Genomic DNA, 71,586 nt, shown 5'->3' on the forward strand with positions numbered 1-71,586 from the left:
GTCAAGGTCTTTGCATCAAAGGGTGAAATCTCTGGTCTAGCTCACTGCTAGACCTTACCTTTCTTTACATACTCTGTGAGCAAACTATTGGCCCTACATTACCTATACATTCAATAGCTAAATTACAGACTAGGCAGAGACAGAGAAACCTCTCTGACCTTGACATTTACTCATGTAATACTTCAAAAGTAGTAAATATTTGGCTGATCTTCCTCCAAAAGTTGTTGCTGTAAACAGTGTATTACATAAAAAGAGATGATAAAGGGAGCATGGTGAAATGTGATGTATGAAGTTTATTACTATCATGTATTTGTTTTTTAGTTTTCCTCTTGACAAAAATAAAACAAAACAAAACAAAACAAAAACTCCAAACCCAAAACCACATGGAAAAGGAGACTTAACCAAAGGTAACATCTGCCCAGGGGAATGTAACATGATAGCATACTTCAAGCAGTTTTGGGAATGGAGGGACCTCTAATTGTTGGAAATGGTCAAATGGGGAAGGATGGCAATGGAAAACAAAAGGATTAGGTCTGACTATTGAAACTCCTTGTTTATACTTGAACTCTGACATCTGGTATAGCAGATTTGCTGGAGGGTAAGTGAAGAGGGTTATGGTACAAAAGAAGAGGAAAAATGTATAGGCTGGGAGTAATTTATTGCTTGCATTTCAAGATTAAGGAGATTTGACAGATTCCTTCCTTGTTCCAAGTGCAGGTTTTTTGGAGGCTGGTGTAGAAAAATAATCCAACTCTCTGTCTGTTTTTTGTGTATGCATCTATTTTCCTGACTGTCAGTCATGGTCTTTAGATCTAAATACCATTTCCTTATTCAGTTGGAGGATGAGGTACACAGGAAAGTGATCATCTGCAAGGCACCGAAAGCTGCATGGCACTGAAAAAAAAATCCCTTTCCCTTCCAATCTATTAGACTGATGGGCCAGAAGGGATATTAAATCCATCATCCTGGCTGTGTGTGTTTAGTGGTAATGGAACATGAAACACATTTGGGTCCCATCTGTTGGGAAATTCAGATGAAAGTTTCCCTTCAGGATGTCTCATTTTCACAAACACCAAAAGCCTGCATGGAGGGAGGACTTGAAGGAACTGTGCTATTACTTGGTGTGAGGATCACACAGCTAGAATTTGGCTCCATTAATAAACATTGTGTTCAGAAAATCCTCCTCTATAGGACTGTGTATACTCTACCAGGAAAGTGAAGAAGCAAAGGTCTGCAAACCCATGAATGATGATTTTTCACGCTCATTTAAGATGCTTTGGTTTTCACAGGGTACAAAGTGGAAGTCTCAACCTCTGAAATTTGATGCACCTTCAATCAGCAATGTTTTTTTTCTCTCCAGTTTGGCTCTACTAATTTAATTAAGTCCACATAATGCAGACATCTTGAACCTAAAACCAGTCTTCTGAAAATAACCTTCTTATTTCAGACAGGCAATATATGCCAAAGGGCAGAGCACTGATGAAGCCCTGGTCATACAGCAAATAGCTGCAACACCTGTTTTGACTTCAGTGAACAAGGAATGAAACTGTTTTTTACCTGGTGCTAATTTACTAATTCCAGGCAAACCTGTATTCCTTAGTCATCTTGCTCTCCTTGTTGTTTTTATCTAGCTGGACTTTACAAAGCAGGGCTTCCTGTGATGCTTTTTAGGCATTGCTCATTCTTGACAGGTAGGAGGGACTGTCCCTGCCAGTCCTGTGCACAGTAGTCCCCAAATCATCTTCAACAACAATGGTGTGACATTTCAACACTTACTTTGTGCAACTCCATTGAGAGAAATATTCTGAAACATTATCTGGTACACAAGATCCATTCAGTTCTGGTTTTGATAAAACTCGTGGGCTTTAGCCCATAAATTTCATGTTTTCCAAAGCCAGAGGTCCTCCAAGAGGACATGGGAAATGCACATAATGCCCAGCTTTAACTTACACACAATGCTGACACGGGCAAAAATTAAGTTACTCCTTTGTTGTCCATTTCTGTCCCTGTTAATATTTAAGACAATACCTCTAGGAGCTCCTAGCTGGGAGAAGTTGGTGGTGGCCACATGCAGAGGTCTGCAGATGGTCCATGGTCCCAGCTGATATGAAGCAGGGAGGTTGAATTGCTGCCTGTGGAGCTACACCCTGATCTAGTTCTGTTTGAACAGTTCCTGCTATCACCTTTGGACAGTTTTCTTCCAGTCTCAGGCATAAAAATCATATTTCATAACAGGCATTTTGTAAAAGCCTATTTAAAACTTCAATTTTTAAGCACCTTGGCTAGGAGCTGCCAGAAAGGCAGTCACTGGAAAGCAAACTCAGCACACTCTGTATTTGTCCATTGTCTGGACAGACCATCACCACTAAAACAGAGTTGTTTCCATCTCCTTATCATCTAGGATGGTGTCAAGACCAGCTTGGTATTCCAAACATCTCATCTTGTCACTCACTTCAAGGGTGACCTTGGCCAAAGTGGTTCATCTTCACTCCCTTTCTGGGACAATAATAGTAAAATCAAGAGCTGATGTTACAAAGTACTCAACATCTTGAGTGAATATCTCAGACATGCATCTGCTGGAGTGAATTCAAAGGAGGCCAAAAAATGGTCTGAGAGCTGGAACCTTTCTGCTCTGGAGACAGGCAGGGAGAGCTGGGGGTGTTCATCCTGGAGAAGACAAGGGAGACACTAGAGTCCCTGTCACTGCCTAAAGGGGCTCCAGGAGAGCTGGAGAGAGACTTTGGACAGAGGCCTGGAGGGACAGGACAATGAGTAACAGCTGGTGACATTCTGAGTGTTTCTGGAGCTGGGACAGGGATTAAACTGATGCCTGCACTTAAGGTTGAGACCTAAATTCTACCCTGCCAGTTGCTCTTGGCCTCTTTTTTGGTCATTTCCTTGATCTGCAAGGTTTCCCTTCCCTTACTTGAAAGAAAAGAAATAACTACAGTGTGGAAAAATACAAAGGGTCTGAGGATCACCCTTCCCAGAGCCAGTGTGATGCCAGCACTGCTGCATCTGCTGACATGACTCTATTTGCTTAAATGCTCATGCTGGACTCTGTGGCTCCTCTCCCTTCATTTCCAAAAAAGTCCTGTCTTGTCCACAGCTGTTGGTGAAAGCATTAGCTGTAACCATATTAGGACAGGGGTCTGACTGAAGCCAGCAATGACACAGCTGGGTGATGACACCCTGTCTTCTGTGACAAAAGCTCCTTCCCTCATTTCAGGTAACAATGGTGGGGTTTTTATGTATGAATAAGCAAGTTTCCAGAGGATAAGAAGAAATGAAATCAGCTTAGGCTCAGCTCTTTGGGGACACAGAAATTCATGCTAAATGGGATCCATTCCACAACTGTTAGTGTAAATTTAACAGTTTCTGGTTTAAGGGCCTGGAGATGTATATGCTTGTCAAATACTAATAATTTTAAGTCATGACCCTTGTGTAACTTGGGTAAGCCTAGTCCAAACCCTAAAATGTTTCAGAATCATTCAAGCCTTGATCTGACATCCACTAATTGAAATGGTCTTTCTGGCAGACTAAATATTAGCAGATTCCCTTTCCCTGATAGTGCAGGCAAGTGCTGGAGTCTCAGCACTGACATTATCCTGGCACAGTGTCCTGGGTATTACCCCCAGGGAAGGTGATACTGGATTTGGGCATTATCTGGATTAGATTACCATCAGATGTTCTGGCATCTGTCCCAATCTTCCTTTCTACTATTCCATTTTCCCATTATCCTTAAGTTTTTTCAAACAAAAGGAATATTTTTTAGCAGCATCAGGTTTTGAGGGAGACTGAGCATGTCAGGAGTAACAAATTTTTCAAGGCAATGCTGTGCTTGTTAACCTTTTCAGGGCTACTTCTTTTCCCAGAGGGAGGTTGTTGTGACTTAACTGTGGCAAAGACTCCAGGGTGACATAGCTGCCAGCCATAGCTTTGGGTTGAGGTGGACAGCTCCACAGGAAGGTGCTGCTGGAGTCACAGAGATGTAGTTAGACTCAAAATAATTGCTTAATTCCCCATTTTGCTATAGCTTGCCTTTATAGATTCCACTGTCTCAGCTCCCTGGATGAAAACCAGAATGAATCCATCCTTCTCCCCCCTTTCCATCTGCACTTCTTACTGCATATCTACAAGTTTTTCCCTAAATAATAATGTAGAAAAGGCTGCACTGGGTTATCCTCTCCTGTCTCTGAGAAGATGTAGGAGCTCATGGCAAAAATGATAAAGCGTGAATATAGCAAAAACTTCAGTGTTGCCCTCATTTTGTTCCAGGACCTTAAAAGACAATTTTCTATCCTCCTTCCATTGCTGGATTTTTTTACTGAGGCAGCAGACTCAACATCTGAGGAAATGGCAGTGACACATGGTGTGACTTTCAGGTTATCCTTGCAGAGCCAGGAGTTGGACTTCAATGATCCTTGTGAGTCCCAGTTCAGGGAGATTCTATGACTGTATTCTGGGTGCTCCTATAAGAAGTGCAATGGAGAATCCCAAAGGTACTTTCATGTCAGCAGCCAGATGGGTCGATTGCTTTCACCTCCTTTCAAGCCAGACATACAGCATAGCTGGTTGTGCATCTCTTTCTCACCACTCCAATATTTTCCAAAACTGTGTCTGAGCTATTTCATGGGTTGCTGGAGGCAAAATACAAACGTACAATATCACTGACAATCCCAGAAACAATGTGAGATGACTTGATTTCCATTTTCTCTATCAGCTTAAGAAGTGCATGACTGCTTCTGGCATTTATTCAGAGGCATTAAGAGTGGCAGAAACTGTGGAACTCCTAATTTGAACTCGAGCATACTGCAGAACAGATGCTTTCACCGCAAAACTGGACTGAGCCCAGTGATGTGGCTTTGCTTAAACTATTTTTTCCTGAAGGCACCCTAATGATTGCCCAACACTTTAACCATTCCTAAATTAACAGATCACCCTAGGCTGTCAACCTCTCCCTTCAATTTACAAGGCTCACTTGCTTGTAACCAATGGTTTTTTTGGCTTCAGCTTCTAGCTGTCGGCTCTTGACTTTTTTTTTTTTTTAATGAGTAAAGCCCTTTATTATCCCCTTGTGTTGGGCTAACATGTGTAGCTCTTGCTGGAAATGTGGAAGCAGTTTTGTCCTCTGAACTTACAACAGATCTTACCCCATATCATGCTCAATTAAGAGTTCCATAATCAGAAAAATGGGGTAGGCTTGAACCAGCACAGCCCAGAATTTGTGAGAAGAGATTGGCTTTTTTCCCCCAAAGCTCTTACCTGTCACCCTGAAAATTAAACCTTCTGATTTTGTTTTCATAGTTTCTAACCACTTTCCCAGGAAAGTAACTATAAACATAGGTGTTTATACATTCCATTAAAGATATGCCTTTTGATGGATGTTTCTCACGACCAGTGTGGTTGGGAAGGTGCTGACCTGACTATCCAATCCCTGGTCGTTGTTGAAACCTATAAATACTGGAGTCACAAAAATAAAAGTCTTCTTTTTCCCTATCATACATTGAACCATGTCTGTGTGAATCATTCTGTGTCCTACAGCAACTCTTACCCAGCAATGAACTCAGTCAGTTTCTTCTTTCAGCTTCCTTCTTTCTCAGGAGTCAATAGTAAAAATTCAGGATTTCTGCTCATGAACATAATATAACATGTACCTAAGGAAGACTCTTAAATGTTTTACCAGAACAATGGGTGCTTAAGCAAGTCTTCAAGTACTCTCTTCTGAAGGCAGTAAGACTGAGGCAAGGTTAAATCCCTTCCGTATCAGACTAATGCTACCCAGAAAACACTGCAGTGAGAGAAAACAAGCCTATAGCTTCTCTGCTGTGAGGTCATGGAATCATTGAAAGATTTGGGTTGGAAGAGACCTTAAAGATCACCTTGCCATGGGCAGAGACACTTTCCACCAGATTACTTCAAGCCCTGTCTAACCTGGCCTTGAATATTTCCAGGGGTGAGGCATACACAGCTTCTCTGGGCAACCTGTGCCAGGGCCTCACCACCCTCATAGGGGGAAGAATTTCTTCCCAACATCCTATCTTACCCTGCCCTCTGTCAATTTGAAGCCATGCCCCCTTGTCACGTTGCTACTTGTCCTTGTAAAAGGTCCCTCTCCAACTCTCTTGTAGCTCCCTTTTGGGTTTCAATTCTTCTTCTCACTCTATGCTTTAATGACATTCCAGATAACCTGGCAGTTCTGTCAATGCCCAAACAGGGGTAGGAGATGTTTACAATTGCATTTCTGAGCACCAAAAGCCCCACAGCTCTACCTCACATATTGTTTAGCATCCTTGTAGTGGGGATACTTCTGCTATCCTTTTAACCATCCTCCCTCTCTGATGAACCTCCAGTGTTGTCCAAAGTCTACTGAAGTGAAACATGTTTTTTTATCAACTTCAACGGGCTTCAGCTCAGGCTTCCAGTATATGTGTCTCTCACTTCCAAACACAGCTACCCCAAAAACAGTTCAGAGACAGTGTGTCTGAAAGCTTCTGGCACCCATGTCCTGCAGCAAAAGCTCTTTGGCTCTGAGGCATGTAGCCAAGGACTTAATATCCTGAGTACAGGTCATCATCTGGCTGAATGAGTGTCTTAATCCAAACTGCCAGCATCAGCACCTTGTCTGTATGCAGCTTTAACCCTGCTCAGTGCAGCAGTGTGGCTGTGCTGGTCAGGACTGATGCTGCAATGGGGATGAGTTTTCTGGGGTGTCAACATACAGCTCTGCACCCCCTTCTCTCCTGTCATACACACACAGAAACACATATGTGTATGCAGAGCCATGTGCATTTCCTGGCTTTGTTTCAACAAGCAGAAAATAAAAAGTGGGAACCTCTGGTATAATCTGCAGGGACAGGATTCCTGAATTAATAAGTCTACAATATCTAATTCACCCCCCTGTCCTCAGCAGCAATCATGATTCCCTCATTGCCTCTAAAAAAAAGCAATAAAAAGAAAAAAAAAATTGAAATAGAAAATTCCTGAACAATTTTTTTAATTGTAACTTTTTCATTTTTGTTCTAACATCTGTAAGTGGGGATTCTTCTACACTTTTAAAATTAAAACAATCCAGACAAACAATATGTTGAGCTCTGTCCTGCTTCCTGCTGCGATTATTCCTAATGTTTGGTCTCAGATCAGAGGCAGCAGCAATCTCTATAAATATGACAGCAAAGTAGAGAGCTCTTTCCAACAGAAATGCCTCCTGAATCATGTCAGGAATTTATGAGGCTGAGTACAAGCCAAGACTTAAATATGTTCTGGATCAAATGGCATTGCATAGGTGGCTCTGATCAACTTTGCAGTGGTGGGATGAAGATGGAATCCTCCAGATGGAGGACTGGAAGGATATTTATTTATTTTAAAAAAATAATAAATTAAAGCTGAGGGTGACAAGAAAAGGCATTGGTATTTTAAAACTCAGGCTCTGCCAGACAGAGCCAGCAAGTAAAAAGCTTTAACAAGCCTAGATTTTACTGCATCTTGTGTGTGTGTGTGAGTGCATGTGTACTATTCTTACTGCTAAACCTCCCTAGACCACTTTGTGCCTGGTAGATAGGAAGAAGCAATACCCATACTGCAACATTTCCCCCTCCAAATTGCATTGTCCTGGGGATATGTTTGCCAGTCTGGTGCCTGCTGTCATTACAGACCATTTGGACAAAGTTTCATCCAGTGGGTTTTGTTTAGTGTCTGCCTCCCATCAAGAGTTAAGTAAAATATTTTGCCCATCTGAGACCACATCAGGTTAGAGAGAATTCTCAGAGCAGCATCAGCTCTCTACACCTCAATAAACAAAATGAGGGAAGGAGAACTGTGAGGAAGTGGGCTGGCATGTGGTCTCCACTCACCAGCTCAGAAGGTGCAGCACTGAGAAATACTGGAAGTAGCAAAAGACACAACAACATGTATTTTCTTTTACTGCACTTGCATTTTCCTGAATCATGAGATAATCAGTGCTGTGTGTCACAGATCTCACTTGTGCACCAGTCCAGACAGACCAGAGCTTTCTTTAATAAGCTAATTGAATACAGAGTGATTGCACGGTCATAGATAAGGATTTTCCAGGGGTGAACTCTTGATTCAGATTTTTTGGGCAGGGACACCTGTGCTGAGTTTGCCTGGGGCTGAGTTAATTTTCATCACAGTAGCACAAACTATGCTTTAGATTTGTCCTGCAAACAGTCCTGATAACACAGGGATGTTTTCATTATTGCCAAGAAGGATTTAGACAGAAGCAAGGCCTTTTCTTCTCCTCACTCCACCACTGAGAAGACTGGGGGTGCACAGGGAACTGGGAGGGGACATAGCCTGGACAGCTGACCCTAACTGACCCAAGGGATGTCCCAGACCATATGGCATCATCCTCAGGGTATAAAGCTGGGGGAAGAAAAAGGAAATGGCAGAAGGGCCACAAAAATTATCAGGGGGGTAAAACACCTCTCCTATTTGAGGTCAGGGAGGCTGAGGGAGGGTTGAGGGGAGAGGAGAAGGAAGGATAGGAGGGAGAGGGAAGGCAAGGTGAGGCAAGGCGAGGCAGCTCCAGGGAGACCTGAGAGCCCCTGCCAGTGCCTAAAGAGGCTCTGAGGGCTGGAGAGAGACTTTGGACAAAGGCCTGGAGTGACAGGACAAGAGGGAATGGCTTCCCACGGACAGAGGGCAGGTTTAGAAGGGATATTATTATCTCAATCCATTAGGTTCCTCACCTTTCCAATTCATTCTCCTATCCCACTGTCTCTGTGGTGCTTGCTTGCTGAGTGGCACTGAACCACAACACAAGTTTTGGAGCCAGATTCCATGACCTTTGAAGGGCCTGTGACATTCCCAAAGGCCCTGTTTAACATTTTGTAAAGACACCACTCCGAGATGTCAAACTCAAAAAGGAAATATCTTATGTTGACCAAGGCAGCATCTTTGCATGCACAGGGAGTACAGGGGTCATGGAAAACTCATGTCCTCTGTGAATTCTTGGAACAATTTAATGATTGTCATGACAAACTAGCATGTGGTGTAGCACCAACTACACTGTGTTTACAGCCAATGGAAGGGGAGGGCAATTGCAAGGGGACAGTTTATTCACCATGGACAAATAGAGAAGATGAGGTATTAGGTGAACGTGGAGAACATTTTGTCTATATGCCAGTGCTTAGAAGCAATGCCTGTCTTTGGCTTCTCACTTATATGCCATCTCAGGGATGTGATATAAACTATTTTTCACACTGTCCATGCTGTTTATAGTACATCTGATGAGGTGAACTTGAAAGAAAAAAGAAGATATCTCTTAATAAATAAATGAGGATATCCTACAGAGCCACAAGGAAGTACATGCTTAACAGAGGGAGATAAGCAGCAAAAAACCCAGCCAACCAACCAAAAAAACCCACAAAAAACAACAACAACAACAACAAAAAACAACATAAAAAAAAGGGGAATATTTATTAAAATAGCTCTTATCTTAAGGCTAAAATTTCCTTCAGCTTCATCAGGAATTCCAGAGAATGAAATGTAGATCTGGTAATTTTCTATTTGAATACAATAGAACTGTACCCTAGACTTGCCTGTGTCAGAAACCAGGATGATATTTCAAAGGAAAGAGTCATTACTTGCTTTTTAAAATACTTTTCAAACAATTGTTCCTTACAATAGCTGGGTAGGACACTAACCGTGTGTATAGGGTCTAATTTAGTCAGTTTTTGATCATTACTTTTGTAAGGACAAGGTTCTGAGTAAAGTGACCCCCCCCACCTTGTGCAGATTTAATTTCACTCTCCTGCAAAGGCAGATGAAGTCAGTTTAAGGGCAAGATGTTGCCCCAGCTCACACCTACACAGCCTGCAGGGCTGTGCCATATGCTCACGTTTTCCCCATCCCCTCTGCATATAAGGGGCTGCCAATATTTAGACTTGGCTCTCCTTCACTGATTTGTAAGTGAAACCCTCATCTGTGTGACCCCTGACTTTTGCCTCAAACCTTACAACTTGTATATCATTACTGAGTTCCGGTCCCATCATTCCTGGGCCTCCTTTGGACTTTTCTGTCAGCTTCACTGGAAGTGCAGTTCCCATCTTTTTCCAATATTCTTCCACCCAGCTCTGTAATTCCTGGAACCAGTCCATAACACATAATATTCCTCTTCATGCTTCTGCCAGGTAGGCCTTTATTAGTTTTGGTCTGCAAGTCAGATCATTGTCTGGATTGTTGTGTGACTAAGCCCTGGACAATAACAAGATTCTGTGCACTCAAAATTTGGCTTCAAATGTTGCAGCTTAAATGCAACAGCTTTTGTCACCTTTGACAGCTTTTTATTACTGTTTCCTTCAATGCTGGTTAATATTAGCATAATAAAGTTTTTTTGATGCTCGAATGCAGTTTTGTCTTTGGAAACAAGTCCTGGGACTATTGAGAATGCCTCTTAATGTGAAAGAAATACCTGAATTTCCTTAATTTGTGCAGGAATTTCCCTTTCGGTAGCCTGGCTGGCCTTGATTGAATAATAGCTAAAAGAAACTCTCAGCCCTGTTTTTCACTCTTTTCTCTTCGTGCTTCAGAGGTCAAGATTGTATAAGCTGCAGGTCTGCTAAAATGGAGGAAAATCTGATAATCACTGTAAAGGCACAATAGAAGATGCAGCTGGATTTTTGTAGGGGAAGCAGCTGTGGGATCTGTTTTGAATGGGTAAGATTTGGGGAAATTCCTAAAGGCTGGGAATATGTGTGGCATTTCTCAAGTGCAACATACCTGGCAGACAGAGCATGAACTTCAATATTTGCTATAGTAATAACACATGGCCTCCAAGAGCAGAACACTGTACAGAAAGCAGACATTCAGGGGCTCGTAAGCCTGCTGGCATACATTGTGGAAGCTAGTTCAAATCCAGCCTGGTTTGTCAGCAGTGAAAACCTGCCATCCCCTCACTACCTAGAGTCAGTGAGGAGACATGTCCATTTTATAAAAGCCAGAGTTGTCCTGTGGGTTCTCCTTGTCAGTAGAGAGATGGGTGCTGAAGGAGCTGCTTTCTTCAGGCTCACTGCAAGAGAGGCTTTTCCTCCTTCACATTATTTCTGAAGACATAGAAAGTCTCACATATTGTTTGACTGAGACACGCCAGTCTGACCCTTGCAGATGAACTCAGCTGGGAAGCAGCCTTGTTTTCCCTGTCTCACCAGGGATCTCCAGAGACACCTCCTGCAAGGATGTGTGAAGATAAAACATAGGTGCAGCTGTTCTCTTTGAGGTGGTCCAGATGCAAGTTTTAGGAGTCTTGTACCAACACTTGCAGAAATGGGACAGCAGAGTCCTTGTAATCCCAGGGGTGAAAAGAAGAGGTTCATGAAGCAGGCTGACTGGGAGATGAGTTGTTAGCTTTTACATCTCCACAGGCTGGCTCTTCCAGGCAAGAACATTACATCAAAAGATGCAAATTGATCAAGTCATTGATCAGTCATTGATCAGCCTGGATTGCTTTTGCAGTAGTGAGTTTTCAGTCGTTAGCTCCTTAAGCAGACACAGCCTAAAGTGTGTCCATTGCCTGAGGCTCCTACCACCTGCCTCTTGCTTCATAGTAAAGTCACTCATCTTCCTGTAGACTACATCCAGGCTGTTGAACTGATTTAGATAACAAGCACTGTGGCAGAAGGTCCATTCACATATATAATAGCATATCCATCCTCATGCTGCATGGGGCCTAGAGGTTTGCTGCAAGACCTGTAGCAATGCCAAGATACACCTAGAATGTGAAACTTGTGCATTCTGGTTTAAAGATAAATCAGGTTTTCTTTCTTGAAGAGCAGTCTACATCTACTGCCCCTTTGTGGAGGCGAAACTCACCATTTGTGAATAGTTTGATGCTGGGGTTCAAAGTCACCACCCAATTTTGGGAGCCTGTATGACATTGCCACACGTTGGCTGAGGTCTGGGAACTATCCCAATGCATACTCTCCATGGAACACCAGCAGAAGTTGGGCACTTCTGCATAGGAAGCTGGATTGCTGTGAATGACCTCACATTTGGCTGCCATGGTTTACTCTGCATTTGATAACCCCATTATATAACTTTGTTATATATGTAACTTTGTGCTGGGGCCTTAACTGGGGGTATTTGTGGAGATTTATTTGGTTTTGAGTTTTGCCATGTGTCTCACCAAAGGAAGATTTCTTGGAGCCACAATTTTCATCACATAAAAGGGAAGTGGGAAGTTGGATGAATATACATCTCACAGACTATTTCCAGTGTCTTTACTGGCAGAAGTCTTTCTTTCTTTCTAAGTTCCCCTCGATCTGCAGTAATTTCTTCTCTAGTGCTAAAGCAAAAAGGGTTGTGCTTCTATTTGCCTTGAAGTCCTGTTGTGCGGTCTGGTTTTCATTGTTACGCTCAGCTCAGGGTTGCCAGCAGACTGCCTGGTCCACAGCACGTGGCATTTGGCATTTGGCCTCCTCCAAGTCCCTGTGTCATGCCTCAAGGCCCTAGTTCGTATTAATTACTGAAGGAGGAGTGGGGGGAGATTCAGTTCAATGTGTCTGAAATATTTAGTGGTCTTTGCTACAGCCTGCCACAGTTATGTTTTTATAACAAGAACTTGCAGGTAGGTGTTATGAGCTCTGAGATGTGGCATAAAGACTTGTGAGGGTATTTGAAGGTGCAAAGCTTGCCAGGACAGAACTGAAGGACTGTGCAGGCCAAGTGGGAACCAAAATTGGTATGGTCTCATCAGCAACACCTACTCTGTTAAACAGAGCTGATCAGGGCTGATTCACTGGCCCTGAGACCCAGTGTCACAGCATCACTTGTGTCCAAACACCTCAGCTCTTCTCTGCCTGAGAGCAGGGTTTGGGAGTGAGCTAACAGCAAAGCTGCTCGGACAGCTGGTGCTCCAAGACCTGAGCCTGCTCCCTGGAACCTCCCTTCCTTAGCAGTAAAGATACTCTCTAAATCCCAGGAATGAGTTCAGGGATATTTAAGCCAATTCCTCTATGGCTTAGAAGCAGCAAGGACTTTCTTATGGGGACTGCTAAGGACTTTGAATTGTCTTATAATCGATCTGAAATTTAATGATTGCCCAGCTCTCCTTCATCAAACACAAGAGCAGAAGTATTGTTCACATTCAAGTACAAGGACACCCCAGAAGAGAAGACCATCACTTCTGATAACCCTTTCCATAGTCAATTCACACAGACCATACTATTACTAAACAAGGCTATAATTAAAAAGTGTGATTTCACATGGGAGCATCAGACTCAGAACTTCCTGGACAATGAGAAAACATTCACTGATCTCCTGCCACTAAACCAAAGTGGACCCACATTTTTGGAGGTGTCTGTTTCTCATTCCTGTTATATCTGAATGATCCTCAGGCAGATAGGAAAGCAAAAATGTTATCTTGAAGGTAGGAAATAAAAGGGAAATACACATTAAATATCATAGGAAAATGTCGCATCAATAATCTGTTTCTGATTTTAAGTAAATCCTGTCCACACCACTGACAAAGGTCACTTTGTTGAAGAAACTCAAATTTTGTACCATGTAACTCAATAGTTTTAAAAAACATCATAGCACATCAGTTATGTCTTCTCAGCATCTTCCTTCCTATGCTATGCAAAAGTTGGCTAATACATCCCAAATGTTCCAGCTGTTTTATGATGGAATGCACATTAGCTTGGCTAGCTATCACTCAGAAAAAAGGCTTGTTAGGCAGCTCTTCACCATTAATTACTTTTGCTCAGATATTAAACAGCCTCATCCACCTAGATCATAAAATGTCTTCCCAGTCCTGCAGATTGTTAAACTGTATGCCTGCAGACATTTACTGTCACATCTGGAAAATCAGTGCTATCATAATGACTTCAATACAGATTTCATCAGAAGACACATGGAAATTAAATTGGATTCACCCAATCCCTTGCAAGCCATTTCACACTAAGCACATAAGAGCTGATTCCCCCTGTTTCAGGGTCTGCACAAGTGGTGGAGCTCCACTTTGTTGGTATGTGAGTCTCAAGGAGTTGGATTAAGCTGCCAGGCCAGAGTAATGCAATTTTCCCTATTCCAGCAATTCTGTCCCTGACTCTGGCTCTCCACATTTTGAATTCCTGAATGCCCCTGGGACCCCAGTGGACAATTCTTTCTATGATATTTGCTAGCATGATGAATTCATATTTGCATCTCTAGAAGGAAAGAAACACCAGGCCTGACTGTGACTTATTTAACAAGTGATTTAGGTCAAGACACAGTTCCAGTGTTTGTTTTAGTGCTAATAAGGACTTGGCGCTCTCTAGTTATCACAAAATCACGGAATGGTTTGGGTTGGAAGGCACCTTAAAGATCACCTTCCAACATCCCTGCAATGGGTGGGAACACCTTCTACTAGACCAGGTTGCTCCATGCCCTGTCCAGCTTGTCCTCGAACACAACCAGGCATGGAACAGCCACAGCTTCTCTAGGCAACTTGTGCCAGGGCTTCACCACCCTCACAGGGAAAAATTTCTTCTCAATGAAGATAGACAGGTTTTCACTCCCAAGTTTGATTTTAAGCCAGGAAGGACAAGAGTCCTTTTCATGAAAATTTAAAAACTGGGAAAGAAGTACAAAGTTTAAAAATTCCTTTAATGCTCCTCCTTATGTTACATCATTACTGGAAACCCACTGGACCTGAGACTTTTCTGGCTTGAAAACCAATCAGATGACATTTTAAAATACAGCCTCAAGAGACAATTAGTGACTTTATTCCCTTCTTTTCCATGATTGTTCCACTTAGTTTTCTCCATGGTTTCCAATCCTCTGCCTTCCAGACCACCTTGAAACTTACTACCTACCTTTTTGTGCACACAAAGGACCCAGACTTCCCACTCATTTCTACTACTAGGTCACAGCCAACTACATATGCTTATCAAAACCCCCCACAGGCTGTGTGAGGAACTCTGCCTCGAGCCAATTGACACTCCTGATTCCCTTTGCAGGTCCTTCCCCAGGGATGCAAAGCAGTGATGAAGTGGTGCCAGTGCCCCCACACACACTTTCTTTGCAGGCCAGGCAGTCTGCAGGCTGTGAACTGGGCTAAGAAGAGATCTGCAACTTTTAATATTCCTTCTCCTGGCAGGGAGCTTGGCCAGATCTTAGAGAAGAGGGCCCATTTCTCCAACCCACTCTAGAAACACTCTCTACAACATCTGCTTGCCAGTGAGGAAGAAAACCGCAGAACAAAGATCCCATCTGTTTTCTGTTTTGATGTGAAGACAGAAAAGCCAGTTGATTTTTCATTTCCCCAGATGCTTGAGGAGCTCAACTCCTCACTCTCCTATTGATGGAGCAGGAATGGGGGGTGCTAGAAACTGGTTTGGTGGTGCCATGAAGGTCTTGCAGACTGATTCACCAGTCTCCTGCTTAGTTTCTCAAGACAGATAGGCCTCTACATCCCTTGCAGATTTCTTCTTGTGAAATCTGAACCTCTCCATGCACTCAGGGGTGGGGCTAAGACCTCCTCCTGAGGCCACAGACCCCAGGTGATACTCATGCAGTGAAACTCTCAGAAGTTTCTTCTTGAAAGCACAGCTCCCAGAGTTATCTGAGCTGCTGAGACAAGGAAACTAACCACTCCTGATGCGTTTTTTGGTCCATCCCTGGTCCTCATTATGTGTTCCTCTCTCTGAACAGCATATAAAGGGATTTTATAAAGGAGGAACAAGCACAATAGAGGTGCAGATGTTTCCTGAGGAGGAATAAAAGGAGAGACCTGCAACCTGTGTGCTGCTTGACTTCAAGTCACAGCTATAACAGGATATCCCTCTTCTGCCTCTGTTATGCATCCTTGAGGATTATAAGGGTGATAGCTATGTGAAAATGAGAGGATGTCTGGGAAGGACATTCAGGAGGGATGAAGAGACATCTGTTTCAGTACAAGAACCTTCTCTTGTAGAGGAGGACTGAGGGACAACATATAAAGCTGTTGAGAGACAGGTTCAGGACACACAAAGTAGCTATGTCCTTAACCACTTTATGTTAGGATATAAGAAGGTGACAGGAACCCAAGGGAAGAATGTATTATTTCAGGAAAGAAAAATCAAAGGATTACAAAATGCTTTAAGCTTTCAAGGCTACATCTGTATTAAAGAGTCAGCTAGAGCCAGAGCAATGTGTTCCATGACCACATAGACTGCTTAAATCTTAGCTTACTCCTCATCGTGGCTCAGCATTTGTGAGTTTCAGACTATCCAGGCATGGTCAAACTAGCAAAGGGCAAGGATCACTGACAAAATTCAGTAGGGGTGAAGTAATCTGTTTGGGTGATAAAGCCCATCTGGTTGCAAGTTCTGCTGTGCCACTTGCCATGGGCAGCCAGTAAACAGGATCCAGCCTGCTTCCAGGTTTATTTACTAGTAAAAGGCAGCCAAAGATGCCAGGTATCTCGGGCCTGTGCACAGGCACTGGAGTTTAAAACAGAAGTGTGATTTCCAACACGTGTCACTCTCTTTGGCAGTGCCTGTTGGCTGGACTGAGACAGTCCAGTGAAACACTTCAGGCTGCTGTGATGCTGAGATGCCAGTGGTCCTCATTTAGGCATGCCTATCTGGCCTTGCTCCATCTGCTTGCAGGTCTCCTGTATCTCCAGGAGACCTTTCTCTCTTCTGCTGAATCTATGGAGTTTTCAAAACAAGTACAATAGAAGATGGTACCCAAAGGAACATGGCACTCGTGACAGGAACACAGTGTCCCATTAGTACCTCACATCTTCCATGACAAACAGACCTGTTTTAATAGAAACAGTTTGTCTGATGGGATTTCTGCAAGTGAGAATAATATGGTCCATCTGGTAGCTCCAGAGCTGGGATTTAAGCCCAGCAGCTTGGTCATAGTCCAAACAGAAAGTTCAGATGTAGCTGGGACACCATATCTAAAGGATATTGTGATTTTCCACTCTCAAGCACACTCTTCTGAAGTCCTGGTTGCAACCAAGCACAAAGGACAACAGGAAAACTAATTGGTGTTTCAGAGAAATGCCTTTCTCTGGCTTTCTATGCCCATATATTTATCATGTTTCAAAGGTGACTAAGCCAGAATATTCTGAGTTTATCAGGTCCAAGAGTTTGGGATTATTATCACTAAATTAATTCAGATAATGAAGTTAATTCACCTAGCTCCACAAGGAATGAAATTACTTTGCTTTTTTCTTCTAAGTATCCCAAATAAAATTGATCATTTAGTAGACTAATGCTGAACTTCTCTGGCAGTGTGCTGCCTTAATCAGAGAAGATCTGGGCTATTCTACACACAGATGAAACATGTCCCTGATGCCAATTTCTAAAGGGAATCCAGGATGAGCTAGCTCAATGACAGAGCTAGTACATCTAGGCTGATAGGATGTTGTCCACCTTGGATGTTCTTGAAACCTCAACTTACTGCCAAAGTTTGATGGAGAAAAGGCAGCATCTGAAAGGATGGAGGTTGGACAAACATTCCACATTCATGAAGATAGAAGAAGTATGTTAAAAAATACTCATATCCTTAGCAAATGAGGGTCCAAAATGCAGTTCTGCTAACTTACAACCTCTCCTACAGCTCCTGGCTCTGAGAGACAAACTCTGGCCAACTTTGTTGGGAGATTTAGGATACTGGCACTCCCAAGAGTTCAGTCTTTTCCTAACCCTCTGCCAGGCCCAAGCTTATCCTAGGTGAGGAACAGAAAGTTCTCAGATGCTCCTAATCAGAAGTACCTATATTGATTCTCACTCCTTGAATTCATTTTTCCCATGGACTGATCCATCAGTCTTGTGAGGAACAAAAATACCCCCAAATGCTGCATCCTATTTTCCTTCATACTATACTGTCCTTCCCATCCTTTCGTATTCTGGTTGAACACCTATTTCCACCTTCTTACCACCTGAGTATCCAGCCTGTAGGCTGCCTCCATCACAGTTCCAGGTGCCTCTGGAGGCCCCTTAGATCCCTGTAAAGCACTGTGGGCTCCAGTGGGTCTTCCAGCTGTCAAGGCCTTGTATGGGATATTCCACGCCTCAGCTTGGCCATGATTTAGGAGGGAACTCAGCCCATTATCACTCAGCTCCCATCTCTTCTGCAAAGACAGGTCCACAAAAAAACCCCCAAAACCTATCAGGACAAAAAATACAACTGTATTTTCACAAAATGTAAAAAAATTCTAGCTAGTATAATACACAATCCAATGCTCTTTACAAGACAGGCCTTAAAAAATTTGCTACCAAGTACCAGACTTCTTATGTTCATCTGTTATAAGTCATTGCTTCTGACTTACACTGGGAGACAGGTCACAACTGCCTAATTAAATAGCTTCTCTTTGAGCAGAAAGCTAGACCTTATGGAAGTGTAACTGTGAATTACTTTATATAGCCATTTGAGGGAAAGAGAATGCAAGAAAAAATAAAGCCAGGAAAAGCGAGAGAGAGCAGAAGAAAGAAAATGTAAGAAAGTAAGGAAAGACAGAAAGAAAAAGTGAGAGAAACTCATTAATATATTTTGAGAGTTCAGTTCCTTTCATTGTGAAAGAATGAGAAAATTTGGAAAGCCCAGACTAAATAACTCACAATGATAACAGGGTGATATCAAGAGCAGTAAAATTAATTTATTGGGCTGAATTTATCTGATTCCAGGGAAAGTGAGTACTGCTGACTGGAGCTCTGACTATGCCTGTGCCTGACAAGACACACAGCTCAGATGCAAAATTACATTAAGCAGATGTAGCCCATTAAGAAGCTGAGCTTGCAAATGTACTTTATCCTGTCAAGACAAATCCTAGTTGAAAACTCAGGCCTTAAAAAAAAACCCTGAAAACTGCAAGATGTTCTATTTTGGGCTTTATTGCTTTGATCTTTTTTGTGTCAGTCATAGTTACAGGATGATGATAAATATGAGCCCACCTCCACTGTATTTCTAACATAACTCCATTACCTACCCTCAGCTAGAACAGAGAAAAGCCCCTTAACATAAAACCCAGCAGAACCAGTCCTGGGTTCAATTATCACACAGAATTGGGTGAGGTTGGCCAGATCTCAGAGGCAAACTGGCTAAAACACAAATCATATGTTCCTACTCCAGCCTGGGCTAAAATGTAGAGTGGCAGAGGAAGCACAACTAGTTCATCCCTTCCTTGCATCCATCCATTATGGAGACAGTGCTGGGTTAGCCCATGTGTGGGGTCTCCAAGATGAGATGATTCTCACTCTGGGTGCCTCTCTGCATGAGAGCTTCTGAAAATATGTGGGGTATGGTGCAGAAGGAGAAAATGGATGGGATTCAAGATCTGTGGAATAAGATTTGGTTGTGCTAAAAGATGGTGTGAATATTTTTTAATAAAAATGTTGGTGAATTCCCACACCAAATTTCTTTATATCTAGCCTATTTATACATTTATAACATCAGTCATAGAACTGGGAAAAAAACACTTGTTCTGGATTAAACCAAGCCAAAATATACATCATGGGATTCTCACTACTAAATTTGGGTGTCTGAAAGGCACTTTGGAGTATATCAACCCCTGACAGCTGGGGGGTGGTGGGTGGTGTGTTTGCCTTTGAAGTGTATAATGATTCTTCATGATTCCTTTATTCTCATGCATTACCACTGACACCACTGACAGACACACCACTGACAGAAATATTCAGAAACACCAGCAAGATATCAAAAGGAAAGAAGGTCAATCTCATTAGACTGGCTAGGATCATTTTAAGGAGAAAAGGCATGATGTTGAAAGAATGGTCAGTGTCTTTCTATGCAGGAAGATCTCTGAGTTTATCTAAATCTCCTGAAGGTAAGCTTGAGCACTTAGGCTATTAACCAGATGATACAGGGTAATGGAAAATATTTTGCAAGGAGAAATCATCTGCCAGCAGTTCAGTGGTCATGTAAAACACAGTCACTGTGTGGCATTCATTTTGTTCTTTGAAGTTTCTTTGCTTATGCTTTATTATCTTAAAGTACCCTCCTTAATGGTTGGGAGAGAAAAAAAGATAGCTTGCACCAGTGCAATTATCAATATGAATTAAGCTCAGGGGCCTTGAGTCTGACATTTGATTGCAAATGTGAAATGGACAGTGTGCTTGAATGATTTGATTTTCTTTACAAACTCCATGAAAAGTAACTTTTTTAGTTTCCTTGCAATTTCATGCAAATCCCAAGATGAAAATGTCCCCTCTAATGGAGAAAAAAGAAAAAAGTCTAACCAGCTGAATTCACATGTTTACGATGTTTGATTCCATTCATTGAGTTTCACTGTTTTATTTGGAAGTGTCTTTAAGCAATTTATGTAATATAATAGAAACCAGTTGTAATAATTTTGGGCATGGGAGTTATATAGACTCATTCTCTGATGCTAATAGTCCAGCTACACTTAATAACTAATTAGCTTGGTTTATAACAAAATCAAGCACCAAAACAAAAGCACCCCTATGACAAGCATCAGGCTAAGGATAAGCCCTACCTGATTTCCAACATCTGCTCAAAGGATATCTACATGAAAAAGGTCGCACTGACTCCCGGTTGACATAATTCATCTTATCCAAATCCCCTCTTTGGAGGCATTCCAGATTTCTACACTCTGAAAATATCTTTATTGCAGAGAGCTGAGAACAGCTTGCTCCAAAACCTGCCCAATGAATTCCTGCTGGGGGAGTTCATTCAACAACTTGTGACTCTATACTGAGATCCTGTTTAACTCAGAAACCCCTCTTGGTGATTTGGGGTTGTAAGATCTGGAGGTCAGACCAGGACTATGGGTGCCAATGGGATTTATGAAGCAGAATGAGCCTGATGGCTTTGCACAGCTGAGTTTTGAGTGTCACCCAGTTTGTTGGTCCATGGTAGACCTGGAAGAGCCTTTGGGACCAGTGCTGTGAAGGGAAAAAACTGTCCTCAAGTCCTTGCATCACCAGATGCAGTGGTGCAATTGAATTGCTTAAATGTCAGTACTACTTGAAATGCTGATGGATGTCCCTTGGATGTTCTTCTTCCAGCCCCAGTGGGCAGAGAATTCTCAAGAGGACAAGGTCACTCTGAAGTGCCTCAAATGGCATCAGATGCTTCACCGCAAATTGCTGAGAGGGATTTTCCATCCAGTGGAGGAAAAAATGTGTGTGGGACTCAGGGCAAGCTGGGGAGTTATTGATGTCTTAAATCAGGCCATTCTTTGCAGGTGTAATCTCAACAATTTTATGTCATACCAGAGAGCTGCTTCTCAAGTGTGGATGAACAGGGAGCTGCTTGCTGTCATCTCCTACTTTCTGCAAAAGCAAAGGTAATTCCAGCTCACACCCCCCACAGCTCACACGCTGCTGGCAGCAAGGGAGGAAGCACCTGCAGAGAAGAGCACTGAAGGGGGGTTTAATCTGTCTGAGCTATATGAGGAGCAGAAGCAGAAGTTTCAGGCTCTCAGGGCTGATCTGTTTCCCAAGGGAAAGTCCTTTGGGCAAACTTTTCTCTCTCAAGGACTGTTGTGTAAATAAGAATTTGGTTCTCAAAACAATGGCACAGATATTCAGAGAGTGTTTTTCTCTTGTCCCACCATTAGGATGAGAGAGGTGTTGTTCCTTGTACCAATCAGGTCATCCTGTATCAGAACACCTTATAAAAAGGGTTGAAAACCCCAAAATAAAGGCTTTTCACCTCCTGAAAATAAACTTTGTCTGCCTGTTATAAGAACCCTCACTTCATACTTTGAGTCCACTAGCACCAATGGATCTCACTACCCTGGGGGTATTTGACTGACACTGGCCCAGGTTGCCCAGAGAAACTCTGTCTGCCCCATCCCTCTAAGTGTTCAAGGCCAGGTTGGATGGGATTGGAGCAATCTGTTCTAGTGGAAGATGTTCCTGCCCATGGCAGAGGATTGGAATGAGATGAGCTTTAAGGTCCCTTCCAACCCAAACCATTCCATGATTTGAAATATGCCTGCCTGTTGGTTTCCTTTGATGATAACACAGTTGCTGTTATAAATGGCTTCCATAATGAGACAGATTATAGCATCTTATCCTAAATTTCAAACTATTTTTAACTCAAAATTTAGGATGAGAAACAATGGAGAAGGAAGGATGTCTCTTAGAATAATGGATCTTAAATCTCTCTTTCCTCTGAAATACAGCATGAATTTTGAGAAAGCAGCCAATCCTCAAGGGTGTGGAAATTATGCTGTCACACACCCCATAGCTTCAAACAAACATAGGATTGTGAGCACCCAACTTTACCTGGATAAATTTTTATAGTTCCACCTTTGTTCCTGTTCATCATTCGTTGTCACAATATTGTAACAGTACAGCTAGTCTGGACTGGACAAAGTAAATCTGGCCATGACACAAATCCAGTTTGGCTGGCCTGATTCATGCCTGAACAAGTCCCTGAATAAGCTACAGGGGACCCTCAGCCATCCCCATTCAGGCTGAGAAGTAAGCACATCACTGGCCAGAGATCTGGGCAGAGAGAGATCCCAGCCAATAGCTATCCCAGCCCAGGAGTTTTAAATGGAGTATAAAAGTGTGCTCTGCATAATAAATGAGGCTGTTTTGTCTGAGAATCAAGAGGACTCGAGTGGTGGATTTCTGTCTCCCCAACCACAACCAGCACATTACACACGGTGACCCCGTGTGAAGACAAAGACACAGCCTTTCCCACGAGCAAAGCCATGGGGGAGACAGGACAGAGCGAGAAGAGCCTGTCCAAAACAGTGAAAAGCTGGAAAAAACAGTTGAGGAGAGCCTGATCTGTAGTGAAAAACTGGAAAAAACAGAGATGAGAAGAGCCCAAACTGCAGCAAAAAGCTGAAACAAGAGGCATGCAGAAGAAGCTGTCTAAAAGACACAGTGCAGAGAGCTGTTTGCAGTGAAAAATCACTCAAAATCTGGAATATTTTTGGACTTAGCCTTAAAAATATAAGAAAATACTCATCAGAGCCATGGGGTCTTGGATATCAACTCAACCACCTCCAGTTTTGAAGGTATGGTCACTTTTTTTACAAGAATGGGACTTAGAATATGATAAAGATGCATTATTAGCTTTAATAATGTGGGCAAAAAACCACAGATTGGACGCAACCAAAGAGGCTGCCCTTGCTATAAATACATGGGAATGAACTGGACGATTTATACTTTGGGCAGCCTCAAGGGGAGACAAAAACACTATAAAAATTTTAAAGCCCTGGAGATTTATTTTTGACTTAATGAGACACATAAATTCTGGACTGCAAAATGAAAGCAGAGCTCAGGAGGGGACAGAGGGGGATTGGGACACACTTCCAAGCCCACAGGCGGAGTGGCACCACCAAACAGCTGCCCTGACTGCTCCCCTTGCGCTGGGACTGCCTTTTTGCCAGCTGTTTCCCACAACCTCACCATGCCAGAGAGCACAGGCAGCTGGAGGTGCCCTGGCAGGTGGACAGAGTGTGGCAGGTGGCAATGAGCTGATCTGCATTTGTGTTGTGGTCAGATTCACTTTGTCCAGTCCAGCTGTACTGTGACAATGCTGCGACAATTCAGCACCACTGAGCAACGCTCCAGACTTCATCCCAGACAGAGCAAATTAGAAAATCTGAAAGAAACATGGGTCTCTATTTTAAAAAGTCCATTTGTCCACAGTTATCACTTACAGAGATCTATTGATAACTGGCATTTATAAGATTTGATAATCCAAGGTTTTTAGTGCTTCGGGCCTAATTCAGGAAGACACTTATTCACACCTTTAGCCTTAGCGTGTGAGCTGTCCCTCTTTGAGTTGTTGCTGCGTCATGCCAGGAGTGGGTAAACTTCACAGAGTAAGTCAAACAATGAAAATGTTTAGGTCTGAAGCTCGTCCTTACATCCACAGCAGCACAAGAGTTCTGGCCCTGTGTTATGGATCTGGTGGCTCTCTCCTAAGCTCTGTAGTCCTGGCAGCATGTCCCTTTATATCCCAGCTCCTGCAGTTACATGATATCCTCTTCTGCCTCGAGAGAAATTTCAAGCCCATATGGCTCTGGTAAATACCCTGAAAAATTCCACTTAAAAGAGGAAAAAAAATAAATTTTTCAGAAAGGATCTTTAAAATTTAAAGCTAATTTAAGTTACAATGCAGACAAAATACTGTCCACTCATTCTTAACAGAAGAGGAAGCAAGAACAATTCACAATGTATTCTATTGTTATTATTTTATTGTTTTTGTTGCTCTCACAATTAGAAAACACAGCTAATGCTGCTTCCATGTACAGAGGGTAATTTGTGCTTTAGATGAATAAACTATAGCTCTGCTGAGATATTTAATCAAACTCTAACTGATGAAACTGGTCCTGAGAGGAAAACAAAACAAAACATGTTGTACATGTTAAAGTCATTAACCTCAGGTGGATTTTAAGTTTCCTGTTCTTTCTCCCCTCTCTCAAATCTTGTTATCTGCTCCATCTCCCTTGCAGAGGAGAAAGTCATGCTGTGATAGCTCTGATCTGCTCTTGGGAACACAACAATGATGTTTCACAACCCCCTGTCTGATGCAGGGAAAGACAAATCTTTTGTCACAGGGTGGAGGTCTAACAACAATCAATCCCAGGCCTGAATTTTCCTCTTGTTCCCCATATTCCCAAGAACCTCCAGAGCCTGCTCCCAGCACCTTCCCCAAACAGGTAGCCCAGAGCTGGGCAGCACAAGTCTGTCTCACTTGGAGGATGATGATGGTTGTCTACAGGGATCTGTCTTCTAGCAGGAAGAGGAATGGTCCCTCAGGGACTCTTTTATCACTTTCCTGACAGAGACACTGATAATTGTATTCAGGTTTTTTTTCTTCTTCCCTCACTCCCCTCACCAAGGGATTTTCTAACTGCATGTGAAATATTGTGGGCTGCCTGCTTAAGTATAATTAAGATATCTTCTATTTTTGTAGAATAAAATACACAATCAGACGGGAGTTTTTTTATAATGATTGGCATTTGCCTACCTTATGGAGAAATCTAAATGATTTTAAAACTGGAAAGGGTAAGGATGGGGGGAATTAATTAAAAATTACAAAGCCAGCCAGATGCATACAGGGTCTAAAACCTCAGATTTGAAAATAGCATTAAGTCCAAACTGTTTTATTAAATTGCAGTTGGTTTTTTTTTCAAATTAATAAATACTAGAAGGCCACCAGCATAATACCCTTCCATCAGGGGTAATAATGTAAGGCTGTGAAATAATACAGGCTGTTTGTGGGAATAAATCAGATATATTTTGCAGGCTAGTGTAAATCAACAGTACTGTGTAGTATGACACGGAGTTGGGCCAAATTCTATCAGCTGTTTGGATGTGGTAAGACATGCTATAAGAAGGGAACTACAGCATCACCTGACAAGGGCATTCACAGTAATTAAAGTCATTTTCTGCAGTAGCTGGAGGATCTCTGTTTCAGACCAAAGCCTTGATAAATGCTTGCTGAAGGCCTGAGAAAGGGAAGTAGGGATGGATTTTCCTTGCACAGCTGGTTTGTGACAAATGTTCTCCCAAATATCTTTCACACTTCACATGCATAAAAAATTATAGAATAATAGAATGATTTGGGTTGGAATGGACCTTGAATATAATCCAGTTCCACCCCTCTGCCATGGGCAGGGACACCTTCCTCTAGACTGCAAAAATAACTTGGCCATTCTGGTTTGGATCCCTGTTGTATCAATAATTGAAATTGAGAGATGTGACACTTTTCACTTCTGGCCTCCCTGCACTTTTCTGCTGATGAAAGGAGTGAAGCAGAGACAGGTTGCAAGGAGAAAGATTCACCAAGAGTGGGTCCACCAGTATGGCCCTGTGTTACAGGTACTCTCTTTATTCCTAGTTTTTATTAAAAGGAAAGGAAAGCAGAAAGAACTATCTACTGCTCATAGAAAGACATTTTCTGAAAAAATTTGGAAGTGCCAGAGCATCCAGAGGGAGATCATAGAGTCACAGAATGGTTTGGGGTGGAAGGGACCTTAGAAGCTCATCTCGTTCCACCCCTCTGCCATGGGCAGGGACACTTTCTATTAGACCAGGTTGCTCCAAGCCCCTCAAACCTGTCCTTGGACAGGGATGGGGCAGCCATAGCTGTAACAAGGGAGGCTGCAGTTTATCAGACCCTGCCCTGTGCATGACTCTCACCTTAGGAAGGCACATCATCCTGGGCACAATCCTAATGCAGTGTGCAGCTACTCCACAGGAAAAAAGGGCCCTGAAATTTAGAAGCTATGGCAAAAGCAGTGTAACACTGTTAATTTGTAGACTAACAGCCTAAAACATGGGCTGGGGCCACACAGACTCTTTTCTCAAAGAAGTGAAGTTCAGATGAAACCCATGATGGATTGTCTGGAGAAGCCAGCAGAGATTTTGAACGTGGATGCCCCATACTGCAAAGCTCCAAACAATTCAGCCATTTCAGGTCAGCATCTTCAGTAACAGACATCTGTGGCATGAGATGACAAAGTGTGAGTTACCACCATGGCTAAAGTTCTGCTCTGGGCTCATTTCCCACCTGATGGACCTCCAGATGCCTAATTGGTTTACTCACTTCTTTTAGTTCCAGGTGATGATTTCTCCTGACATGAGAAAGCCAGTCAAGGATCACAGATCTGACATGACAGGAGTGAAATGCAGGTGAAAACAGTTATGTATAGACCTTTTCTTCCTTTTTACTGTTTTTTCACCAAGAAGAAAGACTCGTGACATCAGCAAGGGAGCAAGAAAAAGAGTCATTACAGAATAGCACTGAAATGCTCAAATACTTCTTCAGTCAGAACATCCGTGCCTTGTTGGCTTCACCAGAAACTGGAAATAAAAATTAAATTCCTTAAAAGAATGAGAGTAGATTGTTTCTTTACATATCAAATGAAGCCAAATTCTGGCATTGGAGAGCAGTGGGATTTGTGCCACTAGCCTGTCTGCATGTCAGCCCAAAGACACCCACCACTCATCACACCACACTGCAGAGATGTTTTAGTCCATCAGCTTTTATGGGGTGACAATAACACAAACCACTGACAAACTATGAAAGGTCTTTTTTTGCCTGTCCATGACTGGGGGAGGGAAGGAGACAAGGAGACCAAATCCATTACAGCAAAGCAAAGTAGCTGAAGTGAACAAAATACCTCTGATTTTGCTCTTTATAGCACATGATGCTTTTCTCCTCCAGCTCCCCAGTGCTGCTCACAGACATGTCAGAGGCAGTTTCCCCCTAGGGAGTGCCTAAGTGGGGAAAAAAAGAGGATTTGGACAAAGATTGCAGTGTTACTGACATATTCTCCATAGGAAAGTGACAGAGTCCCTCTACATTTGTGTTGGAGTGAGTTTTTGGCTGCTGCCAGCATTTTGCATGGGGTTAGGGTGCCCAAGAATGATCTGAAAGATGTCAGAAGCTCTGCTGCCTTCTGTTCCTGGAGCAGCTTCCTTCTCCAACATCACCTTTCATAATCAGTGCACAGGGCTGGATGACCACTAAAAGAAACAAAACAAAAAATCCCCCCCCAACCCCAAACCAGCCAAACAAAACAAATCAAACCCATAATAACAAAAACCCAAACAAAAAAAACAACAAACAACAAACAAAACAACAAACAAACAAAACAAACAAAAAAGCAAATAAGGGAGCCTAGGTTATATTAAAACCTCTCCTGCACAGCAACTCCTTTCTGTGTGCAGGAGCCAAAAGCCAACCACCCATAACATGAGAATTAAGTCATGTTTATTATTAAGCTCCTCAGGGGCAATGGAAATGTGGTGTTAGGGCATGGGTTGGACTCGATGATCTTGGAGGTCTCTTGCAACCCAGTCATTCTGTTGAATTCTGTTGTTCATTTCTGTTGAATTCTTTTGAAATTTTACCAATGAGAATGATTGCTGATAAAAAAACCTAAATCAATGGTGACTCTTCCTTTTTCCAAGTGCTCTGTTTCATTATCTTGACTGTATCTTGTCTAATTCTGCTCAAAATTAAGAGGCTGGGGAGGCAGGGAATAAAGAAACTTATCTATCCTATGCCAGTGAGTGCCTCAAATCATGCTCTTTTCCCATCCTTGGGAGGAATATCAGAGTTGCTTTCCAAGTAGAAGAGTGAAAAATAATCTAACATTTTGCTGTTGCACCAGTAACTTCAGCATGTATTTCATACTATTGTCCATGCTTGTTTATAGCAGAAGGATATATTTATGTAGGAAGTAAAGCAGATGAAAGCATAAGATATAAACATTTCTGTATATCTGCTTACAAAAGAAAATATGTACAGCCACAGATGGAGGTTCTCTGCAGTGTCAGGGAAGGGCCACGTGAAAGACTGACACACTTCCACTCCTTCCTGCTGGGAATACCTACTGACTCCCTCCAGGAATGCCAGGAATGCTCCACCCTCTGCAGTTTCCTGAGGTTGGACCAATAATTTTGTGAGGGAAAAAGCCAGTGGCATATTTCCCCAAGGACTTGATGGGTCAATGTGGAAGAATGTCAGTGACTAAGGGTATCACACACAAAGGCCAAAGAGATAGAGAGCAGGAGCTTGCTTTTTTTCTTTACTTCCCCACTGGACTTGGACTTCACTTTTTTGTTTTATCCTGCTGGCTCCACTGCTGCCTTGTGCACCCCATAAAGTTCTTCTCAGCCTGCCCTACTCTCACTGCCTCCAGGATTCCAGGGGATTTTTTTTCATGGCTGGAATTTTGTCCAGCCTGGACAAATCAAGGACATATTCTTCATTATATGAATATGACTTCATATTCATATGACTTCAGCAATAAGCTCAAAGTCTCAGACTTGTGTAAAAGACAGATTAAAATTAGCTGTTCATCTCAGGGGATTGACCTGAAGTCTTTCCACTTTTATCACTCAGAGTGGATGATTCCCTGCTAAAAAATAAGTCTTTGGCAACAAAGGCAGTTATTTCTGAAAAGTTGTAGCATTTTCCCTTCTGGGATGGTCCTAATGGAGACCCAGTACCTGTGCTAGAGGGCATAGGCAGGTGTGAGCCTTAGTTACTGTGAAACAAATGCTGCTTTTTTTCCCCCAGGGAAAGTTCCTAAATTTTTTTCTCCGAATACTAAGGCACTTGATGGCTGAACATCACTGGCAAGCATAGGAAATATTTTGGAAGAAGATACCATCCCAAATGAGGTTTTATCTTCTCAGAGAGCATTTTATTGGTGGGGGGGAAACATTTGTGGGTTTGTGGCTTTTTAGGAGATTTTTTTACATTCTTATTTTTACTGGTATGATTGTTGCTCTTCCTCCTACCATCTCTCCTCAAGTCTGTGTCTTTAAAAGATAAATGATGTCTAGTCAAGGAAATGTTTTCTCTGAATAGTGCTGGGGTGCCGCTGGCTGTCTCAGCTCCCAGGTGGGCAGAGGAGGGTTTTCATTTGCACACATATCTCTCAACAGTCCTCTCACACTTTTTACAGGTCACGTAGCAGCACCAGTGATATTTGCAGTGGCAACGCTCCACCACTTTGTCCATGTAGGGGTTGTAGCCTCTGCCACAGCACATCAAGTCGCAGCTGTCACTCCCATTGGAAGTCTTGTTGCATTGTCTGGAAGAAGGAAAATGCTATGAGTGAGTGCAGATTCCTGCAGGGATTCCCAAACCACTGCCCTGTGGTGTTGCTGGGCCTGACAGCTCTGCAAGGCACTGGGTGAAGCCAGCACTGTGACCACCCAGCCAACAGCCCCCTATGCCTACGAGGGTGGCAGGGAAAGTGCTGGGCTGCAATCACATCCAAAATAACATTAAACTCCTGTTCTGATTCTCAGTTGGGGGCTGGCACCATCCAGACTGCCTGTCAACTGCACCAGGCCTCTCCCATATGAGCAGACAAGCAAAGCTATAGGGAGACCCCCACAACAAGAACTAATCATTCCAAGCAATCTGTGTTCCCAGACAAGCTCCAAAGCTGTCTGAAAGGAGCTGGAAGAAGATGACACCCTAAAGAACAAACACTGGTATTTCTCCACCACTGCCTAACCTGAAAAGGGCAAAGAGGGAGCTCTACAACCAGATAGTGTTTGAACAGACTCCATGCCAAAGATCCCAGGCTGGGAAAAATCCTGAGCAGGCTGTTACAGCCACTGTGCAGCACTGATCCTATCAGGGAAATCACAATCAGTACTAGCAGGGCTGATCTGTGCACCTTTTCCCCTTTGATTTTCTCCCAACACAGCAAGAGCAGCTGGGTGGTTGGCCCCAAAACACCCTTGGTACTGACCCAGGAACAGGAAGTGTGGCAAGAATACAGGGTAGTATGACAAGTCACCAAATATCACACAGACTTTCACTGCTCATTTTGCTTCTGCTTTTAATTAAAGCCAGACTCAGTGGGATAAATCAGCTGTTGTGTTGGATTCCGTCATTTTATCTGCTTGCCAGTGAATAGCTTGAGGTGTTCAGAAGCAGCTCCTGAACTGAGGAATCTATTTCATTGATCCACTGATTACCATTTCACATCTGTCCTCAAAAACCATCTATCCCTTTTCCTAAAATATTCACTGGACATGAAAGTGCACCAGACATTGAATTTTGGATGAGATGAACCATGTCCTTGAGACACCATTTCTCCACTGACTGTAAAGACAACCCAGGATGGAAGTGTTCATGTTTGGTCAGATGCTTGCACTTCTTTGGTATGTATCCAACACCATGGGTCTGTGAATTTGATAGAGTTTTGAAACTACTGTAAGAAAGGTTGATGACATATTTCCTAAATCTTTTTCTTTGTGTGGCTATTTTGTGTCTATTTTGAACAGAAACACTCAAAGGCTCCTTTGGGGCATGAAGAGGAGAGAGGAGCATAACTTGGACCCTTGAGCTAAGCAACTGTTAATAGATGAAAACAATTCCATGAGAATTATAGGAATCACTCATGAGGTAGTACTTTAGGAGAAGTTACGGGATTAGTGAAGCGTTGAGATTTTGTTCTTGCTCTTCTTTAAGTTTTTCTGCCTCCTGTTTGTTATTCTGATTTGCATTCCTCTCTAGGTTCAGTGTTTAAAGGCCCCCCACAACTAACTTGCATTCAGAAATGTGTATAAATATTTACAAACCTTTGAAAGCCTCTGCTGAAGCTGAAGTGTGCAGCCACACTGAATGTGTTTGCCAAATGCTGAACCAAATGCCTTGTTAGTGCCCCTGTGAGCTGTGGCACCTCCACAAGAAACCCCCAAATGACTCTTCATAAATGTATTAGTAAATGCATTAAGTACTCAGAGCAAGGGTTCAAATACAGGTGTGTTGACATTAGAAGAGGGGAGGGTATTTGTCAACCTTACTCAGCTTTGCTAGTGGATGGAAATTTTGCTTCCTGGAGGTTCACCTAGGGAGGATGGGGAATCTGCAGAAGCGTGGTGAGGGATTTGCAGTGCATCCATTTCACTTCATGCTGGGAGCTCACTAAAACGAAAGGAATACGGGTCCACTCTGACTCCAGCTCTCCACTGAGGACATTCACTCCCCAGACATACAAAGCACACAACAGTAATATTTACCCCATTCAAATAGAACACAAAACTCTTCTACGTGCTGTATTGGGACCTGGGGTTCTCTCTTTCTCTCCATCCACTCCTGTGGTTTGCCCAAAAAAAAAAAAAAGGTCTAGTAGGAGATATGCATTCCCATATACCTTCCCCATTGCCCACAGCCTGGAACAAAGAAAGGAAAAAGGAAAAATCTTATTAAATAAATCCTCAAGCTTCCATCAGTTTGGTATTAGGAAATGGGGACATTCAGAATGGGTGGGTTGAATAGCCAAAACAAAGTTTTGACCCCAGCATAAACATATATGGGCTTCTAGAAAACTTTCCTGACAATGACACTAAGCAGAGGTTTTGTTTTCTGTTTTAAAGCACAGGCCTGGATATGAATTAAATTCATTTTTCATTAAACAAGATGAAGCAGGTAGTTTCTCAGGCAGTGGGGGAACAAAGAACTCCAAAGACCAGAGTTTACCCACAGAAGCTGCCCTGAACATCAGCTTTAAGAGCCTGAGTGTGGTCTCACCAGGCTCCCCACTGATGGGTTAAGTTCCATCTCATTTGTTTTGGGCCTGGTCCAGCACAATTCCAGCAACTCAGAGAAATACTCTCCTCCTCAGCCTCGGAGAGAAAACATGAAGGCAGGCGATTGCATCGTAACACAACACTGTAACCTCTAGAAGCGCTTGGAAGGCTGTTGAGAAATTGTGCTTCAGCCATAATCCTAGCCAAAATTCTGGCTCAAGAACAGGCTTTCACATTGTCACAGTTCTTTTTTCTTCTTTAAGAGGGAAAAGGTCAGCAGTGTTGGCTGGACAAATCCCACTCAATATGCCTGTCCAAAATCCCCCCTTTCCAGCCCTCATTTGCAGAAGCACTGCAGTACACCATACAGCCTCATCATGGGGGTGACTCCCCAGCAGAGGTTGGGAAGGGCACTCCACAACTTCTGAGAGTCTTCCTCCAGATGGAGAGTGGGAATTTTAATTATAAAAGCTAGGGGGAGATCATAGAATTATTTTGATTGGAAAAGACCTCTAAGATTGATGAATTCCAACTTAGCAATGTCACACACCTTCATTGTGAATCCCTATTTACTCTGTCCCATCAGCAGATAGAAAGATACATAATTTTTTCGGTTGCACAGCTGACATTTGGGATCCAGACTGAGGTCAACTCTGTACTGTCATCCACAATTATGACATATGATGACAGGAACAAGATACCCACTGGAACCCCACTCCATCAGTCCTATTGATAAGGACTTTTTATGAGGACATAAAAAAAGTCATACTGGAGCACAGCAGCTGCCTTTCTGGCCCAGTGCATCTCCCAGTGGATGAGGGAGATGCTGTTACAGGTGTAACCATAAATCTGAGCCCTTTCTGTAGTCCTTTTCCTCATACACCACCAGCACCTGGGCTGTTGCATTAGGGATGATAGAAGGGATATTCCTTCCTTGACATCTCGTCCCCTTGGCTGAGTGATTCCCTCGGCCCTTTCTGACCATCTGCTGTCATGAACTCCAGCTGTCCCAAATCCCAGAACACTGTACTGCTGTCTAATGTTTTTTCTCTCTTTTAAATCAAATTCATATTTATTTCTTTGGTGCCCCTTGCTCTAGTAATGTCAAGTTATGCAGCAGTATATAAAAGAAAGAAAGAGAAAAATAATTCTAATCCCTCAGTGGACATTCCTAAGAATACATCAAGGTCACAGCTTCATAGAAGATTTTGAGGGCAGAATCTTATCTACTTTTAAATTGCATACTCATCCACAAGGAATGACTGGAGTCTGATGCTAAACAACTACACAAGAAAGTTATCAATAGCATATGTCAGTGAGAAGATGTCAAGAGACATCGTGGAACTAGCCTGTATTTTCATTAATGAGGAGTTGAGAGTGAGCATAAAAATTTGGAGATAATGTTAGGGAAGAAGGAGTTGAGGACATTTTGTGACAGTGGATTAAAGTGCAAAGTAAGCAACACACTTAGAAAGATCTAGCTAAATGTGGGAATGTTCCCAGTGGAGCCAGAGGAGCAGTCCAGAACGTAGAAAACAATGAAGGCACTAATTTAGAGAAGTATGCCGAAAGAGGTGTCTTCCCCTCTATAAAAGATTATTGCTACAAGGAGAGAAAAAAACCCATTCTTTATATGCCAAGGAAAGAGGACAAGAAATTATTTGGGTTTTTTAGATTTTAGATTATGTTTAGTTTAAATTTCAATTAAGAAAACCTAACACTGAGGATAGTAAAATCCTGGAACAGGTTGTTTAGGGAAAGTGCTTTTAAAAGCAGAGTAGAGAAACATCTTCAGTAACAGCCTAGGTGGTGTCAGGTCAGCCTTGCTCCTGAAAAGATCAAGGTCCATGGAAAATCATTCCCAGACCAAATTTTCTCTAACTCAAATGCCAATTGGTTGCAGAGGGACTAAATATATTTAAGAGGGCTAGATTCATTATCCATTGCAATTTTACCATGTGAAATTATTCTTTCACAAATAATTTTTTTATTCACAAACCTGTTCAGGAAACTTTATGATCAAATTCAGGTCTCTCAAAGTAGAAATAATTCAATCATCCCCACACATTAACTAATAAGAAGAAAAAGCACAGCTGGCCTAATTACTGACACAGGCACCAGCTGCAAGCATGTTGCACTGGGAAAGAAGGAATAACACCTAAATAGGGTGGGAGGGACAGAAAGGTAATGTTTTTCTGACTTTCATAAAATCATAGAACAGTTTGGGGTGGAAGGAATCTTTAAAGGCCATCTAGTCCACCTGCCCCCCTGCTATTACAAGGACATCTTTAGCTAGAGCAGGTTTCCTGCAGTTCTTCTGGGACACTCATAAAAGCATTATTTGCTGTTTCTTATTCAGAATTTGTCAGATCTCATCCAAAAAAGGGTAGCACATTTGATAACTGTTCCAAAAAACAACTATCATTGAACTCATTATAACTTACTCAAAGCTCATCTTACCCTGTGCCCTCACTAACAGAAACTAAAAGAAGCCGTAACAAAAAGCAAGCATCAAATGCTGTTGTCTATCCATAACTACTACTCTTCCCCAGCTACATATGAGTGCTTCTGCTAAAAAATTTCATTGCCTACATAAACAAAGAATCACAGAGTGGTTTTGGTTGTAAGGGAACCTTGGAGACCATAGCATTATAGAATAGAATCATTAAGGTCAGGAAAAACCTCCCAGATCATGAAGTCCAACCCTGGACTCAATACCACCAAGTCCACTAAACCATATCACAAAGTGCCATGTTCACTTTTTTTAAACACTTCCAGGGCTGGTGACTTCCCTAGGCAGCCTGTTTCAATGCATAAAGAATCTATCACTGAAGAAAATATTTTTAATCTCAAACCTGAACCTCCCTCAGCACAACTTGAAGCTATTTCCTTTTGTCCTGTCCCTGGTTTCCTGAGAGAAGAGACCAGCCATGGCCTGATTACAATCTCTTTTCAGGGAGTTGTAGAGTGTGATAAGGTCTCCCCTGAGCCTCCTCTTTTCCAGACTCAACAATTTCTGTGCTCTCAGCCACTTCTCATAGGACTTATATTTCAGACCCCTCAAACAGCCCTTCTCTGGACACACTCCAGCACTTCCATCCATGTCTGCCTTGGTGCGAGGGGAGCAACACTAACGTAGTTCTCGAGGTGCAGCCTCTCCAGTGCTCAGTACAGGGGGAAAATGCAGTAAAAGCCCAGCCTGTTCCAGCCCCCATGCCAGGAGTAGGGACACTTGCCACTGGTTGTCCCAAGCCCCATCCAGTATAGCCTGGAACACTTCCAGGGATGGGGCAGTCACAGCTTCTCTAAACAACCTGTTCCAGTGAGCACCCTCACAGAGAAGAATTTCTTCCCAATATCCTATCTAACCCTGTTCTCTGGCAGTGGGAAGGCATTGCTCCTTATCCTGTCCCTCCAAGCCCTCGTTCAAAGTTGCTCTCCACCTCTCTTGCACCCCTTTTAGGCACTGGAAGGGCCTTTAATGTCTCCCCAGAGCCTTCTCTTCCACAGGCTGAACAATCTCCACACTATCACACAACACAAAGCACATTTTTGGGGTAGCAGGAAAGAAGTGGTACCAAGGGCTGCCACTGAGAACTGAGCAGCAGATGCATGCTCAGCCAACTTCATGTATGTTCATATCCAAGAAAGCATACCAGCCTAAGACATTTGTGACTAATATTTTATATTACAGTAAAGAAAGCATATGTGAGCAAGGAGCAGCCACCAGAGTGGCACACAAACATTCCTCTCCTCACTGAGTCAACTGAGGAGTGACTGATCAACCCAGCTAAACTGCAGCACATTGTTTGTTCCAAAACTTCTTTTTAGGCTGCCGATTTCTGCAGCATAAGAGAGCTCATTCCCACATTCGGCTTTATTCCAATATTGCTCTGGGAAAGATCAGTAATAAACAGCTCTGTTATCTCTGCAAAGCTTCAGGGACTGGATGCTTTTGCCTGCATGGCAGAATTTCCCTTTCATTGGATTAATTAAGGAGTCTTAAACAGCCTTTGAAACATGATACATTGCACCCTACTTATAAAGGGAATCATTTTTTTGCTTCTTTTCTTACAAAAGAGATCTCAATTTTATAATCTGCCATTATTTTTCATTACTCAAAGCTGGCAGTGATTTTTTCAGGCAGGAGCAACTGAACCACTTTGTTAAAAGATGAAAAAGTACTTTTGTCCAAGAAATCTCTAAGAAGGGGAATATTTACATTTTTTCCCAGTGCTTGATTTGTCGTATTGAAAGTTTTGCTTGCAGCTTCACAGATCAGCTTCTTCAGACTTTTCTCCAGACCATTTTTAATTTCTTATGATATGAAAGTGTGATGGTGGTATATAAGCACATAGAGCTTGGCTGGAGTCAATGTGACAGTAAGTTTTGTTTGCAGGAGAATTGGGTACCAGTTGCAAAAATCAGCTCCTTAATCAGCTTTTCAAAGAGGCCTCAAACCTCAGGTGTGAGTTTAGTTCCCTGGCCTTGAAATCTGGATATACCCTGAGTGCTTGGAGGCATAGAGATTTCTAAATTTCAACAAGCTAAGAAACTTCAAAGCGTCTTAGAAAATGTTTCAGGCTTGTTCTGAAGAAAGCTTTGAAATCCTTTCAGGAAAGAGCTCTAAAAGGCTTCTGAGTAACCAGGGGCTCATTTTCTGAGTGGATTTTCATATGGTTCATCTACAAATAATTCTCTTTCCTGCCTGAAAAACACACAAGAAGTCTACATAATATGATCCCCCACCTTAGAGGGGTCATCAATTAGATTATCCCTTCCACCCACCTGGCAGTGCAGGATTGTTTTCTACAGCATACAGTGAAATCCAACACATCCAAGGTGTTGCAACTTAACCATCAACCTCTGTCCTGTTTCCATTAGCATGCCATGAACAAGAACCAGACCTTGGGAAGAGGGAGGAGGAAAAGGACTTTCCCTGGATATGCTGCAAAACTGCTCATTTTTTGTCACAAAAATGCTTCAATATGAATATTTTAATCAAGCAACAGGAAAAGGGAGGGTTAATGGCATATTACCCCCTCCGAATCCAATCCCTCTGGAGGCAGAAAGCAGGGCTGGAAAATATTGAAGATGACCAGATCAAAGTCTCCTAGGTTGTGGACATAGGGGACTGCACTGTAACAGCCTAGGCATGGATTGACCTCTGCACCCAGAAAAAGGCCAGAAAGGAAATGGAAAGGTGGTTGAAGAGAGAGTAGACCAAAGGAGGGACCACAAAGAAAACAAAAAACCAAAACCAGAAACTTTTTTACTTCCTTGCCATGACTGGCCTTAAAAACTATACTACTTGGAAATAGCAGGAACTACCTCCAGAAAAGTTTGATGTGCCTAAAGATAAAATGTTCAAATGCCTCCAGGACATGACCCATTAAATAAAAACAGGTCTGAGCTATTCCCATGTGAGCATTTTTACATCTTTCTAGAGTAAATATGAACCACATTTTGCCATGCCCTTTCTCTAAGAGCATTCCTTTTGTGCTTCTTCTACCTTATCCCTGTCATTAGGCATTATCTCTGCAGCTCTGTGGCAGGCTGGAACAGAGTCACCACATTTAAAATGCATTTAGGCACTCTCTTCATGAGAGAAAATTTGCAAAGAGAAAAAGGCATCCATGGGAGGAGAAGGCTGGGGAAGATCTCCTCCCTTTCCCTCCTCCCCCCAGGAAGCATGAACAAATCTTCAAACACACTGTGTTTTACATTTATTTCCTCTAGTAATTTAGTTCAGGAAAGGAGTTGCTATGGCTTCTATTACACATGCCAAGACACCAGGCATCTTCTCAAGAGGCTGCAGATGGACTGCATGGACAAGCCCAACTGCACATGACCTTAAAACTTGGTCTGAGTGATGCCTGAATCTCAGCACGGGACTATCTCACCCTCCTCCCCTCCCATGGCCATCAGCGTCTTGCACATCTGAGAATGAGGAGTATTTTTTGACAAGTTCCTTTTGAAATTCATCCCCTCCTGCCTTAATATCCTGGTCTTCTAAATCCTCACTCAAGCTCACTTCCTGTGGACCCTTGGCTGGCAGGTTCACAACCATGGCTGTCATCCAGCTTGGGATAAACAGACGCCTGCAATACACATTTTCCTTTCCTCAGAAGGAAAAAAAAATTCAGGACCTTAACATGTTTTTCATCCCTAGATGGGATAAAAAGTTAAAATCTGCTGTGAAATAAGATTAGATGAAGAAGTCACACCTTCCTGTCCCTTGAAAGGATTTCAGCTCATGAAATTTGCCAGTTTTATTTGGCAAATCTGTAATGAATTCAACTTTGTTTTGACACAACCTGTTCATTTAATGCAATTCCTATAAAACTAATTTCCAAATAATCTTCACCAATTTTTTTCCTTGCAAAACAGAAGGCACAACAAAGAGGTATTTTCCAAGGCACAAATATGTCAAAATCCATACAAATCCACAAAAACTTCACTTCCACTCAGATGACATTCACAAACCAGTTTCAATACAAGCTTTTTCCCTGCTATTCTCAACGACTCATAAATATCTTCACTTGATAATTAATGCTCCACTGGCAGTAAAGGTAAGCCTGGTGTTCCCACCACAGAGATGTCAGATAAGTGCTGTTGGAAGGCAGTCCAGCCACTGATGTCAGAGGATACAGGACATTAACTGTCATAAAACATCAGGGGACAAAAAAGACAATCTTACCTCACTCAGCTGTCTTATCTACTGATCAGCTCCACCAGTTAAATGCTGAAGCAGAATCATTTAGGCTGTAAAAGCCCTCTAAAATCATCAAGTCCACAGCAGTGCTAAGCCCACCACTAACCCATGTCCCCAGCTGCCACATCCCCACATGCATATATTGTTTATCTTGTCTGCATTTGGGTCATTTCATTTCAGCAAAATCGTCTCTCCATTGAACCATAATGGTCCAAATACCACTATGTCCATTAAATGAAGGCATCCCAAAAAAGGCCAGGCACATACTCCTTGCAACTTGACTGAGCTGCCACCATGAGATAACAAAAGAGCAAAAAAGAATTTTGAGAACTATCTAAGGAAAGGTAAGCCAGAAAGACAGCAACTAAAGAGAGAGGTTGAGATCCAGCCATTGCAGCCACCTAACAAAAATCAGGAAAATTCTAGAAACACACACTTTTTTGTCTGTTGATGGGTCAGCTCTAGAGTTATCAGATGGGCCTGCCCACCTAGAGGTGCTCAGATTGTTGAAATGTTTAATTAGTTTGTCTTGGAGGAAAATAAACAGACAGTAGGAAGAGAAAGGCACACCTGTCTGCTGTGAAAGGGGACAGTATGCTGCCCAGTGGAGGCTGGCCTTGATCATAATGACCTTAAATCCCTAATATTAATGCAATAAAGAAATTTCTCTGCAGAGTCATAAGCAATACAAACACACTTGGGCCTTTAATTGCAGTAGAAGAAAAAAAATTAAATATAATCTTTGTAGTGTTGGGGGGTTTTTTTAAGACAATCTAGGAATGCTGGTTCTAACTGGGTTAACATTTGCCTGCTTAGGAGAGCCATAGAATAACAACTCTTCTAATCAGCAGTGACTGCAAGAAATGACTGAGACTCAGCACAGTATGAAGCAGCTACTTGATCCTTACAAGTTCCCGTGGAGGTGAGCTGCCCAGGGAATTTTGAAATGTATCCTGTGCCTGATTGTGTAATGGAAAATGTGTCAGCAAGCCCTGTTTGTCCACAGCCATCATTAACAGGATTAGGCACTGGTAAACCATATTGTATGTTAGGGATGTGCTTTACCTGCATGTGTATGTCACCCTTATTCATACATGTTTCCCTCTGACCCTTTTCTCTTTGCCATCAGAGTACAGGGAGCACCCACTGCAGAAGTCCTCACCTGTCCTGGGTCCCATGTGACCCCACTTTTTCATTCTTCATGCAGAAATCGGGTGAGCTCTGCAGATAAATCAGCTCTGTCTCCTTAACCGGTCTGATATCAATATCCTTTGGCACGAGGTATTTGCGTGTGCCCATGGGCCGGTGAACAACCTTAGTGGCAGATAAATATTTGGTTTTGAGGTCCAGTGCAATGTCTTGCAGTTCTTGAAGGCCTTTCCAACAGGTCTTGATAGAGCATGACCCAGAAACTCCATGGCACTTACATTTCATTTCAAGAGAGGCTTTCAAGACCTGCAAAAAGGAATGCAGGAGTTAGGAAATGCCCTTCCCTTACTGCCAGACATCCCACTAGCTTCCTAATGAAGGTAATTCCTTAGCAGGAACTGCTGTAGAAGAGTACTGCTGTTCTCATTTCTGCACAGGCAGTCAGAGTAGCTACTTTGAAAGAGAATGAGATCCTGCAGCTCTTTGGTGATCACTGTCAGTCCAGGACTTCTTGCACAAGTGCTCCTTTGCAGCCACAAGACAGAAGAGTATTTTGAATTTTGATCAGCTATCTATATTGGGCTGCATTTCCACCCTCTAAATTCCTATGGAGATGAATATCAAAGCATTCCATAAATAGATGATTAACATCAATTTCAATCTCCAGCAGCTCTGGGCTTTGGTAAGAGAGATGTCATGGCTTTGTTGAATTCAGTGCACTCTCACACTGCCTTTCTGCTGGTTATGGGGCCAAAATAGCCTTTTACTTTGATTCTGTACTATTCTCTTTTCTGTGAAACATGGCAGGGTGGCAGGAAGGGCTGAATGCACCAGCCATGGCAACTCAATGTTCCAAACAAAAATTTGCCCTTTGCAATTGAAACAAAAATTCAAGACATTACAAAAATAAAATAAAAATTTTTTAAAAACCCAAACCCCAAGCAAACGAATCCAATAATGTGGGAATAGCAGAAAAAAAAAAGAGCCAGGGAGGGAAAGTTCAGCATGGCTGTGCCCTGAAAAGGTGGACTCAGCCTGTAGCTACACAGCAAGCTCCCAATGAGCTCAGCATGCTCCAAGTTTGTCTGCAGAGGAAGCCCTGGAAGGACCGAGCTGTGCAGTAGGAGCAGTCTGTGGAACCACTGGAGCCCCAGAGATGGGTGCAGGGGTCAGTTTTATGTCCCCCCCATCCTTTTCTTCAGCTGCATGGAGGGCTGCTACACCAGGCACTGCACATGGTAAATATTATCCCTCCACTGGATGCAAGCTGTTAAAAACAGCTTGTGCCAGATATGAGATAATCACTAGCATAGCAGTTTAAAAAGGAAAAGAATCCCCCCTCCTGGCTGTAGGGATGGCTGTAGGCAACTACTGCTGGATGCATCTGGCAGATGATAATCCTCCACGTTTACACAACATTTTGCCTGCCCAATGCCCTTGGCAGAGACCCATCTCCACCACACCTCCTGGGGCAGGCAAGCCAGAGTCAACCTTGGCTGTGCAACAGGTGGCAATGAGGCATTTCACCCATGGTTAAACAGGGCTGATAATAGCATTTGGGACTCCCTGAGTCACAGGGTGAGTTATACAGACAGCATTCTCAGCACACCAAAGGAGTTCAGAGCAATCTGGGAGAAACCTGCTCCCTTCACTAGAAGAAGATAGAGATACTGAACCTCACTGAGTGACCAAAACTACACAAGTACAATAACTCTTGTGGATTTGTTACCTGTCTCCCTACTTCACTGTTGTGCAGATGCATCAGTTTATTGGCTTGTGATCCTGATTTTTTCATCTTCATGGGAGCATCTGAAAATTTGGACCCCATGATAAGACCATAGTTGAGGTTGTCTGCACATCCTCCCCATCGATACCCAGGTCCAGGTGTCTCACCTGGGATGGGACCGCAGGAACAGCCAGGGAGGTCCCCGGTGGTGCAGGCTCTGGCAATGGTGTGGCTGATGGCAGCAGCAGACAGGGCATACACAAATGCTGACTCCCTTGTGCCTGGAAGAGAAAAGAACTCCAGCTCAGCTTCCTGGGCCTGATAAACGTTCCCCAGAAAGATACTCACAAAGTCTGTGTCCCACAGAGCAGCCAACACACCAGCTCTCTGCAGCTGAGAAGTCCCATGGCACCACTAACTAGTGGAGCACACCTCCTAAGTGAACTCTTCAACATAAGACAACATCCCAATGGGACAAGGAATCACATGGATTTAGGCATCTTGTTCACTGTGGTGTGATTTGCTCTTGGAGCATGTGGATAAGCCCTTCCATGGAATCTCCTGCCTCCTTTTGCTCCTGTGCTCATCCCATGACTCTCCCCAGTGGGATGAGCAGACCAGAATGGTGGTCTGCTTTGTAAGAGCTGTGGCAAACCAGGTCTTGGAGCCAAGAGCCTCTGGACACGACTGGCACTGTGATGATGAATGTGGTCTCAGAGAACAGGACAAGTGAGCTTTGTAGTCCCTCCATGGGCTCCCAGGAACAAGACCATTTCTCTCTCCAGCACACACATACATACACACATCCACAGGCTGACTCTACTGACTCCAGTCCCAAGTGAGCCAGCAGTGCTGTTTACCTCTCTCCAAGTCCAGCAAGTAGTTGGGAGCCAGCTCTATTGAAGAGCAGTTCCACCGCATGTCTGAGAAAGTTTTACGGCAGGTTTTTATCACTTCTCGTGCTGCCTGAATAATGGTCTGCATTAGCTCCAGGTTGCTGCGGCACAGCTGCACCTGAGAAACCACCAGGCCTTCAAGCTGCTTGCAGTGCTGGGTTTGATTCAGGGCCAAAACCAAAGGAGTCTTGGACAGAGCTCTGAGGAGACAAGCACATGCAAAAAAACCATTAAAACACAGTTTAGTCACCTATGTCCACCTGACTTAATTAAAGCTTTCTGTAAACAGGTGCCTAGATAAAGCTGTTGAGAAAAATGAGCAACTATGAAGAGTGATTTATCTCATATAAAGTAGGTATTTAAGGTAGGTGGGAAGAAACACCATTTAGCAGTGTGTGCAATTCTCTCCATTACTGAGGGGAGTCTGCACAAAGCTCCAGGGGCATATGTCAAGTTCAACAGGATAAATCCTATGGGGAATGTTGTTTGCTGAAGAATGAAGAGCACAGACCTCTCAACAGAGTAAAAAATGACCCATCAGTTCCATGATAAAAGAAATCTGGATCCTCCAAGACTGCGGCATTTGGGAAAAAAAAGCAACATTGGTGTTATCATTACTTTGCATTCAGCATCTGTCTCACACACTCTCAAAGGATTATGCTAAATGTCATGCAATTAATTATGGAGAAAATCCCCTGTGAGGCCTCGGGAAAAGTCACCAAATTTGCAAACATATGCTTTCACTTAGAGTTAATGCCAAGGGCCTCCACTGATTCAACCACTGTTGCACACAGATAAGTCTGTTTCTCCAGTCTCCAAAAACCACCGTGCAAAAGCTCAGTGGGATAATGTGCAGAAAGAGTAACAAAATCAAATCCAAGAAGGGATCCATGAGTACCAGCACATATGTTACCATGGGAGAGAAGAACATCCCGCAGTGGTGGCTCTTCTACTGTTGAATTGTCTTCTACAATTGCCAACTTTTCCAGGTCAAAAGAAGAACAAATGCTGATATGTATCTTACAGGGCTGTACCCTTCTTCCTGAGCACCCACAATGATCAGCAGAAGCCTGGTGTGTAACTCTTTGTATCTTTATGGCTTTCTTAGGGTAGTCAAAAAAGTTATTTATTCCCATAAAGCAACTTCCTAGCTGGCTGCATCAATAATCTGATGGCATCTGATCATGGCAACACAACTTCAACACATATTTACACATTTTTTAACACATTTTCCTTCTCTCCTTCATCCCAAGCCATCTTGGTTAGTTCAGCTTATTAGCAGACACATTTTGGGGTGCATTTCACTTTATTACTGTAACATCCACATTCTTCAGAAGTCAAATGAGATGCAAAGAGAGCTAAAATTGAGGCCTAACCAAAACTGGAGGTATTAAATCCTTGCTGGGGATGAATAGGCCTACACTGACAAATTCCTGGGTGACTGGAGTTTGGCATTTCTGGCACTAGATAATCAGTGGCAAACTTGGAAGGGAAACTACCACTCTGCTAGCTATATATACCTCATACCAGTATTTAAGAGGTGTGTTAAACATACTGCAAGCAGAAGGCATTGCCAGTGAATGTCAAGGGAAAGGAAAAAGTGGTGGACTTGGCAGTGTTAAGTTATTGGTTGGACTCAAAGATCATAGAGGTATTTTCCAACCTAAATGATTCTGTGATTTAATCATCAGAAATTCTGCCCTGCAGAATTTCTCAGTCCCATACACACTGGTGCTCACATGCACATGGTGCCCCCTGTTTGGAGAGGGGCCCCTCCAGGAGGCAATTCATCCTGCCTTAGATGTGGACCTGAGCTGGTGGATAAAAAACTTGTTGGTGATATACTGTGTGTTCCAGTATCTCAGAGAGATCCTTGAAGATGTCCTTGAAAGTGAGACACGAGTCTCTGAATAGTATGACTGTCACCTAACTGCAAACCTCTGCAGTGCAGACCTCACAGCAGTCCTTCAGGATCCTTCTTAAGCTCATGGAAAGCAAAAAGCCACATCGAGGCAGTAGTTAGCCCTTTGTGCTTTTGAGACCTTTAGTAAGATACCATCATGACTTAGAAGCGCTTATTTTCTGCTCTGTATAGGAAACACAGACACTGAGCAGGGACACAGATATCTGAATGGTATAAGCACAGAGCTGAATGAGATATATCCAACCCCTAGCACTTGACACCAGGAATCTGTGAAATCTTATCCCAGAAAGCCTATCAGCAACTCCCAGGAATGAGCTGAAACACAAATCAGGCAAGAAGCCAAAGCAGCTCATCAGTAATAGAATATAAATGATAAATACTCCAGCACAGCATGTCCCAGCAGCAAGGGAAGCAGGCAGGGTGTGGCAGGAGCAGAGAGAGAACTTCACAGCCTGAGCTTCAGGCAAATGAGGAACATTCCAAGTCTCTGAGAGAGGCTGTACTATGAGGCAGCAGCTCAGTTTTCTAATCAGGTGTGTAAGGTGGCACTTGAGAGGCCATGGAATGTTTTAGCTGGCCCTGAAGTAGGATTCATGTATCTCCCTAAGCCTACATCACATTTTCTGATCCTTCATAGAGGTCTTCAGCCTCTTTAAACAAACTGGAAGGCTACATTGAGGTACCTTTATCTCACTGTTACAGACAAGTCATGAACAGCACAAATAACCACCTACAGGTAGCAATGAAAGCAGAATTCAGACCAAAACTCATCCTCAGTGTGAAAAATCCAGATGTGATACAGTGAGACTGTATTGTTACAGATGGCTGGAAGTGATCACCATTAGAGAACCAGATTTGTAATGCAACAAGAAAACCATTTACTTCATGGAAGAGGGAAAATTCCTTCAGATTAGTAAGAACTCAGTAAATGGCAGCAAGAGCTATTTCTTATAGAATGAGTAGAGCTCCAGGAAGCCTAGTCAGAATAAAACTGCAAGATGCAGGAAGGTGTTTTCTGAGCATCTCCCAGGCTTGAACTTCATGTTTTTGCTTATGAGAACATATAATTGGGAACATCTCCAAGCATCAGGAGGAAAAATTAAAAGGTAATGGAGATGGAAAACTCAGTTACTGGAGTCACTTGCTGAGACTGAAAAGTGCATTTATAAATCACAGATCAGGAATGTGAAGAGATCTAGTAGGTCATCTAGTCCATGCCCTTGACCACCTAGGTTTCCCCAGTCTCTGTCCTACATTTAGGAAAATCTTCTCCACTTCAAGTCACTCTAAATCCTCCCTGTGGAAGTGCACCACCCTTCTCTGCTTCCTAAATTCTGGCAGCATCAGGGGATGGATATCCACTGCCTGCAATGACATTATTGGGAAACAATGTCCATTTTTGGAAATAAAAAACACTCCCCAGGAGAGGGTGGTCCATGGTAGGATTTTGTGGTGGGTCTCTGGCCTACTTTCACCCAGTCTCCACTGATCACCAGCACTGAGAGGGAAACTGGAGCCAATGGGGCATAGCCAGCCTGAAAATCCAGCCCTCAAGGGCATAAATAGAAGAACATCCTTCATTCGTCAACCTGGGAAAAAAAATCCCTAACAAACATTTTTCTGTGGACTCATACCCTTCATCTGAAAAGGGGATTTTACCACCTTTCACCCTGGAAATGTTTTTCAGTGTTTCCTCCTGATAACACTGTGCTCTTCTCACTTAATTCCCCTGCCCCATCTCTCATTCTCCAGACAACCAAGGGGTAGTTGTTTCAGGGCTTTTAAAAATATACATATTTGATCCATCCCTTTAAATATACAGGGCTTAAACCAAACATCTCCTGATCTCTATATAACACAGAAGGTCTTTCAGTTGAAATTCTGGATACTGACAGAAAACCACAATCATAATTACAGAGGAAATATGCATAGATGGATCATGACATTTGTTTATTCCTTTCATTATCTCAGGAAGTTATTAAATTAATTTAAAAACATTAATGCTCTGCAGTGTTAGGTTCTTTGAGAGGTATGGGCCCATTCCTGCATGTCTGGGCCCCATGAGAGGACTATTCTTAGGAACTGCAGGTTAGGAAGAAGCACCTTCAGATATCAGTGAAAGTCATATATTATTTGGTTTACAAGGTACCCTGTGAGTAGGACACTGCTTCTGATCGAGCCAAAGGGAGTAAAACTCCTTCAACTGAGCAGCAAAGCATTGGTGTCCTTTCAAACACCCTTGAAGAATCTTCTCTCTGGAGGCATCTCCCCACCTTCCCCTGTGTGACATGATCTGAGAAAGTCTCACAAAGGGACTGATGGTGAAACCATGAACTTCTGCTCCAAATTACCAGCCTTGCTTTCTGAAAAGGCATTGGTTTTAATGTCTGTTCCTCAACTCCTTAATCTTGCAGGGATGTGGGTGACACAAAAAAATTTAGACAAAATTACATGGCTGTGGAGAGTGAAGTGAGTGGTAAATGTTAATGGAGGCAGAGATTGAGGGTTCTTTTTGTATTTTATGTCATTGAAGGTTTTTAATCTGCAGGAGCCTCATTTTCTCAGGTTTTCATCTGGAAAATGCTTGCAGGGGTGTTACAATGACCTTGTCTAAGCTTCTGGTAGTCACAGGCAGCCCATGCCCCTGCCACCCTGCCCTGCCTCAGTTCCAGTCTGGGGACCACAAGTCCTGGGAAAAATACCACATCCCCTGGTAAATGTGTCCCCTGGTTCTGCAAGGCCTTTTGAAAAAGAGGAGTAGGATTTATGTGGTTTAAAAAAAAAAAAAAGAAATAAAGAAGAGGAAGAAGGAGAGAAGCATGTGTGGGGGGAAACCAACCCTGAACTAAAAGCTTAAAATAAGAGCTGTTTTCAGATATGGTGCCAAATTCAGTGCTGGCAGTAGTGGGCACAAGGCCATTGACTTCAAGCCCAAGCTTGACTGAAGTCAATGCCAGCAGTGAGCTGGCTCACTGAGTGCCAAGGAAGGCCATGGATCTTTGTCAACTTTCCCTGAGCTGCCTACGGAGTGAAGAACAAACTTCAAAAACGTGATACCTCCCCTTTCCTCACCCCCAGCCTGCTCCCCTCCTGCCATCACCATCCTGCAGTCCTTTCACAGCAGCTCATCTAGCAGGCCCTTGCCAGGCAGACAGTCTCCTCACAGGCGCCCGTGCCTCCACGTCCCAGCTTCCTCCCACTGCTGATGGAAGGAGAGAAGCAGGAGCTGCCAGGAAGCACAAAAGCCTTTCCATCTTCTCCCCTGCTTTTTGCTGGCTGCAGGAGGGCTGCTCAAGGTTGGTGAGCTGGGGGACATCCTGTGCTCACCAAAAGTGTGGTTAAGCCACCTTTTGCTTCTGAAGGGCTGCAAGAACCATAGGAATTGTGCAGAAGTAGCTGGGAATGGGGTTCAGCTGTGGCACAGGAGCACAGCTCCAGAGCTTCAGCTTCAGAGCACACGAGACATGATTGGGTCACCACAATAGGGACAGGCAGAGACTTCCCAAAGTGACCAACTCCACCTGAAAATGAAAATGGGTATTCCTATGCCAGCACTTGCTATCCTGGGCACATTCTGCAAGCCATGAAAAGAGGGAGGGGAAGGGGAAGGGGAAGGGGAAGGGGAAGGGGAAGGGGAAGGGGAAGGGGAAGGGGAAGGGGAAGGGGAAGGGGAAGGGGAAGGGGAAGGGGAAGGGGAAGGGGAAGGGGAAGGGGAAGGGGAAGGGGAAGGGGAAGGGAAAGGGAAAGGGAAAGGGAAAGGGAAAGGGAAAGGGAAAGGGAAAGGGAAAGGGAAAGGGAAAGGGAAAGGGAAAGGGAAAGGGAAAGGGAAAGGGAAAGGGAAAGGGAAAGGGAAAGGGAAAAAAGGAGGGGAAAAAGGAGAAAAAAAAAAAAGAAAGAAAAAAGAAAGAAAAAAGAAAAGAAAAAAATCCCCACATTGAAGGGGATAATCAATACAGAGGGACAGAGGAGATGCCAGCCCCTGTGGAGGCAGAAGTGCCTCAGAAGCTACTCTGTGCCTGGACATCCCGACATCTGCAGACCTTTGGGGCATGCACATCTGGCTGCAGCTCCCTCTAGTGCTCATCTGCTTTTCAGTTCTACCCAAATATGTTTCTCCAGCACCTGCTTGGCCAAACCCAAACACTCCTGGGAAAGCTAAATGAATTGCAAAAGCAGATGGGGAAGGTGATAGAATTGCTAGGTGCATTGGCCCTAAGACATAGCTCATGAAAACCAATGGCTGCCTCACCTTCCCAGCCACTGTGACAAAACAGCACTGAGCACCACAAAACAATGTAGCCTCCCCACACACCTGCTTTGCCCTAAGGATGGGAAAGTGTTTGCAAAAATAAGATACAGGGTTTCATATACATTGATGAGAAAGGCTGCATCTCCACAACAATCCTGATCCAGCAAAGATCTGGAACCATACTCTGCCTTTATACCTCAGTAGCTCTCTGGAGCTCAGATGAAAGAGCACAAGATAGGAAATTTCTTCAGCAAGAGAAATGTACACAAGAGCAAGAGCATGCATACAAGATACTGAATGCCCACACACAATGCATGCTGGATGTTTGGTGGGTCCCAGCACTAACTTCCAACAGTTGGGGATCTGGACCACAGAACTCATAAAAATAAGCCAAGTAAAATAAATAACCCTTTTTGTTACCTTCTCCCTGCTTTTACTAATTTTCAGGGCATCTTTGTATTACTGAGAATTCCTAAATAGCTGAAAATTGTGTTTTTCTTCTTCCCTTCCCCCTGCAATTACATCACACACTGAATCAAAATTAAATTACCTATCACCTTTCATATGAGTCAATCCCTCATCTCCAGGCCAGTGAAACCCACCTCCTTATCTCTCCCTTCCCCTCCCAAATCCTCTTTGAAGCTAGCCTCTGGCACCATGCCTACAAAAATGACGCAGGGGGCAGACCGCTGAGAAAAGCCCACAATTGAAAACATCACATAGCACTTTCCACCTTCATCCCATCCTTTTTCCTCATGTCTCTGTTCACGAGAGACAGAAGGAAGGAGCAGATTTCAATTGTATGGCACCCAGAATATGAGTCCAGGGCTGGGATAAGCAGGTCTGAGGTATTACCCAGTATTTGGTACGCTGTTTGCCAAGAATTTACCCATGCAATTTCTAAGGACAGTCCCTGACCCCCAAGAAAAAAGAAGGATGGGGAGTGGGAAAAAATTAGCCTGTGTTTCCATAGGAAAATAAGAGTGGGGAAATGAGGAGAAACAGCAAATGAAAGAAAAAAACAAACAATTTTGTGAAATTCCAGCTGCCAGCATCCCAGTTGAAAAGTGCTGTATACAGGGAGCGCAGGTCTCTACCGAGTTTTAAACAGGTGTGAGGGGAGCTCAGCGGTGCATCTGCATGCCATTCATGCTTCAAATACCACTTTAATCCGAGCTTTCATCTTTCCCACTCACTTTTTGATAGGGGGGATATGTCTGCTGGGAAGGGGAGGAGCAGCAGCTGTGGTGTCTTGCCTCCAAGTGCTTCTCCCCCCACTCATCCCCAAAAGCAACCCTTATAGCTTAATCACTTAGCAGCCAAAAGGCTGCTTTTGACAGCAAGCCTATTAGGGACCTTGCCTTGCCTCCCAGCATTTTTACATGTCTGTGGCTTCTCACCATACTATCAGGCTCCCTCTGGAGCTCACCTCACCCCTGCCCTTTGGAAGAACCCAAGCCCTTCACTCAGGATTAAGCACCTTGCCTAAGTGGGACACCAATGCCAAGCATATGGGCAAGTCCCTCCAGTCAGTCATGGTGCTACACATAAAAGTCCTGCTGAATCAGGGTGCCACAAAACAGCTTTATTTCCGTGCTGCATAGAAATAAACACTGCAAAGGAGTCCCATGGACATGTTGCTAAATGTCCTGTAGAAAGGAGATGCCTGCCTTTCCTGGTGCCATATGGGCAGAGCTGAGAGCCTAAATACTGGAGGAAGCTGGTGGAAAGAAACAGCTGGGTTATGTAATTGAGCTCTGCTGACTACTACAAGGTGTAAAGCCAAGGCACTGAAGAGCAAACCAGATCTTTCCTCTACTTCCAAGATGGTCCTTAGAGTATGGAGACAGCAAATAAAAGATTATGGAATGATCTGGGTTGGAAGGAAACTTCAAAATCATAGTTCCTACCTTCCTGCCATAGACAAGCATGCCACCTTGAATGAGGCCCTAAAGTAGATGACTATTCCTCCCACCTGTGTGCATTTAAACACTCTATGGAGAGGTTCACTATGCTTCACTTTATGGATATAAAAGGTAGGTGTGTGGTATCTAGCAGCTCCCTGCAGCAAACAGCATCGCCAGAGGCTATCACTTAATGTTTCTGTTGGATGTCGCTGTTTGGAGAAGATGAATCTGGAAGATTCTCTCTTCCCTGACTGGATGGTGGGCAGTAAAAACACTGGCTCCAATGGGATAGTTTAATTTGCAGGTATCCAAATTTAAGCCTTTATAAAAGATGGCATGAGTAGAGCTTCAACTGACAATGACTGGAACAGCAGAAGGGGAATTAGACATAGCATGAAGTCTGTGGCAGAAGGATCAACAAAACAGGAACCTCCTGTCCAAGTTTCACCACCTAACCCAAACATCCTTGCTTTAACGCTCTACAGAGTCTTCCTGACACTATTTCTTTTCTTCTACCAAAAATGCTTGTTTGAGGCAAACCCATATTCCCATATTTATTTTGTGCCCAGCCCCAAACCAAAGAAGAAAAGACAGATCAAAGACATGAAACCAGACTGGCATTGGAGTGGCCTGTTTGTTTATTTTGTAGCACGCAACCAACTGATTGCTTGCTTAAGCAAGGAAATTAGAGTGATATTTTCACTTTGCAGTGACATTACCTCCAAAGAAACTCAATCCTGACTTGACCACAGTCCCTGGTATTTCTTCACCCTCCTCCCCCCTCCTCACCTCATTTTTTACACCCTTCACGAAACCCAAAGGTTAAAAGGTCCACAAAAAACCCATGTTATCTGTCAAGCATCCCCTGTGGTTGGAGATGGGCAGCATTATCTCAGCCATTCCTACTCCTCTCAGATCCTACTCAGCACAACCACTGGTCCTGGTGGGAGAGTTTCCCAGCATAACAAGAGCTAATGCTAGAAACTTCATTAAGTGGCTCATGTGAGCATTCAAGTGTGTGTCTTTCCCTTGGTATCAATGAGGAGGGAAAAAAATGAGCCTAAATCATGCATATTTTAGAAAGAAGATGGAGACATTGTTAACATAAGCCCTTAGTACACACACTTGAAATCAATCAATGCCTGGAGAACTGTAGTGCTTACTTCTCTTTAAACAGCCTTACAGTATGCCTCAAGCAGCAGTTGTACAAACAGGTAAGAGACCAGCAATTCTTACAAAAACATTAAAAATGCAGAGATAGAGCCAGGTACTTACATCCATTTTATCCCATAGCACAGCCCTGTCTGCAGAATCCACAACAGAAAACCAGCTAAGAAAAATCGCAGACTTGGCTTCATTTTCTCCACTTTCTCCTGCTAGCCAAAGGAAACCAGCTTCTCCAAAGAATTTTTTTTTTAAAAAAAGGAGTTTTCTTAATATTTTGTGCAATGTATTTTCCTTTAGTTTGGGTATTGCTTGTTCTTGGAGATGAATAACCTGAAAGGAGAGAGAGAAAAAGCCCAAGCTACGGTTAACTCTGAAGTTTAGCGAGTCACTGAGAGAAATCTATTATCCAAATTGCAAAGGAGTGGTTTATGAATCATGAAAAGGTTTGGATTATCTCTTCTCAGTCCCCTCCTTGCCAAGCCTTGATACAACCTTTTGAGTCAACAGACAGACAAACCGTATGGGTTGAATTACACGGAGTTATGGTCTGATTGTGTGTTTCCCTGTTGTATTTAACCCTGCACATGGCAAGACGTCATTTGGTGCTCCACTTTAGTGTTGCTTTTTTTTTCTTCCCTTTTCCAAAAAGTTTGTGCAACTGCTCAGGAAGAAGAAGAAGAAAAAAAATATATATCTTTAGACTAAAGATCTTCAGCTATTCATCTCTCCCTTTCCTCTCTCCAGATTTCTTTTTCCTCTCTCTTTTTCTGCAGAGAAGACAAATAATAAAAACTGCATTTCCTTACTTAATGCAGATGCCCTTTCCCTGCAGATGTTTCTCTCTGATCTGTTACAATAAATGTGTTTTGCTCTTTACCTTTTGCTTTTCTTCTCACTTCATTAACTCTGCCTCTCACTTCTTCCAAGCCCTTGGCACCTGGAACTCACGGAAAAGGTTGCAACTCTGTAAACATAAAATCCCTTTTTTGTCTCCAGGGAGCAGCCTGGAGGAGACAAAAAAGCTCTCAGGGATACCCCCACACCTCTTTTCTTTTTGTTGATTTTTTTTCCTTCTAGAGGCCAAACAGATAAACAAACCAGGTGCAGGACTTAAATCCTTAGAGGGGTCCTCTCTGTCTCCAGGGCATGGCTTGCTTATTTTAGCAGAGGTATTAATAGCAGTAAATGGGTTTCCCTTCAGTTATTCACTTCAGACACCGCTCTGGGCTGCTTTTTGCGGTCTTTGCAGTGGTTTCCCATCCCAAGAGAAAGACAATAGCAAAATAAACAGAAAAACCTGCCCACCACATTGCATCTCTGGAGCCTCACAACTCATCACACAGCAGACTGACACAAGCAAACTGTAACTGTGCATCCCCCCACATCAACCTCTCAAAGGTGTTTAGGAAGGGAATGGTTGGAGCACTCAGCTTCACTTTGGGAAACCTCTTACCCTGGAAAAAGGGATATCCTACCTGATCCCCAGCTCTGGATTTGCCCAACTGCAGCTTTCTGCCTAAATATCCCCATTTGGGGAGCAATTGAGGGGAATGAATATTTCTGACTGCTTTCTCTGCCATCTGCAGCATATTTTTCTATCCAGTGTGCTTTTTGGCTATCTCAGCCCCAGCGCCTGCTGTAAAGGGTTACTAGAGAAGTGCTGTTACTACTAAGAATTTTAATGACCTCTAGGGGTGAGTTCCTGGCTCTCTTGAAGTCCAAGACAAAACTGACTGCCTACAAGGGAGGCAGTATTTCATTGCCATGGATTGTTTTTCTTTAATGCCCGCTTGGATTTGGGTTTGACGCTTCCCTTGAAGGCAGTGCTCTCATCAGCATCCAGGCATACAAGCTTCTTGTTTCAGAGTATTTTTCTCTCTCTTAATCTTTGGGAGCCCTTTTCTTCCCACTGCTCTACAAGCACGCTGGAAACCTTCAATCCTTAATTCTGCCCATGCCTTTCAGTGTCTATTTAGGTATTTCAGACCCCTTCAGTGAACTGCTGAACAACACGAGGAGTGGGTGTAAAATGTCTTAGATGGTCTAAAACACTCTCACTAAACCTGACCATCCAATACAATTCCCTACTTTCCTCCCCTGCCTTGAAAAAGTCACAGTTTGGGGGTTTTTTCAACCCCTGGAGAGGAAGAGAAGTTATCTAATTCCCCCATACCTACCCAAAGAACTTCAATTTGCAGTTTGCATGCAATTGCACCCCTTTTATTTGGAGAGGCAACAATGCCTCTTCCCACTCAGTCCAGCTCATCACAGATTACATTTGCAAGAGCAATTTGCAAGGGGTCAGGGGGGACACACTTGGGGGCAGATGGGATGTTTACAGCTCTGGTGAACTCTGGGTCACTGATCAAACCAACAGCAAGTGGCCCGTGGACTCCTAAAAACAGGAGCTGTTTTTAACTCAAAGCTCTCTTTTCTCTTCACCTCATGGCTCTGGCACACAGAAAACACTCCCATCAGACACCTCCAAGACTCTGGACTCAGGAATTGGAACAGGCAATTTTAACTGTACATAAACCCCTGAGTATCCAGCTCACATTTTTCCATTTTTCCCATCCAGGAAACAAAGACATCCACCTGACTCTGCTGCCAGCCTGCAGCTCTCTCCAGAAGCACAGTAGCCTGGTTTAGGGGTAGCATATCCCCAGGTGACCTGCAGTGAGGACTGGGAGCACAGAAAAGGAATAGAGGGTGGTGGAGCTGATTCCAGCTGCCGGGTCTCACCACTCCCTTGCTGCCTTCTGGTTCCCCCTTCTCCCCTGCAGCCCCTGGACGTCCCCACTACCCTGCAGCCCCCCGGACTCCTCTCTGCTCTGCAGCTCCTTGCATTGCCTTGCACATTTACAGCTTCAAGTCCCCCACCTGACTTCAGCCCCTGGGTCTCCAGTCTCCCAACTCTTGGGTGTCTCCTCTGCCCTGCAGCTCACCGGGCACGGGTCTCTCCACCCTCTGGCTCTCCCTCTCCCCTAGGTCCTCCCCTCTCTCCTGCACTCACACTTCCCCCCGCTGGGTCTCAGGTCTCTTAATTCAGCCTCCGAGTCTCCTCCTTCCTTGCATTCCCCCGGGTATCCCCTCTCCCTTGCAGTCTCCAAGCCTCCCCTCTTCCGTGCATTCCCTCAGTTCTCCCTGCCCCATGCATCCACCCGGGTCTCCCCTTTTCCTTGCAATTCTCCGGGTCTCCCTTTTCCTTGCATACTCCAAGTCTCCCTTCTCCCTTGCGGTGTCCAAGCCTCCTCTCTCCCTGGCATCTCCTCCGTCTGCTTTGCAGCCTCTAAGAATCCTTTCTCCGTCGAACCCCTCGGCGTCTTCCTCCCCCCACGCATCCTCCGGGACGCATCCCCTCTCCTTGGAATTCTTTCCGCGCCTCGCAAACCCCTGTTCACGGCCAGCCCCGCACCTTCGGCTTTTCGAGGGGCTCCGCTGTCCCCTTCCCACCTCTCTGGGCAGTGGCTCACATTCCCTGGCGGTCTCCGCTTACCTCCGCCCGGGCCGGGCTGCGCAGGGACCGGAGCCGCTCTGGCGGGGCGGCCCCCGGAGTCGCCTTATATGCGGCCCCCTCGGCTTTGATATGCGGAGTGATGTCAGCTCGGATTAGCATAACAAAAGGCTCCGCGCCCCGCGGATGCCTCCGCGGGCAGGGCCGGGACCCCGCGGGGCTCCGCGCATCCCCCTGCCCGCGCCCCATCCCGGCACAGCCCCCCGGCAGCGGGGACGGCCGGGCGGGGGAGGGCTCGGGGACCCGCCGGAACTCCAGGGTCTAATTCTAACCAGCGGCTAATGATTAGCAACAAAAATAGCGAGTCGGTGTTTCTGCCGGCACGTGGGCGCTCCCCGGGGCGCTCGGAGCGCTGCCCGGGAAAGGGACAAGGACATTTGTCACCCTCGGGGCTCTCAGGGACGTCTGGGTCTCCTGCCAGGGTAGGGAAGCACTGCCCGGGGTAGTCCTGGCTCGTGTGGTGCCTCACCACGTCCTGCAGGTTCCACAACCTCTTCTCTGACCGTCTGTAATCGGCGGAAAGAGCAGATGTTGAGGTCTGGTTGTCGCTTTCAGGTCGGTTTCGGGGTTGGAGGCTTGGTGATTGCCTGCTAGAGAAAGAGACAAAGGAAGGAAAATATAAAAAGAACAAAAGGAAAGAAGTGGGGGGGAAAGGAAAGGCAGCAAAACGGAAAATGAGAAGAGAAAAAGAAGGAAAGGAAAAACCAAACATGTACAAGAAAAGAGGAAAAGTAAAAAAAAAAAAAAATTAAAAAAGAGAAAGAAAAATGAGAAAAGCAAAATAAAATTAAAAAATGAAAAGAAAAATGAGAAAAGCAAAATAAAATTAAAAAATTAAAAGAAAAATGAGAAAGAAAAATGAGAAAAGCAAAATAAAATTAAAAAATGAAAAGAAAAATGAGAAAAGCAAAATAAAATTAAAAAATTAAAAGAAAAATGAGAAAGAAAAATGAGAAAAGCAAATTAAAATTAAAAAATTAAAAGAAAAATGAGAAAGAAAAAGAGAAAAGCAAAATAAAATTAAAAAATTAAAAGAAAAATGAGAAAAGCAAATTAAAATTAAAAAATGAAAAGAAAAATGAGAAAAGCAAAATAAAATTAAAAAATGAAAAGAAAAATGAGAAAAGCAAAATAAAATTTAAAAATGAAAAGAAAAATGAGAAAAGCAAAATAAAATTAAAAAATTAAAAGAAAAATGAGAAAAGCAAAATAAAATTTAAAAATGAAAAGAAAAATGAGAAAAGCAAAATAAAATTAAAAAATTAAAAGAAAAATGAGAAAAGCAAAATAAAATTAAAAAATGAAAAGAAAAATGAGAAAAGCAAATTAAAATTAAAAAATGAAAAGAAAAATGAGAAAAGCAAAATAAAATTAAAAAATGAAAAGAAAAATGAGAAAAGAAAATTAAAATTAAAAAATGAAAAGAAAAATGAGAAAAGCAAAATAAAATTAAAAAATTAAAAGAAAAATGAGAAAAGCAAAATAAAATTAAAAAATGAAAAGAAAAATGAGAAAAGCAAAATAAAATTAAAAAATTAAAAGAAAAATGAGAAAAGCAAAATAAAATTAAAAAATTAAAAGAAAAATGAAAAAAGAAAATTAAAATTAAAAAATTAAAAGAAAAATGAGAAAAGCAAAATAAAATTAAAAAATTAAAAGAAAAATGAGAAAAGCAAAATAAAATTTAAAAATGAAAAGAAAAATGAGAAAAAAATGAGAAAAGCAAAATAAAATTAAAAAATTAAAAGAAAAATGAGAAAGAAAATGAGAAAAGCAAAATAAAATTAAAAAATGAAAAGAAAAATGAGAAAAGCAAAATAAAATTAAAAAATGAAAAGAAAAATGAGAAAAGCAAAATAAAATTAAAAAATGAAAAGAAAAATGAGAAGAGAAAATTAAAATTAAAAAATGAAAAGAAAAATGAGAAAAGCAAAATAGAATTAAAAAATTAAAAGAAAAATGAGAAAAGCAAAATAAAATTAAAAAATGAAAAGAAAAATGAGAAAAGCGAAATAAAATTAAAAAATTAAAAGAAAAATGAGAAAAGCAAATTAAAATTTAAAAATGAAAAGAAAATAGGAAAGAAATAAGAAAAGAGAAAGGGGGGGGAAAGAAAAACGGAGGAGAGAAAATCAAAAGAATAAAAGCAAAAATGAAAAAATAATTAAAAAAAGGTTAATGAAAAGGAAAAATGAAAATTATTTAAAAAAAGAAAGGAAAAATGAAAGGGAAAAATGAAAAAAAAAAGAAAAACAACAAAAGAAAAACGACAAACGAACAAAGGAAAAAAAGGAAAAACATGGAAAATAAAAAGAAAAGAAAAAAAAAAGAAGAAAAAATATTAAGATTAAAACCCTGCAAGAAAGAAACGTACAACTGACTTCTGAAGATAAGGCCTCATGAGTCTGAATTTAAGACATCTGTCAGCTATGGACTCTGAAAAAATGGGTGCTAGTTGCAAAAGTACTTGTGTAATTATTTTCATTTGGTTTAATTGTGGGTTTCAGGTGAAAGGAAAGAAGATAATAAATGCTTTAGTCCCTGGATCAAGAGACTCAAAACAGCTTCCTTGCAGTCCATTTTCAGGACAGCTATTATATAGGATAATTTTTTTTTTATGTCTGTGTCCCTGTGCTGATTGCATTCATATAAACAAGTCACAAAAGGTCCTGTGTGAACGGCAAAGAACCCTGTATAAACAATCCCAAATTCCCAAAGCCACTATATTATTTGTATAAGACTCAGTTTTGCCAGCAGCTTTGAACAGTATATCCATTTTTCTTTTTGTGACAGTTGCCCAGAAGCACTCAAACCGCTCCAAACTTCCATTTCCCTGGCCCTTCTCCCATCCACTGACCCCCAAAAATGTGTACCTATGGGGAGAAGGTTTTATCAGTGTTCTCCAAGGAGGACTTACTTACATGGGGAAATTGCCTGGTGTATCTATTGCAGTCTGATTTGCTGTGCAAATACTCTGATTTCTGTATAAATAGCCTTTTTCAAAATTACCTTAAAGGGCAGTAGGGAAAATGCAGTTGTTATTAGTCAAAAGGAATAGAAGTAGTAAGTTGTGGTAGTTATGATATTCATGATTATGCAGTAGGCACCTGCCATGCTCAGAACTGTGCAAACAACACAGCTAGATGAGTCCTACTACAGGATTTTCATGGGCTTAATATTGCTGCTGAGAGGTGACTGGCCTTAATAGGTGCTGAGAGGTGATGGTGTGGAGGAGGAATATGGAAAGAAGGAGATGGTTCCAATCTGTGTGGTTTTCTTCAGTGCTAACAGTTTGTTAAGGCAGAATCATGGAATCATTAAGATTAGAAAATCTAAGATCATTGAGTCCAGGACTGCCAGGGCTACCACTATACCATGTCTGACATGTGGAGGAATCATTAAAAAAATGGCAATGGACTACAAGTATCTGTCTATTGCAGTGTCCATGGGAGCTGGTTGTCCATGTGTTCATCAGGACAGGACATAGGAGATACGAGTGAAAAGGTGGGGCAGAAAGTAAGAAACCAGAAGGAAGCATTCATAAAGGATATAGGATAAATATGCTCTGCACTATCCACATGCATACAGGGAATTATTCAGGAAGAGCCTTGGGAAGTTTAAAACCATTCTAAACCTTTAATCTGAGAAACTTTTGTGCACACTCAAGCCCCCAGGCTTGATAGGCAAAATTATTTCACATATTTAAATAGTCTTTATGTGACATGTTGTGTTCTAAGTGTTTTAATGCATCAGGGAAGTCTGTTGTTGAACTGTTGCAGTTTTTTGTCTCCTGCTCCTCATGCACACATTGACATGTGGGTCTAGTGGCAAAACAAGGCTGCTTTTGGAGATAGGGAGCTGCCAAGGTGTGCATGTGAGGGTTTATTTCACAGGACCTGGGTGCTGAACCAGTAACCTAAATCTAAAAGTTTAGCAGCCATTACCTTTCCTACTGCTTCTGTGGGTCAAAACTATTACCATTTTCATCAGCAGGAGACAATGATTCACCATTTTTCATGGGATTTTCCTAAAACAGGACTGGTCACACAAGTGTGGCAATTAACAAACCAGAGCTGGGGTTTTCCACTGGCATTTAAGCCCTGGAAGCAAGTGGATGTTGAGCAAACAACCCTCTTTTGCTTTGCAGACTGCAAAGAAGGACTTTTATATCCGTCCATTAATAGGAGAGGCAGCTGGATGAGATTTTCTGGATTGCATTTCCTAATTGACCTAGTTATTAGACTTAAATGTTTGGAAAATCATCTTGGCTAATCTTTAGAAATACGTTTGGGGTGCTGTAAGAAATCCATTATTTCATGTCAGAAAGACAACTGAACTGGAAAATAAGGCTCTGTTGTCACCTGTTGCACCAGGTAACCTCCAAAACGTGAAGACCTCTCCAAATCTACCAGCAAGTCCTTGCAGGATTTACTAAAAGTGTCTATGGATTTGGGACACAGAATCATAGAATTGTTGAGGTTGGAAAAGCCCTACAAGATCACCAAGTTCAAGCATTCCCCCAGCACTGCCAAGCCCACTACTAACCCATGTCCCCAAGTGCCACAGCTTTTAAATCCCTCCAGGGACTGGGACTCCAACACTGCCTTGGGCAGCCTGTGCCAGGGCTAAACAACCCTTTGGGGGAAGAAATTTCTTGTAATATCCAACCTTAACCTCCCATGGTTAAGAAACTTGATTCTACTTTTCTCATCTTATTGCTTGTTACCTCAGAGAAAAGACTGACCCCCACCTCCCTATAGTGTCTTTTCAGGCAGTTGTGGAGAGTGATAAGGTCTCCCCTGAGCCTTAGAAGACTGCCATCAGTCTTAAAAGCTACCATGGACAGCACAGGTGAGACTCTGCACCCAGACTTCAGCTACACCTGTCCCTGACTTCAAATGTAACTCAGCAGGCATGACTCTCACTCAAGGAGTCCTTCAATCCCTTGCACAAGTCCTAAATCTGTTGCAGATCTTCCCAGACTTGCACTGTATAAACCATAACCCTGCCATTGAAAGCAAGATACCACAGGTGCTGAACTCAACTGTATTTCAACCAGCTGCACAGACACAAAAAAGGCATGTTCTGTTACTAATGCCCTGGGACTACCCAGGCACCCATAAGTGGCATTTCATTTATCATTTGTTTTATGTGTGTAATCTCCTCACTTTTGCTTCTTCCATCCCTGCCACTGGAGAAGACCCTGCATGGATGACTCAAGACAACCTCATATATCTGCAGATCCAGGACCCAACTGTAAACTCTGTTGGAGCAGAGGCCCATGCTCCTTCATTTAAAAAATCTCTACAGCAGCGTGCCAAGTCATGGCACTCTCCAAATATTTAGTAATATGATAAAATTATGTGTATTGTGGGGCGTGGTATTACAGTTTTATCAGTGAGTTTCAAGATGCTGTGTGCTATGAATGAGCTACAAAAGCTAGCATACTCCCAAAGGGGTTAGAGTAGCATTTCACCCAGCCTTAGTGCATGTACATCATGTGGGAGCCAAAGGAGCCATGTATAAATGCTCCCAATGAATTTTTTAAAAAATATTTAGCTGGGACCAATGTCTGGAAGGTGCCAGAGCATGTGACAGGATGCCACTCCTACATTTTAAACAAGTATTCTGGCCATCTTGAGGCACGGGCTCCAACTGCAAATATAAGTAGGTTTGACCTAGCGGCCATTTACTGTCCCAAAGAACAACTGGATGGAAAATTAAGTTCCATTACCCACACTCTGCATCAGGAAACATGTCTCTTAAATCCCCCAAGCCCTGCATTTACTTTAGTGAGTATTTTTTTGGTGAGAAATGATGTATAATAAACTACAGCTCAGTGACCAGGTTTGTGCCCTTGACCCTATTTATTTACTAGTTTAAGCAGATACAAGTTTTTCACTGGTTTCCTAAGTTTTAATTTCAAGCATTGATAGGGACATTTTCTTTTTTTAAAGGCTCTGCCACCTACTAAAAATAAGATGAATTATTACCATATGAATTTTGAATATTCACCCACATACTTTATTTTCTGATAGGGAAAACAAGCAAAGACTCTTTGATGCTAAAATAATTTGCAAAATGCTGAAGAGCAGGAGCATATATGAAAAAATAAGAACTTAGAAAGTGAAGTTTTTCCTAATTAAATCAAGAACATAATTGAGGATTCATTCCTTTGGACTGCTCATAGCAAGCATTGACACTTCTGAGGGTCAGATACATGGGTACAAGACTAATCTGTACAGCATACAGGGAGAAGTGCCACATCTCTGGGAAGAGGACAATAACTTCTAATACATTATTTTTATTTTTTTTTTATTTTTTTTTTACATGAGGTTGTTCTGAAGCCAGGCAGTGGGTTAATAAAAGAATACACTTTGGAATGGACCCAGCAAGGACTGGGATGCCGAGGAATATCCCTGCAGATGTAGAGGAGAGATGTGAGAGCATCTAGCACAGGCTTACTTCATCATGCATGGAGGGGATGAAGCTCTGGCTGTGCCTCAGCAATGCCTGGCAGCTATAAAGTAAATAACACAAAGGTTTCTGTCCCAAGATGTTGCAGTCAGAGGGAGAAAAAAGCTCTGTGGTTCTTCTTGTAGTGCTCAAACCCTAGAGACAGAAGCCAGATCCTACAGAGGCCACATGCAAACTGCCTTGTACCTATAATATGGACAATCTTTACAAGGGGACGAGGCCACTCTTTGTCCTTCCTCTGGCATACAAGGCCACCTCTGCAATCAGCAAGATTGCAGTAACCTGAGATTTCTCTTCCACCAGACATCTTGCAGAAAATTATGGCATTTTCCAGGGTGAAATGCAAGCCTGAAGAGTTATTCTGCCTTTATTTTCCTCCCACCCTTAAATAGCAGACATTTTTATGCACTAGCATCCCAATTATCTGCTTGTAAAGGTGTAGCCACAATCCATTTTCCCTAAATTTCAGTGGGTTTTGTCTTCCTCACCTTATCTTTAATATCACCAGTCATTACCTATGCTGTAGGAGTGCCCAGTCTAAGCCCAGTCCAAGGCACAGCAGTGACCACTGCACCAGCCCAGATCTCATCACCAGCCAGAGAAAAATCAAAACAGTTTCTCGACTTTTGTGCCATTTGTCTGGAGACCATGTAAGCCTGACCTTTCAGCCTTGGGGCTGACCAGAAAAGGCTTCTCTTCCAGACCAAGGGTCCCACACCTACTTCAACACTGCCTTTTAAAGGCTAATAAAAACCAGATGTTAACTCCTCTCTCCAAAGCTGAATGCTCCCTTCAGGGTGGAGGAGTGCTTTCCCTTACCTAAAGAAGTCCAGTAACCCTTCCTTTGCAGCAGTGCTGGAGCTGGAGTCCTCCTTGCAGGGGGGCTTAGCTGTGAGTGCATAACTAACAGCAGATTTGAAAGAGTGGAAAGAGTGGATAGAATGACACCAACTGAAAAGGATAAAATGCCTAAATAGTCTTTTTAGAATAGGAGAAATAATGTAAAATGTTCAAGGGGGTGCCTTTCATTATGGTCCCTGCTTTGCAGCTGCTGTCTGAGAGTAGAAACACCTCATCATATGCAAGATATTTGTTAGACATGCGTGTTTCTGCCCAATTTTATTCTAGTCTCTGATCCCAACACTTATTCTGACTCTGTGATGTGAAGCAGGGAGCAGAAGAAAGCTGTGCCAGGTTTTGCTCTGAGTCATGGGTCTTGGGACGATCTCATTCAAGGCAGCATGAGGGCCAGGTTATCCAAAGGGCTTCTGGAGAGGTTTTCAGATGATTGACTTCCAAAAAAGAGGGTGGACTTTTTGCAGGGCTTAAGGCAGCCATCCCTGCTGCTATATCTCCTAAGCAGATATTCCAATGCTTCCAGTGCTTCAAAGATAAGATTTCTGTAGCCTAAGTGGAAGCCGAACATCTCTGCAAACCCATCTGTGACCAAAGGGGCTGAACATTTCTGAAGATTCAGACACAAATCTCCCTACTGAAAGGACATTCTTCCAGGTAACAAACAATAGAACAAGAGGAAATGGACTCAGGTTGTGCCAGAGGAAGTTCAGATTAGGGATTAGAAAAAAATTCTTCCTCAAAATGGTTGCCAAGCCCCAGAACAGCCTTCCCAGGGCAGTGGTGGAGTCCCCATCCCTGGAGGGATTTAACAGATGTGTGGATGTGGCACTTGGGGACATGAGTTAGTGGTGAGCTTGACAGTGCTGGGACAATGGCTGGACTTCATAATTTTACAGATCTTTTTCCGACCCAAATTATTCAGTGATTCTGTGGTTTTTTGACACATTTTTAGACTAGGCAAAGCAAAGCAAGACTGAGATGGGCCATGGGTCACCTTGGTTAGTTGCAGTCCACAGCCTTGAGCAGAGAATGTACAACCTCCAGACTGGGGAAGGGTCTCAAAGCAACCTGCAGTGCTCCAGCTCAGCCAAGTATTTCTCTTTACAACTATGAGAAAAGCTTCTTTTTGCTGGGAATTTAGTACAGCAAGGAGATTAATGGCATGATCACCTTATGACCTAGCTTGACAAGAGCTGGCAAGGTAGCAGAGAAGGTAGCAAAGAAGGTACAATTATTTGAAACTCTGACTGGAACAATTTAGACAAGGAAAACTTCTCCCAAATATACCCCGAGCTATGTAATCATAAACCATAGATGTTTTTACCTGCAATCTTCTTTGCTTTTCACAGGAGTCAATTTATAAATCTGTCTCACTCAATCCTTTGCTGACTTGGAAACATAAATTTTGAAGCAAATCAAAAAAGTAGGGTCTACTTTTCAAGCATCCATGTCCTATTTAGTCCCTGTTAATACTCTAAGTGCCATTTTCTCCCCGATGGGACACAACTGTGGATACACAGAATTCCTCATCTGCCTGCACCACTGGGAGACCAGCACACAAAAATTTGGTCTCTGATTTATGTAGGCATTCTTTAAGACATGCTTAAGACATTCTTGAGATATCCAGCCTGAGTGATCTTCCTTTTCAATTGGTTTCATTAAAGAATGATCTTTAAGGGGATGCTATGAAAACCTTTCATCCTTTCCTAGAATCACCCAGGCTTGTTTGTTATGCTCTTATCCTAAACTGCCAGGAACGTACCTGAGATTAATCCTTTTTGTTGACAGCAGTGATTTTTTTTTTCCCATGAGTGATTTCTCTGTAATTCCAATGTGATTTCTCTCTGATTCAACCTTATGGTTCTGTTAGGTTTTCTGTTCATATACAAACAGTAGGTAAACCTAAGCATGACAAACAGGTTTTGGTTTGTCTTCCATACTGGGGTATGCTCATCATAAAAAACATTGTGGAATAGGTGCCGAGCAAAGTATGGCACTTTAAAGGTTCTAATATGGATTCATGGCCGGATTCAGCACTGAGTTACTTGAATTTTATTTCAGAGCGACTTCAAGGATTAATTACAGGCTGGCACAAAAGTTTAGACAGGCATTTTTCCTTTTGCTGCCTGGTATCATCACTCTGGAAAAAAAAAAAAAAAAAAAAGGCTGTTACATATCACTTATTCACTTAATTGTACGGAATCTACGGAACAAATATTCATGAAGATATTTTAAGTGAGGAACTCTGTGGGGTAAATGTCCATGAAGCTTGTTCTCTCCTCAGCCAAATTCAAGGCATGTTTGAAAGTCATGTGTCACTTTCTTCACAGAGTCAAGTGCTTGCCAGCTTGAGTACAGGAAGTTCATTAAGGTGAAATATGGGGAAAAGAAATGGGGTCTTGTTTGAGCCACCTTACTTGGGCATGTCCTCACAGCTGCCAGTGCTGATAGACATGGAAGCTGAGCTGCAATGTGGAGTGGCCACAAACGCCTGAAGACAGCACACAAAATTGTCTCTTCTGATCCCATGTGCATCCCTTGTCCTCACCAGCCCTGTGAGCTGAGTTAAGCAGACGTCTGGATGTCTCATGGGGATATGCCTGACGGGGTGGTCATACTGGCATGACTTAGCTGGGGTTATAATGCTGCTTCATCAGCTCACAGAGGCTTTGGGACATGAGTCCTACGGGGGACATCCCATCCCACCTGCCTAACATTCTGTTTCCCTGGAAGTGGAGGTTGTTAAAATAAATTCAAAAAGAAATAATACAAACAGCATACCACCCACAGAGTAAATAATTTCTTGAAAATATTTGATCTAAATCTACCCTCTTTCAGTTTAAAAGAGGTTTTCCTTCTCCTATCACTATCTGCCCGTGTTAAAAATCACTCTTCGAATCTTTTTTAAGCCCTCTTTAAGTACAAAAAGACAACAATGAGGTGTCCTCAGAGCTTTTTCTTCTCCAAGCTGAACACTCCCAGCTCTCCCAGACTGTCTCCAGAACAGAGGGACTGCAGCCCTTGGAGCATCTTCACAGCCTTGTCTCGACTCACTCCAGCAGCTTTGCATACTTCTGATGTTGGGGTCTCTAGACCTGGAAGCAGCTCTGCAGGTCTCACCAGAGCCAAGCAGAGGGGCAGAATTACATCCCTTGAAATACTGGTAAATAGGATTTAAACATGGACACAAAAGCATCAGGCCTCTGTGAATTGTTCCAATCCGCTGGACTGGTAGAGCTGCCTGATCCCACAGAGCCACAACCAGCGCCTGGGGGTGCTTTAACAGTCACTGCTGGGAAGGACCACCCTGCCCATAAACCCAAGAAGTTTACATGTCATCCCAAAGGATCCATTCACACAGAGGCTGAGGGATCTAGGCTGCAAACATTTTGGGATATATTCCCTGTCTCTCTCCAGAATGGACATCTAACCCAATGCTTTCTTTTTGTCTTTCAGTTTATGAATCTAGTCCCTGATTGGCTCAGAGGAAAAGTTCTACTAATATCAACAGGACATGACCAGTCAGTTGTGAAAAGCCACAGCCTTGATAAACTGCAATAATTCATATTCACTGAGGAGCTACTTCTCCTTCTCACTGCTCTTTATCCTTCCCACAGCTGTGATAACAGTAAGACTTTTGCTGCAAGAGCAACAGAGAACTTGCTAGTTCTGTGTGAAAATATAACAGCTTTACTGATTCATCCTAATACTCTGTGGGACAGCTCCTATATTTTTACACTTTTTAAACTTCCCTGTTCTTCTGTTTTCTGCTCTTTTTTCCTTCAGCACTAAAAGCAGTTGCAATGTTCTTTGGTTGTTGTTTCATTTTCTTTCTTGTTTTGGTGTTTTGTTGGTTGTTTTGTTTTTTTTTAAACTGGAGAAGGTGAGCCAGGGAAGGAGCATATAAAAGCACATTAAGGCAGACACTGGAATGGCAAGCCAGAAATTTTACTGCTGGCAGATATATATATATGGCAGAAAGCATCTCTGAATAAAAAATAATTAACAAAATAAAAATTAAAAAAAATAATAAAAATAATAAAAATAATAAAAATAATAACAAACTAAAAATAATAAAATAATAAAAATAAAAGCATCAGAAAGCTTTCTTTCATTCAACCAGGACAAAAAAGTAAAATTTTGGCAAGAAATAATCTGAGAAAGTGCCTGAAAAGCTGGAAGTAGGTTCTGTAACACAGAAGAGCCAAAAATATGTTTGGCCACAAACAGCATGTGATGCACTGCAAAACGCTTTAAGAGGAGATATTTAAAGGGTGGGATGATTGGCATAGAGAGGAAAAGGGGGGGAGGCATTGCAGTGGGAGGAATATCTTTAGCCTTCAAACAACAGCCACTAAAACATCCCTGCTCTGCCTCCCCAGAGATGACAAGGGTTGAAAGTTTTGTGCAGGACGGCTTTTGAGAGATAATATAATCCCATTTAAAATTATTTTTAAGTGTCCCTTTTATAGTGAGAAGGAAAAGGCCAAAGATAGGACCTGATTCAGGGATGCCAGTAAGCTTTGGATTAATGGGGTTTGGATTGGACCCACAGTGTAAGAGGCAATGTTCCAATCTAACCATAAATTAAGTGATTTCCATTAACATTTATATTTCCTTTAATTTATTAAACCAAGAAAGTCAGCAGAGGCCCATAGGTCTCAGTATTAAGAATGAACTGGCCAAGACAGCAGCAGATAAAACTTGCACCAGTGTAAATCAAAGCTTCCATAAGTCATACCATACTCAAGAAACCGTGGGTAAGTAAGGCAATAAAATGTGACCATTTTTGCTTTATTGTCTCATTCTCAGCTCTTACTTTCTGCTGGAGCCAAACATAATTTCTCCTTTGCTTTTTTAAGAGGTCCTGGAGACAATGGACCAAACTTATTTCAAATCCAGGGTATAGTGTGGCAGTTCAGGAGCTGGGATTTGCAAAAAACTCACAAATGTTTTGCTTCCCTTTATGGCCAGATAATAACAAAGATGAAATCTAGAAGCTTTACTACTACTACTGAAAGCTACTACTTCTTTTCTTACTTAATGTTGGAAAAGGCTGCACCTCCAGCTTATTAGACCCACATTATGAAAAATTATTGCAATCCAGAGTTGTTTTGCCCTATATGATTTGAGTTTTCCCACATATTTCCCCAGCTGACCATCCTGGAAATGATTGTGCTTAATTTTTCCCATCTCCAGGTGCAAAGAGTCATGGTGAGCCCTGCAGAGATTCAGCATCTCACCTTCCCTAGCACAGGGCTGCAGAGACACAGTGGATGTGGTTTTCACCAGGGTGAATATTTAATCTTTGAAACTTCATCTTGGCAAGTAGCCCTTTGCCCATCCAGTCGTGGAACCCACCTCCTCAAGCCTTTTAGGCGTACCAAGTGCACCTTCCCTTCCCTTCCCTTCCCTTCCCTTCCCTTCCCTTCCCTTCCCTTCCCTTCCCTTCCCTTCCCTTCCCTTCCCTTCCCTTCCCTTCCCTTCCCTTCCCTTCCCTTCCCTTCCCTTCCCTTCCCTTCCCTTCCCTTCCCTTCCCTTCCCTTCCCTTCCCTTCCCTTCCCTTCCCTTCCCTTCCCTTCCCTTCCCTTCCCTTCCCTTCCCTTCCCTTCCCTTCCCTTCCCTTCCCTTCCCTTCCCTTCCCTTCCCTTCCCTTCCCTTCCCTTCCCTTCCCTTCCCTTCCCTTCCCTCCTTTATATTTAAGAATCCATCAAGTAAGCTTTTCATCCCTGGGTGTTGCTGCTTCTCTTTGATGGTCTGTAGGTCACCCATGGCACTCATGCAGCTCTGCCTGTAAAAGTTGATGGTGTAGACATGTTCAGGCTCCAAAGGACACAACAGATGGTTCAGTACCTAGGATGCTACAAGGGACTCCTAGGAAAGCATCCAAACACCGATCCATCCCCAATTCAATTTGGAGAAAAGGATGTTCCCTCCTAGACCTGCTTATCTCTCCCCTTTGCCTGGAACGGAAGGGGTGGAAGAGAAGGAGAAAGCACACTTCATTGAAGCAATGCAGCACAAAACCTGGATACGTGTTCTCATCTGGCAAGCAAGCATAATAGCACTTCCCTAACCTGTGGGGACACAGTGAGAGGTCATTAAAGACTTCTGCAATGAGCAGATACTTCAGCCATGAATGTCCTCCTGAGAGATTAAAATTGATGGGATGAGGTATCACGACTGTACAAAACTCTAATCTATCAAAGCAATAATCTATGGAAGAAAGACACTTTACAACACAGTTACACAGCAGATGGTAAGTGACTTATGATGTATTCCACCAATTGTACACAGGAAAACAGTATTAATAAAATATGCTGACATGACAGATTAATAGTTTAGAACTGCAATCCAGGAGAGCTTAGACTCTTAGAGCCTATCCTTCCTCTGGGGTTCTTAACAAGAAGAAATTAAATAAATATTACAAACTGAAGATTAAGTGCAAGTAATATTAAAGCAAGGCTTTGGTCTGTATGGAGACTGTGAAACTGGTATCATGGGACTCAATGTTTATTGTGCTACAGTGATACCACTATAATACTGCACTGTTTATAGATAAAGCATGGCTCCTGCTTCTCATGCTGCCAACCCATCCCAGGATCTGAGAAATCAGATGTGCTCCTACTGGAGCTTATCACCGCTAAATAATTTGTTGCAAGGCACATGATTTCACCCCATGTCCATACTCCTCTCTTTGACTTTCCTGTTTGGATTCCAATAGAACCTGGATGGAAATAAAGCAACAGGGGTTATTCACACCAGACAATTTAAAGCACTTAAGAGTAATTGTCTAAGATAGTTTGGAACTTCCACAGTCAGTGGAGGGAGAGAAGATGCTCCAAAGGGTAATTGGGAGCCCTGGAGCTGAGGTCAGAACTGGCACTTTAGTTGGAAGCTGCTGTGTTTTAGGTGATGGTTGGTCCCATACAACCCTAACCATGAAACCTTGCCCACAAAAGTTTTGATTTGCCTCACCCTTCTCCATCATTCAAGAAAGTGGATGCTTAATTCAGTTGGCTCTGCTTCCTCTAAAGGTGATGGACAGTGCAGTCCCTACAAAACCATTGCTCTGCAGGGGTCTGGAATAAGCTTTTCCCATTTCAGACTAGCATAATCACAAGCACTGCAAGAGAATTCTAGAAATTTGGATCTCTGTTTTGGAAAAAGCAAAACAGAAAAGGAAGAAAGGAAGGAAAAAGAGTAGGGGAAAAATGAGAAGGAAGAAAGAAAAGATGAAAAGAGAGAGGGAGAGTGAGAGGGAGAGGAAGAAGGAAAGCATGAAGAAAACTACCTTTGTCCTTTGTTACATGAAATTTAAAACATCACGCTAGTAGCAATATATTGGCCTCATTACACAAAGACAGTAAGATCCAGCTCGCTCATAATTCCACCAATAAAGATCATGATTTGTCTGTAAAAATTAAGGCAGTCACTGAACCATAATCTAGATTTCCTGCTTGGAGTAGAATTGTAAAATATGATGACCAAATTTGGTGCAAAACAGAGCAAATGTGCAAGCTAAGCCAAGCAAAAGTATACTCCTCCTCTTGCCGCTGTTACATGAAGACAGACAGGACCAGGTCCTTCATCACAAGACCCCAAACCACCTACAACCATTGTGGAGAGAAATCCCATTTTTTAAGCTGTATGGAAAGTCTTTGCTCATTATTTTATCTATAACTTTTTTGGCAACTTAGAAAGAGGCACAGAGTGGTTTGACTGAAAACTGATGACACAATCTCTCCCTGCTCTTAGCATTTTGGCATGCAGCACAAAAGCATTTCTGAAATCCCTCCAGTACCTAGAACTGTACCTGGACTCTTTTTAGGACTAGTATTAAAAGTGTATGGTAGGCTAGAGGCAGGTCTACTCAGAGGAGTGAATATCAAATGAGTTCCCCAGCTTTCTATCAGTGAACAATAAAAGGTCAAAAGTATTTGCCTCTGGTGAGAAAAAGATGTTGAGAAAGTATCTTCAACTTAAATTCAAACTAATTTGTTTGGTGTTTTCTCGAAAAGCCTTAAAAATGTTGGCAATCTCCTAAGCATGACTACAGGTTTTGTTTAGTCAGTTCCTAACCCCACCACTGAGCCCTGGTCTTCCAGGAACACATGCCAAATAAAATGCCTGAAAAAAAAAATGCATGTGGTCTTTATTTAGAAGTCTTAAGGCTATCCAGATCATAAATTTGTTTTGGGGTGTATGGCAACATTTATTTACTCCAAATTTATTGTTTTCTTTGCGGAAGCTTTTCAGCCAAGTTAGAAAACCAGAAAATGCTGATCGTAGAAAATCTGTAACATACCTTTAAGTAATAGCTGAAGGTACTCACCAAAACTTATCCTCAGGAAAAAAATATATAAGAGAAATTAATTCAAACATCCTGAATTGGTCCCACATCTTGGGAAGTCGAGGAGGGGGGCTGTAGGAGGTGGGGTGGATCCTGCCCCTCTGCTCCACTCAGGTGAGACCCCACCTTCAGATCTGCCTCCAGCTCTGGGGTCCCCTATGGTGGTGAAACAACAGGCCATAGAAGCCTCACAGACAAAATTCTAACTTGAGCTGACATAAGCCATGAGAAAGCTAACAGCTCTTCGCGAGAACAGAGTCCTGCAATGGTGAAAAGCAACTTGTTTTCCTTGAGAAAGAGCTCTAGGACTGTGAAAAACAACCTGCTTTCCCTGAGAAAGAACTCTGAGACAAACAGTAGCCACCTGTATATGCTGTTTCAAACTGTCAGGTAGAAAAATGAAAACAGTATCTCAAAACAAACTTTTTCCTGCACGTACAGACTTGGGGATTGAGTGACCAATCACTATGGGGTAACAGCTTGTTACTGACCAGTGGGGGATAGACATGAAAAATTTTGTAAAACTCTATATAAAGGGATGCAGGAATAAACCTGTACCTTCTTTTGTTCCATGAAAATGTGTCTCTTCTTCCTTTAGTGAGGTCAACAGCAACAGTCCCCAGCATCAGAAGGCCATGAAGCTGTTGAGGAGAGTCCACAGGAGGCCACAGAGATGCTCTGAGGGCTGGAGCACCT

General features: G+C 42.7%; 1 protein-coding gene and 2 long non-coding RNA genes across 17 annotated transcripts in view; all 3 read right to left on the reverse strand.

Annotated features, from left to right (window-relative positions):
- Positions 1 to 24,114: 24,114 nt before the first annotated feature.
- WNT11 (Wnt family member 11) lies at positions 24,115 to 55,356 on the reverse strand. 14 transcript variants are annotated; one of them, XM_023944022.2, is made up of 8 exons: positions 55,185 to 55,271; positions 52,566 to 52,652; positions 51,797 to 52,018; positions 42,406 to 42,641; positions 41,713 to 41,826; positions 41,549 to 41,628; positions 39,833 to 40,125; positions 24,115 to 29,497 (listed from the first exon to the last, which is right to left on the reverse strand). In XM_023944022.2, exons 3-8 carry the CDS (start codon positions 51,877 to 51,879, stop codon positions 29,323 to 29,325), a joined length of 981 nt encoding a protein of 326 aa, XP_023799790.1. In that variant the 5' UTR covers positions 51,880 to 52,018; positions 52,566 to 52,652; positions 55,185 to 55,271; the 3' UTR covers positions 24,115 to 29,322. The 14 variants fall into 14 exon arrangements, with proteins under 14 accessions (XP_023799790.1, XP_086739538.1, XP_086739539.1 ...); XM_086883412.1 differs by having other exon boundaries at positions 52,566 to 52,625; positions 55,185 to 55,224; XM_086883413.1 differs by having other exon boundaries at positions 52,566 to 52,692; positions 55,185 to 55,224.
- Positions 55,357 to 67,814: 12,458 nt separating this feature from the next.
- Positions 67,815 to 68,614, reverse strand: LOC147654405 (uncharacterized). Its single transcript, XR_015285158.1, has 2 exons — positions 68,480 to 68,614; positions 67,815 to 68,328 (listed from the first exon to the last, which is right to left on the reverse strand). It is a non-coding gene; the product is annotated as an uncharacterized LOC147654405 (long non-coding RNA).
- Positions 68,615 to 68,796: 182 nt separating this feature from the next.
- Positions 68,797 to 71,586, reverse strand: part of LOC111941055 (uncharacterized) — an 8,991-nt gene continuing 6,201 nt past the window's right edge. The window contains exons 2-4 of one of the 2 annotated variants that reach the window (XR_015285157.1): positions 71,449 to 71,586; positions 70,873 to 71,046; positions 68,797 to 69,264 (exon numbers count right to left, since the gene is read on the reverse strand). The exon at positions 71,449 to 71,586 is cut by the window's right edge and continues 99 nt beyond it. This is a non-coding gene — a long non-coding RNA (uncharacterized LOC111941055). Of the gene's footprint in view, positions 69,265 to 70,221; positions 71,047 to 71,448 lie in introns of those variants that run through there. The other variant, XR_015285156.1, reaches the window with a different exon arrangement.

The sequence above is a fragment of the Cyanistes caeruleus genome, chromosome 3 (assembly GCF_971803275.1).
Source record: "Cyanistes caeruleus chromosome 3, bCyaCae1.hap1.1, whole genome shotgun sequence".
Lineage (NCBI taxonomy): Eukaryota > Metazoa > Chordata > Aves > Passeriformes > Paridae > Cyanistes > Cyanistes caeruleus.

Bases quoted from the DNA above. Each gene is read 5' to 3' on its own strand.
- WNT11 (XM_023944020.2), bottom strand. From the start codon at position 51,879: ATGAAGCCAAGTCTGCGATTTTTCTTAGCTGGTTTTCTGTTGTGGATT. The intron at 41,827-42,405 runs GTAAACAGCACT...TTTCTCTTCCAG, and splicing joins CTTGCTGGACTTGGAGAGAG to GCACAAGGGAGTCAGCATTT. The intron at 40,126-41,548 runs GTAACAAATCCA...TCCTTTTTGCAG, and splicing joins ACAGTGAAGTAGGGAGACAG to GTCTTGAAAGCCTCTCTTGA.